Source organism: Erigeron canadensis, chromosome 8 (genome assembly GCF_010389155.1).
Source record: "Erigeron canadensis isolate Cc75 chromosome 8, C_canadensis_v1, whole genome shotgun sequence".
Taxonomy (NCBI): domain Eukaryota; kingdom Viridiplantae; phylum Streptophyta; class Magnoliopsida; order Asterales; family Asteraceae; genus Erigeron; species Erigeron canadensis.
In genome coordinates, this window is record NC_057768.1 from 30,996,106 (window position 1) to 31,065,904 (window position 69,799).

Below are 69,799 nucleotides of genomic sequence, written 5' to 3' on the forward strand. Positions count from 1 at the left end.
TATATAATAATAGTCATCAATGAATCTTTGTACATCAGTTTATCATGATCGAATGGTGAATATCCTATACAAAGTATTATCTAATTTGTTTTACTTTAATACTTTTTTATAATCGTACTCTATTATTCATTCTGGCCAGTGCGTTAAAAAGGAAAATAGAAGGCAAGTATAACAGACGTACCAAAGATGGTGTTTGTGGCATTCATACCGATCTGGTTCATGGAAGCTTCACCAATTAGACGTCTGACATCGGTAAAAGCAACAGAAGATGGAGTAATCCTGTTACCTTGATCATTAGGTACGATCTCTACTTGACCATGTCGCCATACACCCACACAAGAATATGTTGTTCCTAGATCAATACCGACAGCAGGAAGAACGTTACTTCCATCCATTATGCTCAACTTATTTCTGCATTTTCAGAAACAAACGAATGGTTTATAGTTTGTTCTACTACAATGACTTTGAATATATAATATTTAACAACTAGAATATAATTTTGTGAACGGACTATCTTGTATATTTGTACACAATAATGACTTTACGAATCAATGCCTTAACGAATCAGTGCCTTAATTGATTAAGTGACTAAATGGATAAAAAAAATGTAGGTAATGTTTGTTTAGGACTTAAGGGACGTAATAGAAAACACTAAATTCATTAAGTCAATAAAAAGTGTTTGTTTCGTAACTTAATAAATAAAAAACAAAATCTATACATACATTTTTTTTATCAATTCAGTTATAATTTTCCACTCTTAACCGTCTAGTTAATATTACCTACTATTCCAAAAATACACAAATGGAAAAAATGACTACAGATTTTGCCAATCATATGACAAATTTAGCTCAAATGTGACCTAATGTTATTTTTGAATTATAGCAAATTTATTTCAACTACATAAACAAGAGTTTAATGACCACCCTACTTGGCCACGCTATCTCACCGTCGACCAAAACAACGCCGGGAAGTCCATACCGCAACAACTCCAACTTCCAACCATCCACACCATCACCCCGGAATCGTTGGCCTTCCATGCGTCGACTCCGGTTTACAGACACTCTTAATAGTATAAATCAATTGTTTGTGATGTTAAATTCAGATGTTATAATAAACAAAAATGATAACTAAATTTTCAAAAAAATATATAAATTTTACAGTATTTTTTTAAAAAAAAAAAACAATATTTATATTTATTAAAAGTCCATGCCACATCATGAAAAATGTCAAGTAACGGTGAAGTGTCAAGTCAACTATCATATAGACGATGAATAAAAAATAAATTGCTACAAGAGATCCATTAAAATAACTTGTGGCTTTATATACCTATCAAAGAAAAACACTTGCACGTTAATTCACAGTTGCTTTAAAACAAGTCAAAGTAGCTAGTAATAAATTGGGTTTGGAACAACCGAATGATTACCGAGTAAATATAATGAAATCTATATATTTACTTTTACGATAAAGTTTCTGCTTGCCATAAAAAGTATATACGAATAAAAAGTTATTATAACATGATTAACATCTCTTGGTCAAATTTAACCACTGTCAACATCTTCTTAGTGGTTACGTGTGACTCAATGGTACTATGGTATTAGACGATCGCTTTAGACCTTTAAAATTATAAGGTCTCAATATTTTATATATTATACTTGATGTTTGTATTTTAAACTAAGTATCATTGTATAATTTGCATTGTAGTAACACCCTTATTGATTTTTGCACTGCATTTTTTTTTATTACTAATAGTTTAATAATAAAAGTTGAGCTACTTTTTTTTTGCTTTTTATTTACTCTAATTTATATAGTAATGAAGTAGGCCCTAAAATTGCTATCATTTGAAGTCTCCAAAAACCTTGAGCCGGGTCTTTATTATCTCATAAAATAGTTTAGATTCTAACTTACTGGATCAAATTAAGGTAAAATAGAATTCTTTTTACACTAAATTTGATATTATTTTTCTTAACGGTAAATTAAATTTGATATTATTTTTTCTTAGCGGTAAATTTGGATTCAATGACATATCAATTTTAATGAAAAGTAATTTTGAGAAAAATACATATCTTCACTTTTAAGAGCATCACACATTTAACTCGATTTGATTTTACTCTCTAGTATTTTGCTTTTAAGTATACTTTATTTTTTGTTTAATTTTAGAAATTATATGAATTACTCAATAGTAGTTAGCATATAAGATAAAAATCCAAAATATTGTATTAGTTAAATGAAATGGAAATTAAGCATGTAATTTGGTGTAATGTTTGTTGTTGCATCAAATTTGATGTAGAGTGTTCAAAAATTGAGTGTTTTACTAAACAAAACATCAAAATTAGAGACTTGGTTGAAGATTATTGATTTGTTATACCAGAATACCAAATTTGATGTTTTAATGTATGTATTGAAGTCTTGAAGATGGTCTTATAAAAAGTAGATGAAAGTAATTAAACAAGTAATTCTAATATATCAACAGGTTCTAGCGAAATTTGAGATGATTTTTTAAAAATAAAAAATGCAGTAAAAATTAGGAGACTTACTAATACTGGTTTAACAAACCACTTAGTGTTGTATATTCTCCCTAGATGTACGCTAAATCAAAACATGCACATAGTTAGAACACCGCACCGCGTATATAGAAATATATAGCAAGAAAAGTATGATATTATTTAAATTATCATAATCATCATAAGAATATGATATAGCAATAAATAAATATTACCCGTAAGACTGTATTGTAAATATAGAGTTTATGGATCGATGAATACATCCTTCTCAAGTGGCCCTATTTATATACGAAGGAATTTGTCATAAATTAATCTTTCTGTCAAGGGATTTGGACGCTTTTGCATTGTTGAAATAGTCATATACAATACACATAAGCTAATTAATTTTTATCTTAATGGTTTTACACGCTGTTTTTTTGTGTTTTTCTTTTTCTTTTTAAAGATAAATTTCGTTAGAAACTTCAAGTCGCGATTGGACAGCGGGAGGTCTAGTATACGTTGTCTTAACCAGGTTCGCGTTAGAGAGCTTCCTCGAAGTAGAAATGCCTATTTCAAATACCCAATGGAGGAAAACCTCCTACTAATCCGTCCGAAAGCACGACGATTAATAGGGGTAAACCCTGTCTCCTCAGACTTGAACCTGAGAATACCCAAGCCAAGTCCCCATAGAAGGTCTACCTATATCTCAAAGTTGATGGAATGGAGATTCGAACCTGAGACCTATAAGTCACCAAGAGAACTCCAAAGCACGCTGTTTCATTATTGAAGGTGATTTTTAGTTTTTATTTTTATTTTTTTTTTTTTTTGTATTCCAAAAAGTATATGCATTAATTATATGTTTTTTATAAAATATATTCATCCCACAGTTATACGAAATAACTATGTACTACATATATTTTTTGTGACAAAAATTATTTATGTAGAGATAATTACGGGTTATACTCGATGAAATTACATGTATGTTTTCATCAAATATCAAAGATGATTCATGGAAATTTCTTGAAGCACTATCAACCGTGAGTTTCAATTACCTTTTTTAACAACTATGGTGACTTTTTGATTATTTAAAGACTCGGAAATTTTATGGAAAGTACAAAATTTTGCACTTAAAAAAACATTACTTGCCTTGGTTTGCTTCGTCCTTCAACGACGACCTTTGTCAGAGTTCTTTGACAAGCAAAAATGGGTCCCAAAACTGAAAAAATAATATGTTATTGAGTAATGATATATTTGACAAAAGTGGATAAAGCGAGAGGTTGAGACTTAAATTAAAGGTTGGAGATGAAGCTGGAAGCTGAGGCTGTAAATTTAAAACTTTTATTTGTAGAATTCTATTTGTTAAACAAGCTATAAGATGTGTGGAAAAAAAAGTTGTTAGTTACCTGAGTAATTTTAATCATCTAGAGATAGGGATAGAATTTAAAGCTCCTAGCATAGTGTTTTTATTTTGAAGCTCCTTAGGGTTTTTTTTTTTCAAAACAAATAGCCCAAACATTATTATCCAAACAAGGTTGTGTTTTATTATAAGGGTTTCTTTTTTTTTTTAAGCTTAATCTCATAACCCTCAAAAAAACCCTAAAATCCCCTTGCCAAAAGAACCCCAAGTAGGGATGAGCATGGGACTGGTACCGTCCCGTACCGGTCCCGGTACCGATGGTACCAATCCTGAAAATGGCCAAATCATAGTACCGATCCCGGTCCCATATGAATTAGTACCGATACCGTACCGAGACGGGACCGGGATATCGGTACCAAATCCCGACTGGTCCCAATTAAAACTATTGTTTATTTTTTTTATAAATATTAACTGTTGATAATATAGAGCAACTTTCATAAATTCTTCTAAAAGATTGATAACTTTAAAAATGAAGTACTGAAGTGCAGATACCATATGACTCACATTGCAACAAATTGATATGTATCTGTACTCATATATGTATCCGTACTCATATGAATCAAGTACTCATACATACAAATCCATGTATTAATATATTTCACACAAATGCATCATATAACGCGTTTCCTGTTCTAACTTATATACATGTATCAATTGATATATGTATCTGCATCTATACTCATATTAATGTACTTCTATTGTGTCTCTGTATTCTATATCTATATTGAAACATCCTGTGCAAATCGTAGACAACATATATAAAACATCATGTGCAAACTGTATATACATGTAGGTAATGATATACATATAGGTACTAATATACATATATACAACATCATGTTCAAATCGTATACATATGTAGGTACTGATATACATATAGATATGCATATAACATAAATATAGAATACATATAGATTTAGATATAGAGATAAACGTACATAGTATTCCTTGAAAACATATATAAAATATACTTTTCTTGCATGTCGGGACTAAATGGGACCATCGGGATTTCCCGGTCCCGGTACCGATTGGTACCGGTCCCGCTAACTATCAAAACTTGGTACTGGTACCGGTCCCACTCGGGATTCGGTACCACGTTTTGGTACCGGGATCGGGACGGGATAGGTACGGGATCAGGATTTGGGACTTTTTGCTCATCCTTAACCCCAAGTGTCTTGACCTCGCACAACCTAAAAACTTCACAACAAAATTCGCCCCGTGGTTCGAAACTTCGAATATGTCACAAGCAAAAATAATCCTTTTTAGCGTATGTGATGCGTTTTTGGTCCTTGTTGTCACGTGCGAATCACATGAGTACATTTTCTTCATTTCATTCGTCTTCTTCTCCGAACAAGATAGGGAAAGTTTGATACATCCAGTCCTTCATACTCTACGGAGTCGTTTGGTTCATGGAATGCAATAAAATTAGAGTTTATAATATTTACTCTTAACATTCTTTTATAAATCATTCTAAGTTTGGGTAATTAAGTAATCAAAATGTAATGTAATGAATTACTTTAATCAATGAAATTCGAGACTATCGAACTTTCTTTCATTAAAATGATCGAAGGAATTCTAAGAAATTTTAAATTGGTTACAAATTCTATTGATTAGCTTAATGGTTGTAAAATCATCCCCTTTACATGAGATTTTAACCTTGGGGGATATAGGAATTAAGTCTCTTTCTAAGTCTTGATTTTGGTATACCCAGATTCAAGTTTAAAAAGGTAGGGTTTACCCCTATTAATCGTCGTGTATTTGGGGGGATTAGTAGGGGGTTTTCTCCCCATCGGGTATTTTAAATAGACATTTCCACTTTGAGGGAGCTCTCTAAAGCAGTTCCGGATAAGACAATGTATACTAGACCTCTCGCTGTCGAATCGCGACACGGAGTTTCTAGCGAAATTCACCTTTAAAAAAAAAAAAATTCGTCCCATTTCAAATTCATTCATTACCCGACTTGTAACAACTTTGAAGGTAAAAATTCACGAACCAAATGTCTTGACTCTTTTAACAAATTTCATTTATTATAAAAACGTTTTATGAATCAAACACGGCTTAAAGTGGTCATCAATTGTCACGGGTATCATGGACCATATACTGCCATACTCGTAATCACAAACAAACGTGGCTTAAAACGTTTGTGACTCTCGTTGCATAAATATTAATTTTAACAAGTAGTAGCATTAGGCCGGTCGTTTACATAAGAAAGACCCTTGTATTGCGAAGATATGTGTAAAACTTTGATATAAGATTATTTTACATTGTCACGCGCCTAACTTCATTTTGACATCAAACTGCATATTTAAACTAGAAGGTATCTACATAATGCGACATTATTTATGAAAAAAAAATTAAATAGTTTATTTTATAAAGGAGTAAGATAGGTAATGTTTTGGCCTTCAACAACTAAGGAGTATAAAACTATTAGTTAAATTGTTAGAGAAAGTATATAAACGTAAGTAAAATGGTTGAATGAAATTCAGAAATTTTTATTATCGTTTTGTGTATTGGGCCAGGCCCATCGCCCATGTGGTCATTTAGACACTAGAGTTTTCTTTATTATTATTTCGGTACGAAGTTGATATGATTATTGTTATGCCAGATTTTTTTTTATTTATATAAAACAAAACTTCATTTAACTTTATATAGATAAATATATATTCAATAAATACATATTTATTCGACAATGCCGAATGCCAATTTATTTTAAACGACACTATAGGAAAATTTAGGATTAAGTCACTGGATGAACAATGTACTTTCTCTCATTTGCATGGTTGCCCATTGAACTGGATTACTGATGTGTATCACCCATATACTTTTCAATTTTTTACATGGTTGACCAACTCCTGACTTGATGACCTGCTATAACGGGTTAATCTCTATTTACATGGGCTCATTGAATAGGATGACTAATTTACTTTCCCTTATTTACATGGTTGTCCATTGAACTGGATAATTAGTATATATCACCAACATACTTTTCTATTTTTACTTGGTTGACTAAATGTTGACCTGATGACCTACAATAACATGTTAAACTCTATATTTACTTTTTGTTTTTTCAGTGGGCAACCATGTAAATAAGAGAAAGTACATTAGTCATCCAGTTCAATTGGCAATCATGTAAATAGAGATTGACGTGTTATAGCATATCATCAGGTCAGCAGTTGGTCAACCATGTAAAAAATTGAAAAGTATATGGTGATGCATTTTAGTCCCAACTACGAATAGATGAGTGCTGAAGACACCTCTATGTCAATGGTGAGAGTACTTTGCAACACTTTCACTTAATCTGGACTTGACCAGTTTAGAGTGAACAATGTACCAGGTTAACTGGAGTTATACTTATTAAGGTGACAAGTCGAATAAGTAAATACAATGCAAAAATGTAAAGTATAAGTAAAGTTAATTGGTGAGACAATATGTAATTTTTTCAAGTGTATTTTATTTATTGATTGTTAAATAAAATACAAGGTTGTTGCGGAACCAAGATAATACAAAGATGTAAATATCCTAACAACCTATGAAATACAATTGACCTATACTTGGAAATTCTCTTAACAATCGAAACACTTAGAGTTGTGAAATGTTCCTTTTTGCGATTGAGATAATATTGCACAAGTTCACCAACAATATTGCAGAATGTATGTGTTTGCAAAGTTGTTGAAATGCTTGGGCAAGGACCTTTATTTATAGTCGAAGGTTGAGCATTGGGATCTCAACTTCGACGTACAAATATGTTTGACAGGACACAAAAGTATTAGTAATTAATTCTTTGTGTGTGTGCTAAATAAAGTAAGACAAAAGGTTACTTTATTCAACCACTCAACATCTTTGCACTTTTATCCACAGACAAGATTATTATCCGGGTAAAAGGATGTAGTGTAAAAGGTCCTCCTCGTAATCAGTGTAAAGCTTTGTAAAGACATTTACACTGGAGGATCTCTAGTTGATTAATCTGGTAGAAAGTCAACTGGGCTTCGCTGCCATTGCCTTTCTCTTTCTTCCACTTGTTGTCTTTGACTTCAAATGGAATGTCTTCAGATTGTTGTTCTTCATATCTCAACTGGAGGAAGTCGTCAGTTGCATAAACTGTACATTGCAACTGGACTTCAAATATTTCGGACAATTCTTCATGCTCTCCAGATGCAACTGGAGAGATCCAGTTTTCAGCAAAACTGGACCTAACAATGCACATCAATAATCCAGTTCAATGGGCAACCATGTAAATAAGAAAAAGTACATTGTTCATCCAGTGACTTAACCCAAAAATTTAAAATTTCGGCATGACCTCATCGTAATATCAACAATCAATACCTGCTTGTTTTCAAAACAACCTACTTTAAGTAGCCAAAATACTTGACACGACTCAGTTTAAAGACTACATTGCTAACTTAATATTACATATTTAGTTCCAAATATGGGCTATTAATGTAACGAGCATAATATAATCGGTTGTAATTTAAAGATACCACTTGCATAAACATTCGGCAAGTGATCATCCACGGCTATGACTTTCCTCGTGCTCGTCCTATCCAGTTGCTCATTATTAAATGTTAAATCCATAAGCATTATAATTAAAGGAATAAGCACATCGCTTAGTGAATATATAGAAAGTAAACATGTTAACCTTCTGCATTATATAAACTGTATTTATTATATATATTAACCTTCTGCATTAATTAAACTGCATGTATATCGTACTGCGTGAGATAAACTACATGATAGTCTGCAAATATAATCTGTCAGCTATTCAGTTATATGGACCAGACTACACGTACATAGCCAACCTCCATACAATCAACTCTAACTCAGCTTGCTAAATTAGATTCATTGTAACAAACTATAAGAAAGTAAATAATACAGCTCTTTGCATCAAGGATTAACTATTTCTACATCGTCAAAATGGCATATATCCACAAAATCTTCACATTAGCATGACGTATCCAAATTAACAATAGACATAATCACATAACACTTAAAGCATGTGTGATTACACAACATACACTTACACAACAAAACATCTACATACACATAACAACATGACTAACACAACTTTACGATCACATAACAATTAAAGCAAGTGTGGTTGAATAACATACACACTTACACAGCAAAACATCTAGGTAACACATTGTTAATCCAACAAACAACATGGCTATCACCAATCTAGCCTCCTTAGCGTTCTAGCTCACAAATAAGTCGATTTAGCGCTATAATCATACCTCAACATAAAACATCAACGACCTAGATTATGCCTTTGGCATGATCATTATCTAAGGCCAATAACAATGTTTAATTGCAGATACTAGCTATTAATCTTCAGACTACTTAATTAGTGCCTAAAACTTACAACTACAATAGGGCTTCTGCTCATTTCATTATAAGCTTAATATAATCGATAATGACCAATTTTACCACTAACTTCTCTATTACCCTGCTAATTACATAATCTTATCAGATAAGAAATCTCATTGCTATGACTTATTTATCTTCATAATTTTAACAAAAACCATATCACATAACTAAACAAGACTGCACAACTACTACTATATTTGTGTCAACTGCATTATTACATGAAATCCATCACACATATATAACCGAGTTCCATATAATTCAATGTTACGGCTCAATCTACATAATTTAATTAATAACAACAATTTCAACATTTCCAACAATTAGAACAACTAAACAATTACGACGATATATAACTATATGATCATATGAGATCTCTTACGCACAAGTAATCTGCCATAATATAATCAACCTACCAGTTTAAATCCTATATACTTACATGTGGTTCTGCTACAGTATACACTTGTGTTCCTCAAAATGCTTGATATACCTATTGAATCTGCTACTTAAGGATGCTTTCTGCAAGAATTACAGAGCTCACCTCCGTCAGAACGGAGCTCACCTCCGTCAAGATTACAGAGCTCACCTCCATCAAAACAGAGCTCACCTCCATCAAAACAGAGCTCACCTCCATCAAGATTACGGAGCTCACCTCCGTCAGAATGGACCACCTCAGTCAGAATTACAGTAGCTCATCCGTCAGAACGGAGCTACTGTAATTTGAAGGCCAGTAATATCCAAGCCTCATTATCTTTGTGGCCACCGATCTTGGTCCAGCATGAATTCCGCATGTGCCCCCATGAACCTCTTGAATGAGCGTTTGAGCTTGGGAGGGACCTACACATCGGAGATGCAGACCTAGAAAAGACTTTCTGAATAGTTTATCCTCAATGAGGAGGTACATTGGTGCCTTCATTCTCACCTTCTGAGCTTCATGGTTGTCCTCTGGAAGTGTTTCATTCTTGATGAAGTTGTAAATTGGGGTCATCCAACAGTCTTCTTCTTCTTCAACTTGAGATACTTCATTACCTTTTGTTATAGACTTTTCTTGTAGGACTTCAACCAAGACTTCTTTGGTGAGGTGAGCAAAGGTTAGTGAAGCTAGTTTGCTTAAAGCGTCCGCCTTCTTATTCTGATTCCTTCTAACTTGCTCTATGTGAAAAGACTCGAACTCTCCAATAAGCTTCTTTGTTTCTTCTAAGTAAAGTTGTATGGATGCTTGGTTAGCTTCAAATGTGCCATTGATATGGTTTGCCACTAGTTGAGAGTCTACAAACACTTGTATTTTCTTTACGCCTATTTGTTTTGCCATTCTGAGGGCAGCAAGGAGTGCTTCATACTCTGCCTCATTGTTGGATGTTGGGAAGTTGAATCTCAATGCATAAGTATATTCTCTTTCTTCGGGATCAATTAAGATGAGTCCTGCTCCTGATCCTTCCTGATTCGATGCTCCATCTGTGAAGAGGGTCCATTTTGGGCTTCCCCCTTTGATAGGTTCCTCAACTTCTTAGACTTTTTTTCCTGCAACGTTGAAAGAGTCAGTTTCTGCCAAGAAGTCAGCCAAGATTTGGCCTTTTATGGACGTTCTTGGGTGGAAGCTAATTTCATGTTGACCCAGTTTGATAGCCCACTTAGCTATTCGTCCAGATACTTCAGGTTTGGCTAGCACTTGCCTTATTGGCTTGTCAGTCAGAACCCGAATCGGGTGACCTTAAAAGTATCGCCTTAGGCGTCTGGCCGCGTGGACCAAGGCAAGAGCTAATTTTTCCAAACATGGATAGTTTATTTCTGGGCCTTTTAAGGCTCTGCTTACGAAATATATTGGCATCTGGCCATTGTTTCTTTCTGCAAGTAATACTGCACTAACACATTCTTTAGAAGCAGCAAGATATAAAGTAAGCGTTTCACCTGCAATCAGAGCCGTGAGAGTTGGGAGGTCAGCAAGGAACTTCTTCATATCCTTGAATGCTCCATCTGCTTCGGCCGACCAAGAGAAGTCTTGCTTCCTTAAGCATCCCTTTAGCGTTTTAAAGAAAGGTAAAGATCTTTCAGCGGACCTTGACGAAAATCTTGCTAAGGCAGCCAACTTCTCATTAAGACTTTGAACTTGCTTCTTGGTTCGAGGGGATGCCATGTCTATCACTGCTTGAATTTTCTTTGGGTTTCCCTTGATTCCTTTAGGAGTCACAATGTGTCCAAGAAACTTTTCTTATTCCATTCCAAAGCTACACTTCGATGGGTTTAACTTCATATTGATGCTTCTTAAGGTGTCAAAGGTTTTTGCACATCCGCCAACATTATTTCCTCAGCTTGACTCTTTATCACAATGTCATCCACATAGGCTTCCACATTCCTTCCAATTTGATCTTTGAATGCCTTGTCTATCAAACGCTGATAAGTAGCCCCAACATTCTTTAGGCCAAAAGACATTTTCTCAAAATAATAAATTCCTTGGTCTGTATGGAAGGCTGTCTTGTCTTCGTCCATCTTCTTCATGGAAATTTGATGGTATCCCTTATAAGCATCTAAAAAGCATTTTAATCTAAACCCATCAAGGGACTCCACCTTCCAGTCAATTTCTGGGAGAGGGTAGTTATCTTTTGGACAAGCTTTGTTGATGTCTTTAAAATCTACACAAAGTCTCCAGGAACCATCCGGCTTTTTCACCATGACTGGGTTGGCCACCCAGGTTTGATACTTAACTTCTCTAAGAATTCCAGCTTCCACCATTTCATTGACTTGCTCACATGCAGCTTTGCTTCTATCTTGAGACATTCCCCTCTTCTTTTGTCTTATTGGTGATATGTTGGGGTTGACATTTAATGCGTGCTCAACTAACTCTCTTGGGACTTCTGTCATATCAGATGTCTGCCATGCAAAGACGTCCAAATTATTTTTCAACAAGTGAACCAACTCCTCCCTCACTCTTTTTGGAAGTTGTGACCCGATGATTACAGGTTGTTCTGGAAATTTCTTGTTGATTATAACTTTTTCCTCGGGACCATCTTGCATTTGGATTTCTTGTAATTTTTCAACTTGCCTACACTCTTCTGGCCAAGTCAATCGTCCTCGAATTGTAGCTACTCCAGCTGGAGTTGGGAACTTCAGCATTCCATGAACTGTTGATGGAATGGCTCCGAATTTTTGCATGGAAGGTCTTCCTAGTATGACCTTATAATCGGAGGGGGCCCTTATTATCATAAATTTAATGAGCTCAATTCTGTGAAACGGGTATTCTCCCATCATAACCTCCATTGAAACTTCTCCCACTGGCCTATTAAACTCCCCCATGAAACTGACAAGCTGAGTCCTTGATGGACGCTTAAGATCTCTGACTCTCCGAGGCAACTTTTGAAAACAATGGTCATATATTATGTCAGATGAACTTCCATTATCTAAGTATACCTTTCCGACCTCGAAGTTTGCAACCCTGGCTTGTATTACTACCGAGTCAGAAGAGACTGCCCTTATAGGAGGGAATGAGATTGAGACCATCCTCCATGGTTCAAGGACCCCGACCTTTCTTTTTTCATTCTTGGTTTTTCCTCTTATCATGTATACATGGCCATCAGGGGGTGGAGGTTCATCATTCCTCCCATCTTGCTTTTGCCAAGTATAAGTCTTCTTAGCCTGCGTAGCTCTTTTTCCTTGCTTTGCACCAGGGATTAAGTGTTCCAACTTTCCCTCATCCAAGGCTCTCTTTATCTCGATCTTAAGCTCTCTGTAGGCATTTGTTTCATGATCATGGTCTTCATGGAATTCACAGTACTTGGACATATCTTTCTTTCCGGACCTATGCATCATTGGTCGAGGAGGTTTGAAGTTTTCACCCACTCTTTCAGTCTTAAGGATCTCCCTTGGAGATTTTATCAAGTTGACTATTCTGTCATAAGGGCCACCTCTCTTCTCCCTTCTGTCATCCCTCCTATCAACTCTCCTTTCATCTCTACTTTTGGTGTCTCTATGATCAAACATTCTATCATTTCTTCTAATATCATATCTTCCACCTCCCGAGCCTCCAGCCCCAAGACTTCCCCCAGGCCTATCCTTTCCAACTGCCCATTTCACAAGAAGGGCCGTTTCCCTATAGCGAATGAAATCGAAAGCTCTATCTGTAGCTTCTCCAAATGTCAATGGGATTCTCTTACTTAGATCATCCTGAAGATCGCCAGGGAGTAATGCCAAGGTAAAGCCTGAGACCTGTTGGATTTCGGGGAGACTCGGTATTTTCTGACATTCCTTAGTGTATCTTGCAATGAAGTCTTTCAAAGATTCATTACCTCTTTGCCTAATCAAGTGAGCTTCCAAGTGGCTTCTCTAACGCTTCTTCTGCTGAGCAAACTGAGCTATAAATTTATTTTTCAAGTCTGCATAGTCTTGAATGCTTTTCTCCGAAAGCTTAGTGAACCACTCCAGGGCATAACCTTGTAAGGTGCCTGGGAACAAGTGACATGCCACGGGGTCCACCCATTTTTCAGTTAACACGACTTGATCATAGATTGCCAGGTGATCCTCCGGGTCCCTGGTACCATCATAAGTACCAACGATAGTGGGAACCTTTTGACCGTCCGGGAAGGCATAGTTTGCCACCCAGTCACAAAACCTTGACTTAGTTGCGGACTTAGGTACTGTGGCCACCCTTGCCTGCTCATCCGCCTCTTCCTCGCAGCAATCTTTAGCATTTTTAACAACTCCTTTGCTGGTTAACTGGTTCAGGAGGAGGTTCCACTGGCTTTTGCTTTTTCATATCGTCCACCAACAGATTCATATGGACTCCATACCTGTAGGCAATGGAGGGGGAGGTGTTGGCTGAGGTGGAGTTAGCCTTAAGGTGGCAGAGAGCTGAGAAAACCAATCGGTTGGAGGAGGTGGTGGAGTCTGTGCCTGTTGAGTGCCCTTGGCAGCTAGCCTTAACAATTCCAACAAATGACTCTCCTGGATAGTTACAGATTGAGAAGAGCTTGTCTGCATGGATGTCTGACCCCCAACCATGGTTGAACTAGCCAAGCTAGCCATGTGAGAACTTAGTTGGTTAGGGCCAGAAGAGAGCATAGTGATAGGAGATGTACTAGTTGGGGGTGTTGAAAAGAAAGATACCAAAGGAGATATAGAAGATGAAGGTGTGGAAAAAAGTGATCCCACGCTAGCACTACCACGCCCAAGGCTAGATCCAATGCTCACCCTGGGTGGTAGCCTAGACTCATTACCAAAAACAACATTAGTTGCATTTGTTACCACTTCACCGGATCTAGAAGCATAATCTGAAACTTTTTCACCAAAAATGTTTTGAACATTAGAAATATCAGAGGTTTCCACATTTAGTGGAGAACCATCTTCATCAACATCAACACCTTTTCCCAACCCAGAAGGTATAACTTGAGAGGCGAGAGTAAATTCGTCAGCCATTTAAGCAAAGAACAAACAAATAAACAAGAACAGAGATGATTTGTGGTTTGAAACAACAAAAAACTGTCAGTAATCAGTACAATTACGGATGGCGCCAATGTTTGAGCATGAGATATCAAACTCAATCACAAGTGAGATTTAACCAATGAAAACCATTATAATCTCCTACTGCGTAGTGCAAACCTATTAAATTCTTCGCAAATCTAAGGTGAATAATGGTTTTCCCAAATAGATGTTTCGATCTTTGGAGGATATTAAATATTGATGATACTGATGATTATTTGATGATTGATAGATTTTGAGAGAGAACGTATGTGTGTGTGATTTATGATGAATGATGAATGTAATATTGAATGAATTTTGACATCCAATCATGGGGTATTTATAGACTGACAATTAGGACATCTCGTATTTTGGGCCCTGTCAGATATGGGCCTGGCCTTCGAATCCAAAGTGTCAGTACCAGGAATAGAACCTTCGAGAGTCTTATTGTATTTTATATATCTAAATGTAAGATAGATGTCTTTCAATCTTTATTCCCTTCTTTGAGATTTGCTAAGGGGAAGATGTATCATGACATTATCTTTTATTACCTTTCCTAGCCTTCAGTGTGAGCACCAAGGATAAAAACCTCATGACCAAGTCCTTTCCTCTCCTTAAGTAAGGAGACTTGTACATTATTAATAAATAAACAATAATATGTAAATATAAATATATAAATATATAAATATATATATTTATATTTATATGTGTGCTCTTGAAGCTTTAGGAAAAAGGAGGAAAGTGACAAGGAAGTGGCTAGGATCGGCTAGAAATGTGGCTGGGGAGCAGCCTTTGATTCGGCTAGGAATTGGCTGGCAAACGGCTCCATTTCGGCTGGGATGTAGCTGAGTACTTAGGTTGAGAGCAGCCCCATGTTCGGCTCGGGATTAGCTTGCAATCGACTAGAATATGGCTGGGTCGTCTAAAGAAACCATTTGTTATATGTTTCCTTATATCCAACCGTGCCCTCACTCCAACATTTTATGTATATTTATTGCTTAATATCCCCGTTAATTACTATCTGATTGGCTTGGTAGTGTTAATATTGTCAGGATCTTTATACCGTTATAATATTGTCGTTTTTGTTCCATTTAAAGCAATAGTGGCCGGAAAACTAATAGATTGATGGTAATGATACCGTTAAACAAGGTAGGTTGCCAATTTTACATTGAATGGCCGACAAAGGTGGAACTTAAGAGGGGCATGGGTGGGTCCTGGCCCCTTCAAAAGTTCAAGGTATAACTAGCATATACATCTGTATTATGAGGACTGAAATGAAATACGTATTAGTAACTTATATTTTGAGTTTTTGACCCCTCCAAAAATAACAAACAATCATTCCGTGCCATGATTTTAACACATTTCTTCTTTAATTGTAAGCATGTAATTCCATTAACTATCTTTTTGAAAATAAAATTTGTCTTTCCAAAAAAAAACAAAAAAAAAAAAAACTATCTTACTGAAACGACAAAGGAATTTATGTAAAACTTATATTTAGAATTTTAATGTACTCATTTATCATTTCATAATATTTAATTTATATATAAAATTCTTCATATAATAATCTAGTTTATTTTTTAAAAAAAATAAACTTTAAATAGTTATTTGACTTATAATTATACAATGTTTGTATTTTTTAGTGTAGGCCAGTCTTATAGTTCATATTAATTAAATTATAGTTTATATTAATTAAGCTCAGAGTTATATATTTTTCTAACATGTATATAGTAGTAATTAATTTTCTTTTGTATATAACTACATGATCATGAATGTTTTAAAACATGAGTTAATTACATAAGTCGTCCATGTTATGGACCTCCACTTGCAGCTTTCGTTCTTAAGTTTAATAAAATACAGTTTTAGTCCAAAAAACTTTGTTCCATCAACACTTTTGGTCCTGACCATAAATGTAACACCCGTCGTTTAAAAATATGGATTTCCAAAAACTTTTGCCTAACGGCGTCAAAGAAAGCGGAATTAAACTTTAAAAGTCCAAACCAACAAAATCTGTTTGGTTTATTCATTAAATGGTGTTACTAGCCATATGATCAAAATAAGTCTAAATGGAAATCTATCGGTTGCCCAACATTAAACAACCGAGCACATCATCAATACAAGTCATTATTATCTAAACAATAAGCAAATGTCTAAAGCGAGCGGCCACTATGGGTAAACTATAGCCAGCTTCAAGATCATCTACCCATGCCTCACATCTTCTCACATCTACCTGCTCACTATTGTTGGACCTGAGGGCACAACACATTTTAAAGAGCAAGTGTTAGCTAACGAATTAGCTAAGTAAGATAACACATAATTTATAAAACGTTTGTCCATTTAAAACATTATATAAAAGTCATATTAAGTCATTAAGGCACATATCATCTCATATACATAACAGAGCATCAACATCATTCATATTAGGATGGGTCATCCTAATGTGCCTAGTCATCTTTTGCATCATCACATCTGAACATCTTTATAATTGTGACATAAGTCACGCATCTCGTATAACATATACATCATTATAAGTGAGAGATAAGTCACACCCAACTAGATGAACAACCTTACGGCTCTACATCAATGTCGTTAAGGAATGGCAAGCCAATTCCAGGAGTAATCCGTATGTTCATGGACAATGGGGCTGGTAAGACCTCCCGTATTACTCTTCACGTTATACCTTGTTGCAAGGAGCCACCCAAGCAACCACATCAACGCACTTAACCGGGCTAGGGCAAGTACGGGTTAAGCTTAACACTTTCACGTTAAATTTACGAGCTCGATTTCACATCACATATAGTTTAGGTGTTTACACAACCTAAACAATCATCACATTTATACATCTTTACGTTTGGGCCCTTAAACGTGCACGTGTCATGGCAACTTAATAAGTCTAGTGAACTAGATGAACAAGCCATGTAATCATGCACATTTCACATATCATCATCATACATCACATTTCATAGCATTTCATTTCATATCATCACATCTCATATCATTGCATAACATTTCATAGCATATCATTACATATCGTATCATTGCATAACATTTCATAGCATATCATTACATATCATATCATTGCATAACATATCGTTACATTTCATATCATAGGGACTGCATTTCAGGCCTCAATAGTCATGTACATAGCCCATATCACCTCCCGTATAACCCCGAATACTCATAAGCAAACAAGTTATTATTAGGGAAGTTATTATATGAAAACCATGTTTATGTTGAACCCTCAGCGTGTCAAAGTAGTGTATCTTACCTCGTAGAAGCGTACAACAAATGATAACGTAAGTTACCGAGCTTTGCAAGTATTCTCGACTACCTATAATCAACATAGGACCGATTTATGAGTATAACGAAACTAAACTGACCTACAGTCTAAATACGTGTCACATACTCTATAATTACCATCACTTCAGATAATAGTTCCTTTTTGACTATTACCCCTGGTAAGTTATCTCTCTTTGTCTACTTCAAGACTATTATCCTAGGTAGTTAGTCTCTTTTTGTCTATTCTCAACTTTTGTCTATTTCTAGACTATTACCCCAGGTAGTTAGTCTCTTTTTGTCTATTCTCAACTTTTGTCTATTTCTAGACTATTACCCCAGATAGTTAGTCTCTTTCTGTCATTTTTCCCAAAAACAGGTTTTACACCAAAAAGAAGACTCTTTTAAGGCCTAATGATGCAATGAAATCATTGATTAACTCCTACTTGATTTACATCACAATAACAAACGTTTTAGGTTACCGAATCGACAAAACGGACGATTTTTAATAGATTAACACACCCTATGGTCCAGATCTGATATGACACCCATAATGACTCCATTATATCATAAAAATTTCAGTAACAACAAGATTATACCTTCCGGAATCTCCAACACACCAATAGATTGCAATAACGGTTACCGGGTAACCCGAAATCAACGATTCTAGCAACGAAAAGCATATAATCGATCAAGACCAGGTATGAACAAATTGAATAGATGGAAATGATCAAAAATCAGTAATGATTCCAATCTATACCTTGAAGATGATTAGAAGATCGAAATATAAGCCCTAGATCTCTTCGAATCGACCCGAAATCGATGGAATTGAACAAGGAATTTATTGTGGCACAAGAGGGCGGTTAGGGTTCAAAGAGAAGATGATAATATCAGTTGTTAGAGACTAATGACCATCTCCTACACCCTAATCCCGTTTTTTAGTTTAACCCTATGTCAAAACTAGTCCCTAAGCTTCCAAACGACTCATATTTAGCTCAAAACACCTATAGGGAATAGTTACAACTCGTTAAACACTTCAAGCACCTCTAAAGGAACATAAATACACCTTAAACACATTAGTACATCAATCACTAAGGCATTAAAGCCTTAGAAATATAGCACATTAAACACTTCTAAGCATTAAATCTCCCAAAGACTTAACGGACACACAGTGTTTACTTAACGACTCAAGTTAACCGTTAATTAAAAAGTTTGGGATGTTACAATAAACCTCCATTAAAAAGGTCACGTGCCAGGCACATGATGGGTATCTCGTAATTTGGCTTAGAGTTAGTTACAGAAATCGTCCCTATCGTGAATCATCACTTTCCGCTTTGGTCCCTAGCTTTTAATAATTAATTTTAAGCCAAATGAGTTAAACCAAATTTAAAAACCCAAAATCTTATCAACATATATTAAACTAAGTCTTATATACTAACAAGTTGAAGCCTGTGAGCCACGACAAATGAAAAGAAAATGAGATGTGACTATGTGAATGCTACTATAAATGCATATGTGCGTGAAAAACTAGGAAAGCATGAAACAGATTGAAGCCCACATCTCCTAATAACTTCAAAATCGGATCCAATAACCTTAGAAATAGGCATTGTAGACAGCAACAACTCTTCACAATTTTTTATTGCAATATAAAAAAACAATGTCGCAACTCTTGAGTATAATGAGAAGATTTAAAGACAAACTCAATATAGAATTGAATTTCAACACACAAAAAAACAAGTGTTTTTTTGACTACGCAATCTTAAAACTTGGAAGCTCCTATAGTTTCGTTGGGACCAATATAAATACACCGAGCTTTCGAAAAATTTATTATCTTATTATTTTATCGATTGGGTTTAATTTTGTACTGATCCCAAGTTGGGACCGGACAAATTATCAGTTTTATCGAGATTATTAATTTATCAAGTATGAATTTATAGAGGCTCATGAGTAGTTTGTGTGACTCATTAAAAGTTAGTATATATTATTTCTAGAAGTTTGTATATAAGATTAGTTTAATATACGTTGATAAGATTTTGGGTTTTAGATTTAGTTTAACTAATTTGACTTAAACTTAATTATTAAAAGCCAGGGATCAAAGCTGAAAGTGGTGGTTCACGATAGGAACGAAATCTGTAATTAACTATAAGCCAAATTACGAAACTACCCATCACGTGACCTCCTTTTTAACGGATGTTTATGGTCAGTACCAAAAGTGCTGATGGAGCAATATTTTTTGGACTAAAATTGTAATTTATTAAACTTAGGGACGAAAGCTGCAACTAGAGGTCCACGATAGGGACGATTTCTGTAATTAACTCTTAAAACATAATAAAATGTACACCGCTGAGCAGGGATAGATCCGCACTATGTTGAGGGTATCCAAGCGAAACAACTAGAAAAAAAAACGTTTAAATATAATGTAGTTTTATATTTATTATAATTCTAGTAATGAATCCATTAACTTTATTAATAACGATTAATAGTTTTAATTTTGAACTCGTTTGAAAAAATTACTAGCATCGTCTTGCCATTAATACAGTTTTGCCCCTCCCAATTAAAAAGTTCACGTTCCGCCACTGGGCGATGATGATAACAATGGTCATAAAAATGACCCGGGTTATCCGGGACATATCTTGACGAGGAATTGAAACTTTCGGGTTGATAGTCATGACTTTTAGACGTTTGAATTCCTGACGACCCCCAATTTCCAAGCCTAAATTTTTTTTACTAAACTATGGTTTTCTGGCCAATTTTATTGTTTTCGGTATTGTTTTATTTTTCCGGCCACGACAAGTTTTGGTATACTTTTTGGCAAATTTTGACACTTTAGCTAAGTCTATGCGTGTAAACATGTCGCGTTCTCATTTCTGTGGATTGCTTGGGTTTATCAGAACTCGTAGAACATGTCATTTTGTCATTTAACAATTTTCAATAACTAGGTTAATATACAAGTATCAGCACTAGCATCATACTGCACTAAAGTTCACATTAACACTATTCTTCCCTCGAATATTTTCATCAAAACTGAATTCCCCTCTAACTCTTTTCGTAGGCTATATCAAGAAAAAGAAAGCTATGTGTTAGAAGGTAATTTACCAAAACACGGTCACTTGGCGGTTCTTGCTCAAAGATATAATAGATGACTTGTGTTAATAAATTGCCTTGCCTGAAATTTCAAAGTGGGTCGAATATATAACAGGTCAAAATTGCCTACCTTGAATTCAACCACTAAAACTTGTATGCTTCCCACATAAAGCTTTGATACATACATTTACACTTTGTGCTTGAGAAGAGTTGCATATAATTCACCTTGAATCCAAACATTCAATATTAGTCACTTTTTAAATGAATATCGAATGTCTAATTAATCTTGCTGGAGTATTCAATGTGTCACTAATTAACATAAGTCTCCTTGGCTCCTTGCTATGCTATATATATTTTACTAACCATTAGTAATATCTTTTAGTCATTGTGCACGTTGTCATTAATTGCCAATTGTGATAATTGTTATGGAGCTTAAATAATTAACTAGTTCTGTCATGTTGTTTGATAAATTCTTCATTATGGCATCTTTGTAGGCATAGTAATCACTATGTAAATAAAAGCAATCAAGCATAGAAAGTCAATTATGTTTTATGTTTAAAAGAAGTTTTATACATATTCTAATAATGCTTGTCTAGCTAGTTGAATACCCTTATCACTTTACCAAATGTAGTTTTATCATTCAAAATCAGAATTGGGAACTAATTTACAATACTAGCTCTACAAACTGCCAATTTTGCCATGAACTGAAGACGATTGATTATTGTCTGCAGGTAACTTGTAGACGGGCCCGGAAGATATGGCTAAAAGTTTGGGCTTGGTGGCATATTTAGGTACTACAAATATCTTTGACTAATAGCCTAATTAAGGATACAACACCAGGACTCCAAAGTAAATGGAAAGGACATGTTGTGAATGTTGTCGTCGTTGTAACATTGTGGATGGCATGGAACTGGGGGAAATAGGTACCAAATGGTGATGATCATGATCACGATAAGATTCATCAGGAAGACATATTCTCGAGAATCCAACGTACTTCAATTATTCCTTTCTATTGGTCGGAGAATAGATGTAAACGCCGGAACAGGGATAAGAAAAAAACTGGAGTGCTATCCCACAAGTATTATTGAAACCAGACTATACATGATCATCATCTACATATTTTCATAAATTTTGGCTATACTCATTGTAATATTGTATAAATTGGGCTTCACCTTGGGGCCACTTTGTATCATATCATCTTTATGTTGGGTATCAATAAAGTTTTGCTGTTAAAAAAAAGACAGAATCATGAAAAAATTTATATTTTCTTAGAAGATAGTGATGTTGACAAAAAGAAATAAAATGTAAGAGTGCCTAGAAAACGTGATAAGGTTGAACTTGAGTTGCATTAAAACAAATCTATATACTTGTTGAGATGGTGATATTCACTTGACTTTTTGTTGAGATCAAAATAATTACTAGTAATTCAAACTTGCTCGCTTTTACAATATTAGTTTGCAATAATGAAGCTATAAGTAAGAGTTATAAATATTTACCATGTCCTTTATGAAACCAGAGAGACCAATCCACATCTCTTTTGTACAGATTTGACTATTTCATTGAGTGTAACTTTTACATTTGATTTAATTTAAGTATAGAAAACTGTTTATGAGAATAACGAACGAAATATTAACATAGCACGATGAAAGAAAAAAAGTTTAACAAAAAGAATATTGTTTGAGGTCATATATGTGGTATCTATATTCAATTCAATACTAGACTCAAATGCATACACATGTAACTATGTAAGTTCACATATTGATCATTAGATTTTTCTCATAAGCTTCAAAAGTTTTTGGTCAAATTTTACTTAACTTACCTCAAAGTCCAAGTTTTAATACGATCTCTCAATTATTTGGCTTAATTGTATCTCATTTGAGCAGAAAAAGAAAGAATATATATGATATCACTTTCTTTCCTTATAAAAGGTAGATACTATTGATATACAAGTTGTTCATTGTGGAAATTGTAGCAAGTCAACTTACATCACTATGAAATATATTAAAGTCACTCGAGAAACGCTAATACAACGAGACTATTTAGGTTTCGAGATAAATAGAATAGTACATATAGTGATTGCAAAGACGAAATGATGAAATTAGATTCATATTAGTTTATCGCTTTTATGTATATGTCATATATGTTCCACTTTTGTATGTTATTGGGGTTTTGAGGTTTACATGCTTGAACTATAGATATCAACTCTTTTTTAACATTTACAAACATAAAAATATCGTTAATTGTGTTCGTACTCAAGGCTCTTGATATTGATAGACTCATAAGCAACATATATAGGATGCAAGGTGATGATTTTGTACATATGTCTTTCCTACTTATTTAAAAGTTATACACATAATACTTTATGTAAAATCATGAGCTACAAGCATGATTTTTTTGTGCTGTTATGATGTTGAATACAAATCTATGTACTAAACAATATATGGAATACATAAACATGACAAGTTTTAACACAAAAGTACATTACATTAACACTATACAAAAACTTGTTCATCTTGAGTGACGTTCAATTGAATATTTCTATACCCAAACGTTATCCGTTTTTGACGGTTCTTGATTCTACATACTCCTATGTTAAGCTACCATCCATGTTGATATCAAAATCGAGCATCGGATCAAAGCATTGGCTTAAAAACACTCGAAACCATCAATAACTCCAAAAACATCACCTTTTCGACCATTGTACATTCCGAACATAATATCTCTCGACTCGCTTAACGTCACGGTCTGCAAAAACCATCAACGGAAAGCTAACTTAATTCTCTACAAATCTAAGAAAGTTTCATTGACTTTTATTGATCAGAAAAAAAAGTTATTAACAAATCAAATGACCATAGAAACACACCAAAATGAATAAATCTCATCCAAACTTCATTACTACATCCACCACCAGTCCTTGTCAACCGTTGATGAAAAACAATCTAACCGCTCACATTTAAAATATAGTTAGGTGTTCAATCCGTGTGACATATGAATTAGCCAATCACAACACACCTTTCAGATATATCCTCTCATTCTCTCCTATTATTTAAATCCCCACACAATTTCATATTTTTCATCACACACAAAAACACAGAATCACAATCACAGATTTCACAGCAAATCAATCAATCAATTTCTCACTTTTTTTTTTCTCTATTAATCACATATAATAATATTGATGGCGACGGAAGAACCGATTGTGGCGACGGAGCCTGTTGCGCCGGCGATCGTTGAACCGACGGCGGATGTTTCAGCACCGGAGGAAAAAGCTGAGGTTCCGGCAGCTGATAAGCCGAAGAAAGTTAAGAAAACAACTGCGAAAGCTAAACCTAGAAGCCCTGCTTTGCATCCGCCTTACTTTGAGGTATCATTTCGTTACTTTTAGTAGTTTTTGTTAGATATAGTTTCTGTATCTATAGGTTTCATATTAAGCTGATCTGTTTATTTGATTAGTTAATTAATTTCAGTTTTGAGGTATATATATTTTATGCATATGTCTGTGTATGTATATATATAGATATAGATATAGATGTATATGATTCATGTTTATATCCTTTAATTACCTATTCATCACATAGATCAGCTCACATATAATATTATATATGTATGTATATGTACAGATATATCCATAGTTTTGATGCCAGATGTGGTTGATGTCTAGATATAAGTTGTTTTGTGATGTTAGAGATGATTTTGTGTATCTATAGGTTTGATTAAATGATTTGTAAGTATTTATATTGAATTGAGTTTAAAAAGTAATTAATGAATTGTGTTAATTATGTAGATGATTAAGGAGGCAATTGTGACATTGAAGGAGAAGAATGGATCTAGTCAGTATGCAATCACTAAGTTTATTGAAGAGAAGCAGAAGAATTTGCCAGTTAATTTTAAGAAGCTTTTGTTGACTCAGTTGAAGAAATTTGTGGCTGCTGGTAAGCTAGTTAAGGTCAAGGCTTCATACAAGCTACCTGCTGCAAAAGCTCCAGCACCAGCCAAGAAGAAGCCGGCTGCGAAGCCAAAGGCGAAGGCTGCACCCAAGCCTAAGACGGTTGTGAAAAAAGCGCCTGCAAAGAAGGTGGTTGCCAAGCCTAAGCCGGTTCCTAAGGCGAAAACTGTAGCCAAGCCAAAGCCAGCTGCCAAGGCTAAGTCTGCTAAGCCTGCTGCAAAAGCTAAACCTGCTGCCAAGCCAAAAGCTGTAGCGAAACCTGCTGCAAAGGTGAAAACTGCTGCTGCTACTAAGGCGAAGCCGAAGCCCAAGACACCAACAAAGACCGCGAAAGTAGCTAGAACGTCAACGAGATCTTCTCCAGGGAAGAAGGCTCCTGCAGCTCCTAAGGCTGTGGCAAAGAAAGCACCTGTGAAGAAGGCAGCTGCAAAGAGTTTGAAACCTAAACCGGCTATTGCAAAGAAGGCTACCACTGCTAGGAAGGCGAGGAAGTGAAGAATCAGAGAATAGTACATTATTATGTATTTCTTTTTCTAGGGTAATCCTGTGTGTAAAATGTTGTTTATCCTTGGATGTATGGTAGATTTCTTCATCCACTAAATAGTAGTTTATAGAGTTGTTTAGTTTTATCAATCAATCAATCCATCTTACTTTTTAGTTTTCATACAACCATGTTTATGTTACAAATATAGCCATTTCTTGATCTTGTGCTATTCAAATTTCATCTGTGATTCCATTGTTTTAAAGTATTGGTAGTGCCTAATTGCAAGTGATTTGAAGAATGGATTAGTGGGCGATTTGTATTCATTTTTGAAGCTAGTCTGTCCTGTCTGGACAACTAGAGCAAAAGTCTATACACAATGTAGATTATAACTGGTATGTACTATACACATTGTGAAAACCATTTGCTATTTGTACATCTTTGATTCTTAGTTCTTTGTTTTTCCTGTTTTCACAGGTAAGAGCGAACCATATAGAGAGAATTTGCAGAATAGCAGGTATGCTTATGCTGCCATATCTTTTTACTTTGACAGACTTATTTTCAATTACAACTTGAAGTTAGAAACTATAATGACAACAAAGATTTAGCTATGCTTTCATGTGTTAGAAATTGAGTTCCCTAACATTGACGACATTAGAGTTGCACATAAGGGCTTATTGTCTGGCTGTTTTGATTGTCTTCCCTTCTTTAAGCTTATAAATAATGATCCTGCACATGCAAAATTGCAAATCTTGCCTGCCTAGCTTTTTTGGACACTCTGTATATCATACTAATGTTAAAGTTCTTAATTTATAGTCAATAAATATTTGTCAGATTGATAGATGGTAGCAACTTAATTATGGTAGTTAGTGTGGGCTTCCAATGTGGTTGGATTTAGGAGTATTATTTAAAGTTCAGTTTGACCTGGAAGCATTTAAGTACTTATTGCTTGGAGTATTAAGTGGATTTCGATTTAAATGACCCATTTGAGAAGAATTTTGTTATGTTTAGGCTTAAATGAAAGTTGAATATGAGAAAGCTGACGTTGCATGCCTGATAAACTATGAGATCCAAGGATTTAACTCAGACTTTTTATATTGGGTTATCAAGTTTTATGTTTGGAGTGATTGGGTCCTCTGAACTCAATAATTATATTGACCCTGAAAGGAAGATGTTATAAGGTAATTAGTATATAATAGTTGAGCTATTAGATGTTAAAAGTTATAACTGATAGTTTAAGACAAAGATTAAGAGTTTATTTAGTAACTTGAGAGAATACTAATATGAATCTGCTAAAATTGAAGAAAATACGACTTTTCAATCAAACACGGTAATGTTCTGAATTTAATAGTGTATCATTTTATACTACTAATGATAACCATATGATGAAGGGTAGAATGTATCTTATGTTGGTTGTAGCAGACTGTGTGGACGTGCACTCGTGCAGTAATTATGTCTATCTTTGAATGATTCTAGGTGTTTCAACTTTTTGATAAGCTTTTAATTAGAGATTTCAATGGAAATACAAGCAGATCTGTGATCTGTCATATTAAGCCTTGGAGAGTTATTTATAGTATAAGTAGGATAAGTATATCTAACGGAAACCAACTCAAGTCTCAAAGCGGACTGGACCAGACCTGCTAGTTACGAGTATTAGTGAAGAGGCATTAGGCAAAGGGACCTAAGTGTTTAAACTTAATTATATGGCAAGGAACTTTTTCTGTAAGAGTTCAAGAGATGTATAGGTGAGTTCATTTTATTACTCTATATTATGCATGCATTGAATTTCATGACCTATAAAAGGAAGATAATATGATCTCTCTGGAGACAGTATTTTGTTAACCATGATGAAGTCATTGGACAAATGATATTTATGAATATATCTCATGGACAACTTAGTAGTTGATCACAAGAGATTTTACGTCATTGCGTAGACTTTTGCAAGAGAAATTCACTTGGGGAATGCTGTTCAAGAGTATGATAAGCCAATTGTGCCACTTGAGTATGCAATGGCAGATGTCATATGTAACATGTGATTTCAAGTCGTAGGATTTAATTTACAGCTAACAGTTCAAAACAATGTTTAAGATTATAAAGGTCACATTGATTGTATCGAACAAATATTAGCGTAGTTAATATGAGAGAGAAGTGGTAGATAAAACTTACAGAAGAAACAATACTTATGGCCTAAATCTTTTTATTCTCTCAGCAAATATGGTGACCTATCTAAAGCTTTAACTATGTTTTCATAAAAACATGTCCCGGCATGTACTAGCAAACATTATTGGTTCTTGACAAAGGGGGTCCCTGTATGTGTAGCTAGGCACTTATGAAGTAGAAGATTTCTTCTTTCTTTAGTTAGAAGAGGCAAAAGAACCATTCTTTTGGACCAGCTGTGGTACTACGTTATATTCACACTTTTTGCATATCTGTACATTTTGCGATGATTCGAGTTTTAGTGAATTTACACATTAATGTGCTATGTCTGGGACAGAGTTTCTGCTTTTATCCTCATACTACTCGTGGGCAGCTGAATATGTGGCTAATAACTGCACTTAGTAAACCCAAATACTAGGACGCAATGAATGAAAATGTAATGAACTTACAACACTTTCAATAATTTCAAACTAATTAAGATGCAACTGGTTTGTGGGTTTTTTTTATTTTATTTTATTATTATTATAGTAGCTCCTCCATATGTTTTTCATATCACCTGCAACTGGATTTAAACAAAACATATATAAAGGATTCGTTTTAGCAATTAGCACTAATAGCATTGATATCCTACTAATCCACCTGGCAGATGATATCGAAAACATATGCGACAGCTAATCATGACAAAATCCTCATACCGGTAAGTTTACTTTTGAAGGCAATTGCATACCGTGACAAATTTAACGTTCATTACAATGTTATGCAAAAAACCCCAAAATCTATGCCAATTTTTTTTCACTATGCAAAGCTGGAATTCTGTTCCAAGGAGTCTCTTTTCTAAGATGAAATAACAATCAACATTCAAATCAATCCCAATCATAATAACAAATGATTGACAACACTAGTTGTCTGATCAAAGATCTCATACCTTATTGGCATAAATGTATCAGTTAGCTTCTATAGAACTGTTCTACTTCTAACAAGCTATAATAATTTATTTGAATATGATCAGAAACTAGTAATTGTAACCACCATTATGATCTTGTATGAGGATTTGGTTATAAATTGTTAATTAGCAGTGATATGCTCTGCATCTGCTTCCTTCTTTTGGAGCCAGAGAATGAGGTTTGAAAGCACAATATCCACTTTCACACCCTTCATCAACTCTCCTGCAATTTCGGCAGGTGTAACTTTAACCTTCTCCAACATTTCTTTAATTGTGCAAAATACTTCCAACTTTTCCTCTTCCTCAACCTGTAGGTAAGTAGATGCAAGTGTTTTGAATCCACCATATGTACAGTAAGACATCTCTAGGTGCACATCCATTCGACCTGGCCTCAGCAATGCCGCATCCAAGCGCTCCTTGTGATTTGTCGTGAACACTACTATCCGCTCGTCTCCACAACTTGACCACAACCCATCAATGAAGTTGAGCAGCCCTGATAAAGTTATCTAACCCAAATGCAGATTAAACATCATCAATTGAGATTCACTTGTATGTGCAAAATCAAGTTTAGAGGAGTCAAAATGGATGGGTCAGACAGGTTGGGTAATAGATCAATACAGTTCAATTCAAACCAAACAACCATTTGTTAGGGGTTGAAACGGAATGGGTTAATGAAACATGTTTTTTCCAAACCTTTTTCAACTCTTTATACATTAAAAGCACATTTTGGCAACTACCAGTTTCATTTTTAGCTAAATTTAGTTGTTTTTGTAACTGACCCATTTAACATGTGTAAGTCGAAAATCAATCATCTGTCACATCTAACAGCAAATAATTCCGAATTAGAGATCAAATGAGCGAATATGCAAAAGTAATGTACCTTATCCTCATCCCCATTTGGGTCTGCACTCTCACGACTCTGCAAGCCAACATTGCAATCAATATCCTCGATTACAATTATAGATCGGTTCTTAGTACCAATCAACAACCTCCTCAGATCAGAATTGCACTGCACCTCTCTCAAGTCCAAATCATAGACATCAAACTTAAGATAGTTAGCCATGGCTGCAACCAAACTCGACTTCCCCGTACCAGGTGGCCCATAAAACAAATACCCTCGTTTCCAAGCCTTCCCAACCCTCCTATAATAATCTTTCCTAGTTACAAACAAATCAAGATCCTCCATAAGCTCAACCTTCTTGTCTTGCTCCATGGCCATAGTTTCAAATGTTGCAGGATGGTTTAAAACCACTGAGCCCCAGTAATCCGGTCCATTGTAATCAACCGTATGCAGTTTGACCGTCTTAATCTCGTCCTTAATCTCTTTCGCCCTCTTAATCACATACCTTAAGTACTTCTTCAAAACTAGATCTTTATACTTCTTATGAAAACTCAATTCAAAGAACCTAATTTCAAAAGGCACATTACCATTCTTATCACCTCTAATACCAACCTTTTCACTCTTTAATACCCATTTACACTGAAAATTCTGAAAGACGTCGAATATGGGCTGGTTTCGGTCCACAGTGACGGTAAACTCATCGTCTTTTTCGGGCTTACTGACTTTGATTCTAGTCGTCGAAGGCGATAACTTGGAACCCAAGTAAATATTCGAGGCCTCGAAAAGATGGTTTGGAGTTAGGCCATCAGACTCTTGGACAATGATGGTGAATTGGGAAGATAGACGTTTGAAAGATGATGAAAAGTATTCATGGATGCCAGACGGAACGAGATCGGCGGTGATGGATTTGAAGAGAAGGGCGGAGGCGGTGAGTGATGCGGCGGCGGATAAGATGGTTTTCGGTGGCGGCAAAGATTCGTATGAAAACATGATGTGAGATTTAAAAGGGGTTTTGGAGGATGATGATCGAAGAAGGTGGTGGAAGGGTTTTAGTGTTTTATAGGTCAACAGAATATATGGCCTATAAAAGGTCAAAAGATAGAGTATTCTCCAAGTCTTTTTTATCGCAAACCAATATTGTTGTTTTTCGGGTATACATATAGAAAAATATTATTATGATATAACAATCCATCAATGTCGGTCTTTGAGAAGGATTAAGCTGACAAAGCATAACATATGCAACATGAGGTACAAGCATTGATGCACGGTTTCTGGAGTAGCTAATATTGTTTTGTAATATCCATTATCATCAAACTTTTGGCCCAATTACATATCAATAAAATTAATATTGTTTTGTAATTATCACCATTATCATCACAAGTCTATTTGTTATTATATACTACTACAAATTTTTTTTTCTTTTAACAAGAAGTTAATAATGAGCATTCAAGACATCATAATAACATCTAAATGGATAATATTTAAAGCTCAAAGCATGCATATCTAAAATAAGAATTATAACTCTCGAATCCCCCTCCCTAATAATCCACCTTAACTAATGAAGGTGAGATTTGAACCATATTGGATGTCCTCAAGATGTAAGATCTTACATTCTTACTAATGGATCATCAACCCAATTGACTGTTACGAGTATTATATAATCTACATACGTTAGTTTGTAAGACAATTTTCCTTTTGTTAATATATCGTATTTTTTTGTTTACAAACAATAATTAATCATATCTTGAAAATGATGTATAGTATCGTATTTACTCTATCATTTTACGATATTAAGAATATATGCATATAATGAAATAAATAAACTTTCTATAAGTCACGGCGAAACGCGGAATAATTTTCCAGTTATAATTTATAAATCAAATTAGATCATATGAGTTTATTGTATTAATATCTAAGTTGAGTATAATATAATTACACATATGCTCGTATAATGTGGCGATAATGGTGGTAGTGACGATGGGTGGCAGTGGCAGCTGGCAGTGATGGCAGTGTGGTGTTAAATGTAAAATTAATTGTTCTAAAAAGGATTGGGTCATGTTTGTTTAAGACTTAATGGACTTATTCAAAAAATACTTAATCCATTAAAAATGTTTGTTTGTTTGTTTTTTTTTTATTTAATAAATAAAAAATAACTGTATGGACTTAATTTACACATACATTATTTATTTCAGTTACTTTATCAATTCAGACACTTAACGGTTAAAAAACACTATTATTTTAGGGTTGAAAGGTATATGTTACACTTAATGGTTAAAAAACACTATTATTTTAGGGTTGAAAGGTATATGTTATAAATTTTATATGTAGTAATATAGTATATGTACGTGTAATTGAGACATGGTTTAATGTATTTTCCTATCTGTATGTTCTTAACAATAAGGCTTAATTAATAATTAAAACGGCTATTTTATGTTTAAAAATAATATAGGCTGAGGTAATCAAAAACGTAAAAAAATCACACATTGTTTTAGTTTTCAAATATGTCAAATTAGTAATCTTGAATTTATAACATTTTAGTGTATGTAGAAAAACCAATGATAAACTAAAGGGTTAAGTCACTGGATGACCATCGTATTTTCTTTTTTGTACATGGTTGCCCATCAAACTAGAAAACTAAGTTGTATGACCAACATTCTTTTCAAATTTGTACACAGTTGACCAAAAGTTGACCGGTTAACCGGTGATAACCGGTTAAACGTATTTTCTTTTAGGGTTAAGTCACTCGATGACCATCGTACTTTCCTTCTTGTACATGGTTGCCCATCAAACCAGAAAACTAAGCTGTATGACCAACATACTTTTCAAATTTGTACACGGTTGACCAAAAGTTTACTTCTTTAATTACCGGTTACATTATTTTTTGATGACGTGGCAATGAAGTGGATTATTTTTAACGATGACTTGGATACCCAGCCAGCAATTATGTGTATAAAAACGTATTCCTAATTTGTATAATAATAATAATAATAATAATAATAATAATATATTGAATTAACACCAGCAGATTCCGTCCAGAAGCAGCAGACTCTAAAAAAGTTAACCAAACATAAATTCTCATATATTGAAAACGAATTCATACATGCTCATATATGGAAAATGAATTCATTTCACTAATTGTCAAATAAATCTAGGGTTTTCAAAACCCTCAATTCCAAACTAAATTCAATACAAATAAATCTGTTATACATGCAACAGATCTGGAAATTTATTTCCTAATTCCAAAATAGGTTTTTCAAAGCCCCCAAATTCAAACTAAATTCAAATACATGTACAAATTTTGGTCAACCGGTCAACTTTTGGTCAACCATGTACAAATTTGAAAAGTATGTTGGTCATACAACATAGTTTTCTGGTTTGATGGGCAACCATGTATAAGAAGGAAAGTACGATGGTCATCCAGTGACTTTTCAAATTGCGACGTCATTGCCACGTCATCAAAAAATAATGTAACCGGTAAAAAGGTAAACTTTTGGTCAACCGTGTACAAATTTGAAAAGTATGTTGGTCATACAGCTTAGTTTTCTGGTTTGATGGACAACCATGTACAAGAAGAAAAGTACGATGGTCATCTAGTGACTTAACCCTAAACTAAAATAAAAAACGATAGGTTGATAGTAACCGTTTGATCCCATGTACCGAATTGGTACCCACATAACCCAACAGGGATAGTGTTAAGGTAATTCAACCATTTAAAATCATCTTTACCTCTGGCAAGATTCGAACCCAGGTTACTCCTAGAAAATGGCAGTTGGTGGTCAACTCTTCTACGAAGAGTTGGTTACCAATGATAAACTATAGGTTTTAATATACTATAAATTCTGATTTGTGATAATGATTTATATGTTATTTATGAAAAATGTAGATTTTTTTAATTATTATTACAGTATTTGATCAAATTGGACGAAAAACATAACATGCCAAGTCTTAGAAACATAACATACCAAGTCTTAAAAATATTATTAAATTTAAAGTATATGATCGAAAATTCAATGTTAGAATCTTATATTAGTTATCTCCTAATAGGATGATCAAAAATAAATATAACTGAAGTAGTAAAAATAAAAATAAAATGCATATATTTACCACTATTTTATTTATTTTTGAATAAATATTTATGAAGAGACTAATAATATATAACACATACTACGTCAGGGAAATTATATATCATAACATACTAAAAACCAACTTCATATTTACAAGTTGGTTGCATAGAGTACAATACTTTTTGCTTTTTATAATATTCACTTTACCCTTTAATTTTGTTCTTTTTTCATTACAATACCTTTTTACTTTCCTTTTATTCAATTTTACACCTTAAAGTTCTTATTTCTATCTTTTGCAAACATCAAAGTTTTTGTTTTTAGTTTTTTACACTAAACTTTTGGTTTTTCATATTTTTATCAAACCACTTTTACACATTTGATGATTTTACCTTTAAACTTTTGTTTTTTATAATTTTGTTACAATTCAGTAAATATATAACGTTCTTTAATATATAATAATTTTCATCATCGTTACGTCTTATGTTTATATAACATTTAAAGTAAGACTATGTGTCGTTATTATTTGCATTGATATAGTTATTTTTCTGTTATATGTTTTTATACATTTTATTATTCTTATTGTAGGATACTGTAGCTAATAATACCCCCTTAATGCATAAGGTACAATTAGCTATTGCACACCCAAATTAATTAACGGTCTTAACAGCTGTTAATAACTAACGATAGTTATAAAAGGGTATTTAACGGAGTTTGTTTTCAGGTTTGAGTTTTTTAACTTTTGTCATTAAAGTTTTGCTTTATTTATTTTTGGGCCAAATAACTTTTGCTTTTTAAGTTTTTTCCATCAAAAGTTTATTTCTTTTTATTTTCACCATATAACATTTACTTATTCAACCTTTACTATAGAAACTTTCTTAACTTTTATAAATTTTTCCACTTAACTTTTTTTTTTTTAAGTCTTGCTCTGAAAATTTCCTTTTATTTGCTTTTATCACATAAGTTTTGGTTTTCAAATTTTGTCACTAAAGTTTCATTTTATTTACTTTTGACTACAACTTTTGTTTTCTTAACTTTTGTCACACAAATTTAGTTTTTCGACTTAACGTTTTCTAAATTTTGTCACGAGAGTTTTGTTTTTCTCCCCGGGCAACGCCCGGGTAAAAATACTAGTATATACTAAAAAGTAACTTCTTGCTGTGAGAGCTTTTTACTGTAGCTAAAAGTACAAAAACTCATACATGAGGTACAACTGTTTTATGCATCAAATGATTATGAGAGTATTTCTTTATTACAACTGTTATATGCATCAAAGGTTGGAGGGCATTTTCTACCATTTAAGTAGAAACTGGAAGCAACCCCTCTCTACTTAGGTAGAGGTAAGGTCTGCCTACATCTTAACCTCCCCATACACCGTCGAGGTATTGGGGCTCAAAACCCGCGGATGGCGGCACTGAGCAGTTACTTACTTAACTGTTATATGCATCAAAACATATACTGTACAACATACATACATATGCATACATATTCTATTCATCAACCACCGCCGGCAAAAACCACGGGAACAACTACGCCGTCGATGCGGTGCGTCAGCGTTGAAAATAATGACCCATTTCCTCCGCTGCTTCCGTCATCAACACTCAAACTCCCCACATTAACTTCAAAGCTATTTCATATATATCAGAATTCAGACAAAGAAAAGTATACGTGTCTGATTACCGATAATAAAAAGGTACAATAAAAGATAAAATTACTTACAATGCCAGACGGTTCTATCGGCGGATCGATCTCTCACATTCAACAATAGAAAATCATCTTGGGGATTTTGATAACTTTGATCTACAACTACAAGCACGATACAGTCAATAACATAGCATATGTAGAGATCGAGCTCTGACATCATCGATGTTGACTGTACACCGCCGTTGTGCTGCTCACAACATTCGTGATTTCATTCTTTATTGCCATTGTAACATTCAATCAGAAACCACTTATCAGGCAAAACTTTCATTCTCGCCAAAGTTGTATTACGAAGCCTTAACTCAAAGTAATTTGGTGAGGTTTAAAATTGTGACTGTATGTGGACGGAGAGAAAGAACAAATCTATGTTTAACAAACAATAAATTTTTTGATAACATCGTCGATTTCCATCTAGCACAAACTTTTAGTAAATTGATTGATATGGTTCTTTTCTTTTCAAACAAACAATAAAAGCAACTGATTGATTTTTGTAGAGAGAAAGAACAAAAGATGGGTAAAGAAGAAAATTAGGAGGTGGTGGAAAGTTGTTAGATGGAGAGAAAAGAAAATGTGTTGTTTACTAATGTAGTCATGTGTAGTAGTGTATGTGGCTGTATAAAGGAAATGATAGTGGCGGAGAAAACTAGATGACACATATTGAAAGGTCACCACATGCCATTTCCATTATCTTTTTAATAACTTTTACCTTTTATTTTAAAAGTATTGTAACTTATAACTTTATTAAATAGTTTTATGCTTTCAAATTATTAGCTTTGAATTTTTATTTTCTATTTTGAGAGCTTTAGAATTAGCTTCAAGAATTTTTTTATTTTTTCTAAAAAATTTATGCTAATTTCTTTAATCATTTGTTTAATACCTAACAATATTTATGGCCAAAACCCTTAATTGGCTTTCATGTACAGCACACTCTTATGTTTCCGCGGCAACGCGCGTAGTAAAATTCTAGTTTGTATCAATTAGAATTGCAGAATCATGTGTCTCCAGACACATTGTCGGACGCAACTTGGGATTCAAGTAGTTATTGTGTGCCATTGTTATTATTATGGTTAGACCATTCGTAACCGTTCACCCTTTTCACCCACACTTTTTTCTGTCATATCAGAATTACCTTCTCACCTATTTCACCTTCTATATTTCTCCTTAACCATTCAACTATTATTTGGTCTCCACTTTTTTTAAAATAAAAATACAATACATTCACACAATATAAAAATACAATATATTTCTTTTTCTTTAATGGCTTAAAAGAGTATACATATATGAGACAAAAGAGAGCTTACCTGATTACCTCTTTTTAATATAGAAAGAAAGCAAAAGACCAAACAAAACAAAAAGAAAATGAAAAAGGAGCTCGGTGATTGAGTTCGCCTACCACTTTTCACCTAGGTGTTTCACCTAAAGCAATTAACAATTCACTTGCTTGCTCATTCATTTCACCTACATGTTTCACCGACCTTTGTGAATGGTCTTATCATTTGCCAGCCAGATGGTAATTAGAATAATGTCGTATAATGTTCTAAGTGAGATTTAGATGAATAGTGTATGATATGTTTCAAAGATTGTACCATTTGAAGGTTGTTTTTTATGCGAGAAAACGATCTGTGATGTTAAAAGCACACGCCTACGCTATTTAGATTGGTTTAACAGATACTTTAACAGTGTACACAATATATTGTAATCTGCAAAATATGTGTATATATATATATATATTGGTTACAATTACATTCTTAAACCTGGTCATAAAAAACAAGAAAGGTTCTTCAAATGGCAAAATAGACACCGTTACTATCATTCTAATTAATGAAGATGCATCAGGCTGAACTCACTGATGATCACAATGTGCAGTATGGACAAAATGGTCAAATGCCATACTATCATTCTATTGTCATTTAGTCTGAACTTCCTACCTCGATTCCAACAATGGCGCCTCACCAACTGTCGTTCCCTGCGTTTTCTGAACATTGAAGCTTATATCCATGTACTTGACTTCATTTCTTGTTCTGACCGGCACTAGCACTAAAGCATGTAGTGTTTTCTGCAATAAAGGTTTCATGGAATCATGTTCCTGTATCTTTCACATTATTTGTATCGCATAATAACTACAGCGACGCTATATGTCATGCATAAAATGAGTTTGACCATTCCTCAAATTTCAATTGAACTGTATCATCTCACTGAAGTCTAAGAAAAAGCTCTCCATTATTTTTAAAAATTCATACGCCAGTCATGCTAAAGGTTTATATCTCTACATGTGATAGAATCAATAGTGAAGATAAAGTCCAGAACTAATCTTGATAACTAGTGGATAATAGCAAGGAGACGTTTTAAAATGCACATATGTTACATAAGACGCAACCCGTTTGCTGTAAAAATAAGAAATAAGTAGATAAGCAATCCCAACAACGTGGTAGCAATCATTCAAATATTAAGCTTGAACTGTCTTCTGCTCTAAATCAAACAAAATCATAGCCATGCCAAATTGACGACTTACGGTACATGTCACTGTGGAGGAGTACGTTTTAACTTTATGGAAACATAAAAGAGATGAAAACATCTTCGGTCAATGCTAATAGAACCTTTGGAAATAGATAAAACACATCAAAAAAGTAGATCATTTGCAGAAATTGAGATCAGGCCATTAGAGGCTAGTAAGAGTATGTGCTCAAGGGAAAGTCCTATCGAGTCCTACATCCAAGTTTAGCACACATACTACGTAGATGGTGTACTTGACTCAATAAAGAATTCCTAATCATCTCAGAAAAGTAAGTTGAATGAGATATTCTAACTGGAAGACGAGAATGATTATAGGTAGAGAAATACCTTCATAAGTCCTGCTGTAGCATGTTGACCGCTGATGCAATATTTCCTCCATCACATCAGCTATAAAGTTATGAAAACGATCTATGTGATGCAGCAATTCCCAACCTTGACACAACAGGCGTCAATGTCCGGGCCTCCCTTCCTAATTGAGAAACATTTTAAAGCATTAACCACACAACTTACATGGTTGCTTGAAGTTACTGACTATAAAAAATGGCATTAAACTGAGTCACAACAGAATTTTGTAAACCAACCCTATAGTTACATATATATACAACATTATAATAAGATGGCTTCATTGACTATGAAAGTCAACATCACATGTGACAAGAGGGATAAGGTCAACAAATTTAGAAAAATAACAATTACATTACAACGGTTGTGAAGAATTGAAATCTATACTACATGCAAGTAAAAACGGAACATAAAAAGCACAAATACTGTATTATCATCTTTTTAACTTATAGAAGTTGACACCAATAATACACTACAGTGATCTTACTGCTATAAACATACATTAGAAACTACTGTATCTTTAAAAGCTCACATTGGATTACCACAAATATAGGGGCTGGAACATATAATCGTTGACAATGCATCCACTTCATTGTTATTCCATGGCAATCACCGCTCTTCATCAGATGCAGATTTTTCAGGTGGCTTTGGGGGTTTCATCGTCTTTGTGTGGCAACGAACAATTTTTTGGTCTACCTCATGATAATATATCATCTTTTCCAAAGGTTTCATATCCAGATCAATAAAAGACACCTGCCGACATGTGAACATTTTGTTCAACAATCCATACAAAATCATGAAATATTAACTCATCTTGCATTCATTCCAAACTATCATTACGTAATCTCGTTGAAGAATTATTATGTAAGTTACCTTATAATCAAAACTTTGGCCAGTTGATTCATGAAAAATAACATTATATGGAGATTTTGGATCCAAATTTTCTCTCGTTCGAAAACTAATCATGAGACTCAAGTCTTTTGCAGTTGCAGCAATCAAATACTCCCTCACAATCTTCAAACTTTCATCCAATGGGAGTGAATGCAAAGAGCTGTATCTTCCTGATAAGTGATCTTCACCCAGCTCTCTGCATATCACACAGGGTTGAGAAACAACATCATAATATGCATGAATTGCCCCTTCTATGTCATAAACATCAAGTTTTTGAACTTCAAGAAGGCGATCCAATAATTTTGATCTAAAAACAGCCTCAGAAACAAGTTGCAGAAAGCAAGTTGTGCGCATGCCATCATGGGCATTAATAACAGATTTTAGTTCATCCTCAAACGCTTTATCATGATGAACGTTAGTTATGTATTTCCCACCACCTAAGCTACCAAACTCAAGAGAACCATTCAAGAACACCCGAAAATTGTTCTGAGGAGTAGAGAAGAGGTCTTCAATTGATTTCAGTATTCTTTCCTTGGATCCAGAAAACATATCTAACGGATCATACTGGCTTAACTGTGATATCTGAAGTAAAAGCTCAAATTAGAGTCACTTTCATCATGCAGATTATTACAACTTGGACACAAAGAAAATTGTTATCAAGGATAAAATAAAATAAAAACCTTCTTTTGTTGTAATTTTAGGCCCTGGTGAAGCTTGAAACGAGTCATGCTCCTTTTGATTGCATGTTCTTCTAAGATATATCTTGAACATGGAAGAAATCCACACTTAGGCTGCTTTGGAGTGGAAAAAAAAAAGACAATTGTCACAACATACTAGAAGAAACATAGAACCGTAGAGCTATGCAAGAATATTGTTTGCAGAAGCCCAAACCCAAAGGCAAGTCCCTAGTATGTCAACATAATATGCTGTATGATATATACAGCAAGGGTTATACCATATACCAATATTTCATCACGTCAAAAGCCTAAAAGTACCATTTAGTTATATATATATATAGGGGACCCTTATTTTGAGAACCAATTTTTTTGTAAGAACCTTGAGAACTCTTAAATTATGTATTGGAGCACATGTTTTTTTTTGTTCATTCACAAGTTCACAATAGGCTATTTTGAATGCTTTTTAAAAAAGTTTTTTCTACGACATACTTTTTTATATCATTTCACATGTGAATGAACAAAAAAAAATGATCCAATAGATAATATGAAAGTTCTCATGGTTCTTGCAAAAAAATTGGTTCTCAAAATAAGGAAAGTCTATATATATATAGTATAGGCCGATCATCATTTTTCATCATGCAATCCATATATGACATGTTACAAATGATATTTCCTGGTAATGTGTTATGTGGAGCATAGAAGTTAAAAGCTCAAAATTGCTCTATATACCCTCAACATATACTTTTTAGAGCATAATATCATTTACATCAAAAAAGAAAATGGATGATTGAGGACTTGAAGAACTCCTGTGTATACAAAAGTACTATAATAAATCACACATTTGTCTGGAGCTTTATTTCAGATGAAAAAGATTACTAGAAAAGAATAAAGCATGTACCTTTATCTCTACAGATATCGAAAGCTCCCTATCATGAAGAGCTGTCATACAAAAAAGAGTAAGTAGTTATTAACTTATTATATCAACCTTCAAAAGTTTCCAAACAGCATATTAGCAAACGATAGAATATTATTCAATTCATCATGTTCTTATGCTCTCTATATGGGCATATGTTCTCTGGCCTCTACATCCACCCCAAATATTGCAGCAATCAAATTATTAAAACAGATGCTCAAGATTTATTTACAGTGTGGTTGCAAAGACAGGGCACTATATAAGCGTAGCTCAGCTATTTTAGATGCACATATCCCTCTGGGATACCGATTGGGGCATGGGCACAACGACCTTTATGACACAATTAATTATTCAATTATTTTCAATTAGACCTACTCTACCTAAAGTAGCATAACATTACATGAGTTAAATCCGTCCACAATACAGAACCTGTGGAAAATATTCAACTTTTTTGATCGATCAGCCTTGTAGCAATAAGGCAATAAATGTGTTGTGTGTCTGTCAAACTATGTACTTATACTGTATATGGCTTTAGATTTTTCATGCTAACAAAAGGATCAAAAGAACACCAAACACCAAATACTAAGTAAGGTTTCACTTTTGCCTTCCTTTAACCATTCTCCTAATAAAAGGTGATTTCAACTACCTGTTCATCAGCTTTTAGGTATTTTGGGCACTATAACTACATGCCAATGGCCAATGCCGGGTCATACAGTCAGGATGTTCATTTAACTAATCTCTGTCCACGCCAATTATCTCATGAGCTAAAAAAATATAAGAAAAATTCTAGTAACACATACCAAATACCAATATTCATTGTCAGTGCATGATGGAAATTGAATAAGTTTGCCAATTGCAGCACATTGTGTGCGTACTTTTTTTTTCCAAGCATTAGCTCATAACCATGAAGAATGCTGCTCAATTTTGTTTGTTATCCCTCCGTTGATTACTTTATTTGTGTAATTAAGTGAGCATACACATTATGTTGAATCTGACAACGCTCATTTGACTGAACACCCATCATGCATTATGATGTACTAACTGACATATATTCAAGTTTTGATTATAAAAAGGGGATGACACCCTCATGCTGCAACTTCGAAGAAATAAAATGTGTTCTAAACAAAGTAATTACCTTGGGGAAAAACTGAATGATCGGATATAACTAGTGCATAATCACACTGAGTATTGACGTCTGCATCATTAACTCTCCAGGAAGGACGCTGAGAAAGAATACTTTTCCCCAATGACTCAAGGAAATCCCTGGATACTAGAACACGAATCTGCCAGATTTGAAAAGGTCAACGTCAAGAATATTGAACCCAAATGCAACATAAATGATCAAAACATTTGTGAAAAATCATACAAACACTTGACGATTAAGATCCTGCATTATTATAATTAATAAAAACATACCCCGGCATCAACATGATCAGAACCTAATAATGGGCTCATTATATCCTGGACATATAGATGTTCTGCAATTTCCCTTGTTGGGGCAGCTAAAAGGTCGCAATCTTCTTTCCACAAAAGGCATTCATGTTCGGATAAAACTGAAGAAAGTTCCTCACAATTGGTCCCATTTCTCTTGACTTTTTGTACCCTCAACACTTTCCCAACCTGCACAGTGTGTAAAGAATCATCTCTATTGCCAACACACAACTAGTCAACAATTATCATGCAAAGGTATTGTACAAGAACAACCATACAAAGTTGTATATTATAAAAGTATCTCAATAGTCACATAAAACAGATAGTATAAAAAACCACACAACTTTAAAAAGCATCGAACAGTGCTTAACTTCTTCAGTTTCACATGCTTTATGTTGTCACATATGTGCAGAATCGATTTAAAGAATAACTTATTCCTGTTGACATAGAATACTATTGCACCTTCTATATGTCTCCCATTCTCCGAAACATTCAACATTGAAGTTCTTAATCACGCATACACATTACGATTCACCGAAATTCTACAACCGACACTTACACAAGCAAAATGCTTCTACACATTGATTTCTAGTACTAATTCCATCCACGAATTCTATGACAAACACTCAATATAACTGTCAACGTTCATCCACAATTAGACATGAGAGTAATCAGGTATATATATATATATAGTAATTGTACATAATTTGGAACTCTTACATAAGAAAATGCATTATTGATTGCTATGGAAACATTCAATCTTATAATATCTATATTACTATATTATAAAGCAGATCTTCCCTGTTTACATTTTAAGTTTCAACATTTACTTTCCCAAAATGCCCATATTTCAATTCTATATTTACCTAACACCCTTTCTCTATCCTCAAATCTCAACCAATAATTTGTTTTCTCTCTCCTCCATAAATCATTTATTCCTCCAATTCATTCAAAATCTTTTATCTCAAAAACCGTACATCGATAAATTATAAAAATTATATGGGTGTTCTTAAAAGTTCATGATCTTCCATTAGAGATGTCATTCGATGTACTTTCGACGAATTTTTAAATCCGAGGGCGGAGCCCATACGGCTAAGGCATTTGGCTATCACACTCTATGACCTATCACCCCGTCATCTCACCGCCGCAACACGCGGGTACTTGCTCTCGTACAATATGAACTTAAAGAATAATACAAAAGAAAAACTTAATATTGAAAACATATACATACATATATATATATGTATATGTATATATATATACACACATAAACGAGGGACTTACAAAAGGAGGAGATGAACCAGTATAAGAAAGAATGAGATTAGCAGCTCCTTCTCCTCTATATATCCATTCTCCTGCATCCTTTCTCTCCAATTTCAACTCCTCCTCCTCCATTATTTATTTTTCACTACGTCCTACTGCACACATATATATAATATAATATATCACGTGATATTAGTGATCAGTATTTGGATTAAAAATATTAAATCAGTACATATTATAATTACACGTACAATAAGTGGTTTCTTCGTTTGATATGGAAATGATGAAAGTTTAAATATCGCAATCTAATTAAAAACCTTGAATATATATGAAGCTCAAAAGTCAAAACCCTAGCTAGCGAAGAGAGATAGCTACAGACACTGATCGATGGTTTTAAGCAGCTGGCATTAGCAACCTGCTGGGCACGTGCGATATTTTTAACTCTGTATATGTATCTTGATATCACGTGCTATAAGTACGGGTGTGATTTTGTAAGTTTATGTTTGTTTGCAATTGTGAATTTTTTTTAAAAGATTGATGAGTCGAGCTAAAAAAAAATTGAGTCATGTGAGTCTAATCAAGTTCTAAAGCAAGAGAACTTGACTATTACTCAGTTTGTTGATGTCATGTTAGCCTGTTAGGAATACACACTTTTATTTATAACACGTTACATTGAAACTTTTGACGTAATATCATTATATTAATATTAGATTTAAAAATATATTATATTAAATAGAAAACACACATTAATCTCTCAATAATTATAAAACAACCTCCTAAAATCATTTTTAAAAAAACCATAACCTTTGGATGAAAAACAAGATTAAATTTAACCTTTGAATTACTTTACTTACATCATTTACCTTTTTTAAATTAATTTACTAAATTATTAAATTAAATACTAAATTACATTCTATATTTACATATAATAATATTTATTGAATATACGTTGATGACTAACTCAGGTAACATGCACTATTGGTTGAATTTTTAATTAATGGTTATTTTAAGTTCTTTATAATTTTCTTTGGTTGGCTCTTCTTCAATATCGTACTTTAAACACAAATTTTGTATATCGTATACATTAGCTTTGAGCCAATATGGGAGTCCCTACTTGATAGAGGTTTATTCTTTCTAAGAAAAAAACCAACATTCAAACTTCAACATAAAAAAAAGGTTTTGCTAAATAAAGTCCTAAAGACTTTTGTTAAGGTGCATTAAATAACTGTACGCTTACCATAAAAATCAGGGGTGACCTTTAGATATGGAAAGGTACAATCTTTTTATGCACGTTAAGCGAAACCTTAAAGGCTTTGTTTAGCATTTTCTTAAAAAAAATTGTGATGATATAGAAATGAAATAGATTGGTGTAAATGTAAAATACTAAGCTATTAAAAAATATACATTAGTTTGAATCGATTTATCGAAGTTTTTGATAGAGACATTTATAATCAGTAAAATTTATAATAGGTAACGTTTAAATACCAAAAATGAATGTATAAACTTAATCGTATTTAAAAATCTAATAATCAATATGCCAAAAAAAATATACTTCTAATTTCAATAAACAAAACTCTAAGTTTTCGAAATTTTCATGCATAATTATTACTGTTATATTAGTAAATAAGTTAAATTCATCAAAATGTAACATACATAGCTTTTTTAAATAGCAAATACAAATGTATGATGTACCCTTTTTTATATAGTTTATTACTAGCATATCACCCCGTAATACGGCAGTGGTCGTGGCGGTGACAATGTGGTGGTGAAAGCGATTGTTGGTGGTAGATGAGGTGTCGAATGGTGTAAATAGTTGATGAAAAAGTAATTGATATCAAAAGTTAATGGAAATATTTTAAAAGATATAAGATTGATATCGTAATTTAATTTATGTTAAGGGGTAGTGTAGGTGAAAATATTTTAAAGAGTGATAAGTGAAAATTATTTTAAAAGGTGTTAAGTGAAAATATTATATATTTTTCAACACTTCCAAAAGTAAAGTGTTACTTCTTTTATGATATAGTATAGAAGTATAGGTGTAGATATATACTTTTTATTATCTTTAGAATAGTATCTGAACCATTTAAATTATCTTTTGGATCATTATATTACTTTACAAGTTCTCTTTATGAATTTTAATAAGTAAAATGAATCGTGTTAGAATTCACATAAGGTCTTTGGACAAATATAACGAGTCTTTAAAAATCGAAAGTATAATAATATTTGAATCGAATAATTTACAAGTACATGATATAAAAAAAGCTGGAAAAAATTCAATACATTCTTTGATTTTAAGTCTTTTTATTTTATTTGAGTAAATATTAAATTTTGCTAATTATAGTATTTTTATTTCGCGTATTACGCGGGAAAATAATCTAGTTAATAATAATCCAGATACAAATATACTAGCTAAAAGGATATTAAAAATGGTTTTAGTATTATAAACGAGTCAAAATCTTTCGATTCATAAACACTTCGTTTGACACGATCTCCAAAGTAAGACTTACATGAATGTGATTAAGGGTCCATCTTTGATGATGAACATCATTTATATGCTACTTTTCGTCTCACCACTAAATAGAACGCGCATTTGATAGATTGTTAAAAACAATCATAAGGTAACTAACTAACGCGCAAAGACGATTCTTTTTGGATGAGGGTTAGGCTTGTAACTCGGTAAGTTTTGATGGCAGAGACATGTTGATTTGACAACGTGCTATTGGTGCATTTGTTTTATCCCAGAAAAACATTCATTTATCGAAATGAAGCCAACCTATTGAAAAATCCTTGATGATGGTATATTTAGTTCGGGTGTAGGTGAAGCCAAACTAGAGCTCTGTAAGCTTACCCAGGGTAACAAGAATTCAACATATCGAAAAGCTATTGTTAACATAGAGCATTCAGCTAGCAATTTCCTCCTAATCAAGAAACCCCCGAACAAACCAATTTTCAGTTTCAGACCAAATTTCAGTTGTCCAAGTATCATCTGTGATACGCCATCGAATCCTTAGATGCACTTACAAGGTTTGTCTTAAATTCAAACACCTATAAGCAGAATATCTACACAACAGTATGGTACAAATATTATGGATTCATTTAAGAAAAACTCAAACCGTAAATCAGCTCTGCTTTCCTCAAGATGCAAATATTCACATATTTATCACAAACCTTAACCCAAAGACCCATTGGCTTAGGCTTGAACCTACAGTTTATTGGTTATCACCACTAAAGCAAAGATTTGTCTCGATTGCCTCTTTTAATTCGGGAAAGAATTATGGTAAACATGTAGTCTAAAGAAATACGATAGCACATCCTACGATGTTGCCAACTTCTTGTCTTAATTACACTGACATGCTGCACGATAAGCTAGTCCTACGATAGAATGATTACTCCAAGATTTTGGAGGATGAGCTATGGACAAAGCAGATTATGAGCTAAAACATACAACTTATGCACTGTTGACAAGGTCACCATTTTCTGGACCCATGACACTTTGTATCCAACTAATTCGAAGAATAATTAGAGTTTTAAAGTCATGAAGATGACTTCAGAAACTAGGGGTCCAATTTTTCCGACCAATAAGTCTCCTTTTGAGCCACACCTTTATGCCTTTCTGATCGGTTGAAACTACAATGACAACCCAATGCACTAAACCATAGAGCAAACACACTAGGACCATTCAACTATAAGATAAAGAGATCACAAACTTGAATCACACAGTCAAGAAATGCCAAAAGATATGTAGAAATCTTTAGGAAAATTGCAATATCGTGCACCATAAACATACACATAAGAAAATGTTACAACAGTAAACAACCATCATCCTTTTTAGCTATTCACATATTTACAAGACCTTCAGACACAATATATAGTTACTTAGTCCCCCTTATTTACTTAAGACTAAAGTTTGTAGAACAATTATTTACAGACCGCATCCTACAATTTCGTACATAACCGAACAACATTGTTACTGAAAACAGTGGGCTCCGGATATGGATGCGGAGAATTTGGTACCTGTCATGCCCAGTTTTTTTTTGATCGCAATTGAGTTAGCTTGTCCCTCCATTGAGCTGAAAATGAATCAGCCAGAACAGAATCAAAATTTGAATATACTTGGTCTCATATACATGTAACTGGACGGATATGAAATACAGATCATTTAACTGTATTTTTTTAGAGCATAAAATCCCATGAAGTCATGAACCAATCCTTGGGATAAAAAACTTATTGTATGGATGTTTGACCGAAGATGATTTAAATGAACACAGGCTTACAGAAAGTGCCTATCTTCAATCAAACCAGACCCAACCCATTATGACATGCTACCCCCAAGGCCAACATGCTAATTTGCCACTCAGGGGAGATGATATGACTAGCATTTGAAACATTGATGATTTAAATGAACATTTTAGACTTTCAGACAAGAAGGGTCAAATGTTCAACCCACAGCAGCCCGTTTCCACAAGCTACCCAGCCTGCTCAATTTGCCACCCAAGAAGATAGCATAAATAGTAACAGACCTGCATCTCTATAGCGTTCCTCAACAGCAGCAATAAGCATGTTTCGGACAAGATTAAACTCCTTGGTTTCGACACAAGGCTGGCCGCTTGGTCTGAAACAGTTACAATCTTCGTTAATATTTATGCTTCTAGAATGCACCTACATAAGAAATTACTATATATTTCAAGGCAAAAAGAAAAAAAGAGTAAGATTAATTTGTTACTTACCGATCAAGTTCTTTAAATATCAAACCATCTGAAGAACCCTGGAAGGAAAGCTTTGCAGGTTCAACAATCTTCATCCCATCACTTTGTGCCAAGAACTTGTTCACTTGTATCGGTACCTAAAAGGATATATAGATAACAAATTTCTGTAAGAATAGGAAAAAATAATAGAATCAATAAAATACCAATTCTGTATAAAATCATTTGCCATTTTTGTAAACATATACTTCGTAACTGATATCAAACCGATCAATTATCATACAAGCATACCTTGCATCTCACAGCAATATTTATGGCATCAGATGGACGAAGGTCAAAGCTAACGCAGTCATTTTCATCATCCGCCTGAGAATAGAATAGGCATAAATTCCATTAATACACAATCACTGGCGCTTTGAACATGTTATTAGTCAAGTTGCTAATGCAATATAAGTTTATACCTTTGTTAAATACAGTCGAGCAAAATATGCCTCGTGTATTCTCTTGGTCACTCGAACAATTTTGACCTAGGAAATAGACAACGCGCCATTAACATCGATGAAAAATCAAACATAATTTTAAATTCAAATCAACTAATCATTTTTAGGTCAATCTGTTCATACTATCCATAGATCTGCATCAAAACTGATTTCGCAAGGGTATATGATAGCACCTATTAACTTACTGAGACTTTGGGAGATTATGAAACATCATGAGATGTTAAATGTATTAATCAGAACAATGTCCTTAAAACAACGTCCAACTTGGACATTCAATGTAATAATCACTAACAAACAGCATCTACCAAAGACTCAAGTAGCTGGCTACCTAGTGATCACAGCTTTTATCAGAAACCATCCAAAAACTATCTCCTAAACCCAATGTATTTATAAATAATTCCACCTACTTATCTGATAACAATGATTTCATTTGAAAATGACATCCAAAACACATCATGAAACAATCCCAAATGTATGTTCAAATGAGTAAAATACGAAACAATTTTACTTACTTTATAGCCCATCTTATCAATCATCTCCTTCACCACGTTGTACATAGTTGGCCGTGCCTGTAACACATAAGTATCTCTATTAGTCAATGACAAATGCATAAAAACAAAACAAGCCCATAAACATTAATTGTTCAACATACAATTTGGACATTACGCATGGCCGCCATAAGCAATACACTAGGCATCTCCACTACAAAGAACAAAAAGTGAATTTAGAACAACCTATGAAGTACTGGATAACTCGAGACATCTCTTACGAACTTTTTGGGTAATTAAAATAATCTAAAGCACATACAAACGATTATAGGAAGTAGAAGGCCTGTCCCGTCTTCCATTTTTAGTACTATTGCAGGATGTGGAGCATAATCTGGCAGATGCCCGCCTTGGGGGTTGTTATGTGCACATCTTAAATGCTTCCCATCCCTCATTTTAATTATAAACCCGTCAGGTCCACTCTTAACCTCAACTAAGATAGAATTAAAAAAAACAAATATTAGCAATATAACAAGATATTATGACTATAGATGTTTGTAAATTTAAATTATCTCAGATCAAATCTTTTACCAGCTTCCATAACGCTAGAGTTGACATAATCAGAATCATTCTCATTAAAACTCTCCGCCATGCTGCCATTGCCATTTGAAGAAGAGCTGAAACTACACGTCACGGTTTTTGATCCTGGCTGGTTACGCACTTGAAACCTTTGGCTGTTAATGCCTTTAAATTCCCATATCCCACTTCTTTGAATTTTCGTTTTCATTAATGGTGTGTCGACTGCATGAACCCTACCTTGCTTCGCACGGACAGCAGGGCAAACAACTGGTCCTTGCAAAGTACTCATTCTCCTATTATAGTAAGCAACAAAAACCCCTAATCATGCATTAAATCCAAGAACATCATTAACTCGAGGCTAAATTCCCTAAATCTAAACTTCAAAATGCTTAAATCAGTTGCCATTAAATTACATAACTATGATAGCTTTATACGGCATTACGACCATCAAACATAATCCAAGAATCTAACGCATTGTAACATTTAACATGTGATCTAGTCGACCTGCATAACGGAAATATGGTTCCAATCCGAGTTTTTTAGCTTACGTCTGTAGACACTAAAATGATGTTTTTTTTCCTTAAACAAAGCAAGTATCTTGTATACAGATTTGTCCACGTGGAATTAAAACCCGCAACATGTTGATTAACGGGTCAACTCAAATACCGTCAAACCAAATACCCTCTGCGGTTCATGAAACCCGTGCTTGGGATTCATAATCTAAACTACGTTAATATCTGCTCTAAAAGTAAGCGAGAATTACAAGTCATATTACCTAAACACTCCAACCTACTATTATCCGCAGAACGACTTCTATCTATCGAATAGGCCGAATAACCCAAAAACCGAACCGATGAACACCCCTAAATTCCATTCTATACTATTCAAGGAATAAATATGGATTTCCTACAGTAAATTAATTTTATTACCTACAACAACTTTTCCTTTTTACCTACTACTCAAAATCATCATACTTTTACATCAAAATATAAATCAGGATTATAAATAAATAGCTCAAAAAACTAATTCACATATCAACAATCAGATTAAGTTTTTACATCTTATATTTAATTAAATTTTCCAAAAAGTAATCAAATGATCATCAAAATGATAGATACACACAATACAAATAAACATATGTATATATATAATTAAATAACTTACCAGTAATAAAATTTGGATAAAAATCCAGATAGTTAATCTCAGGTCAGAAATATTAAGATATATAATCAAACAAATGGATCCTGGATTTTTTTTTTAACGTCAATAGGTTAAACAAAAATATAATATAAATGATAAATTATACTGAATAAATATGAATATATAATAATGAAAATGAAAAGAAATGATTTTTGTTTGGATAAAATAAAAGGGAAAGAGATAAGAGATTCTGAAGACAGAGAAAGTGATATATACAAACGAATTTTAAGGAGATTCTCTTCTGTGTTCAGATAATCAATAAATAATTGCCCTCCTTTTTTATTATTGTGGATGAAATTACTAAATTGCCACCATCAAAGGATATCCAATTATGAATTATCCATGGATTTGTAAATTTTTTAGAGTTGTTAAACTTAAACATACTACTACGACTGTATATATCCATCCAATTATTTAATACATACACATTATCAATATATTCAGCTATTTAATTTTTTCAATACTTAATGACTAAAAAAAACTGACCCAAAGTTTCTTTCAAATAATACTAAATATTTCTTAATCAAATAATTTATTTTGTCTATTGAAAAATAACAAAATATTTTGAACGTTGAGTATGTTTTTTTAAACAATGTTACAGTATAGATGATCATTCATACACTTTCATTTATTATTCGTATGTAATCAAACAAGTTTTATAACATTGTATTGTATATTAATATGAAATATGTTTGATGGTATAAAATTAAAAGAAAATAGTATATGAATTGGTACTCTTATAACATGTAGTTCTTTAATTTATGAATTATGATTATATGATAAAATTAATGTTATATGTAGATTCAAATATGAGTCACTAAAGTTTCAAAAATGAAAATATAACTGGTTTTTAATATGTTTGCACGGTTAAGAAAACCGACGAGCTAGACTACATATAAGTGAGTTAAATTTTTTAGATAAACTTAATTAAAAATCTTTATCCTCTAATCAATTTACCCGACAATTAAACACGCTATATATCTTAATCATGGGCGTAGCTTTTAAGGGGCGGGGAGGGGCGTCCGACCTCCCGAAATGTTTTTTGCGATGTAAGGATATATTGTTTTCGTGTAGAAAATTTTTGATATACTCGATTTCGACTCCCCATTTTAAAAAAAAAATAGTGTTAGAGAAAAGAAAATTTAGATCCCGACCCCCACTGAAAATTTTCAAGCTGGGTGGTTAAGTTATGAATTACTTGCACAAAGAATCAAAGTATATTGCGTGGATGTTACACAAATAAGGGGTTTAGAAGATGCAATACAAAACATCAGGGTGGTAGTATTGAACTGTTTCATATTTGGGGGGCCTAAAATAGTGTGACTTTCACTTTTATTTTTTGTTTAAATAAAGGTGGTAGTTCGGAGGGTATTTTCGACCAGCTAAAATGATAGGTGACGTCTCAACGAAGTTACCTGATCAAAACCAGCTTTTGTTTCCATGGGCGGTTGGTTCAGGGCAAGATAAATTTTTTTTAGATGTTTCCTAAATACAGCCTTTAGAGTTATGTTTAAGGTGCATAAATTGTTTGTATATTTATCATGAAAATCAGGGGACGAACTTTTAATATGAAAGGTACAAGTTTTTTTATACACGTTAAATACAGCTACAGCCCTAAGGGCTGTATTTAGCATTTCCCATTTTTTAATTATATTTTGTACAAAATTTCTTGTACTAATTTATACAGTATTTAGAAGCTAGCTTTAAACTGTATGTCTTACAAATTAAAATTAAATCAATAAAGGATATCAGATATCTAACCAAGTTACATTAAAGTATGTGGGATTCAAGTATTGAAAAATGACAGTAACAGGCCAAAACCGAAGCTTTCATTTATTTTAAAAAAAGTTGCAAGAAGAGTCTGAGAAAGAAAATTACTAGTCGTATTATTTTTTAATCCATTATTGTTTATTATGTGTTTTTTTTTAAACCATAACCAATTATATATGTTACCGAAGGAAACTACTATATGTCCCATTTTTATCAACGAAACCACCCTGATATACATATCATTTAATACTATGTATATATATATTTTACAACTGTAGCAATGAATAATTATGATAATTTGATAGACATGAAGTGTTTATAATTTCACTAGTCATTATATTTTTATGATAATTATGTGAATTTCCTAAAACAAGTCTTGAGTGCTATCTGTTGGGCTCAAGCCCAAATTCTGCACGCATGTAATTAACCAAATCTTTTTGGTTTTGGATTAGTACCATAACCGAACTAAATGGGCCAATATTTTACACTTACTTTGTCAAAACTACACTTGGGCCTCAAAACAAAGTCTACTTTCACAGTTTCATACCAAAGTTTCCATATTCGTATCATAGGGTATCATTGTATCAAGGTACTCCGTGAGTCCATGGTACTCTTCCTCGGAGATTTTAATATTTTCCTCGGATATTATGGTTCTTCAATGTACCCGGAGGTCACGACCCGGCCCATTGGGCCGCAGATTGTAATGACTTGTATTTGTATTGTGGGAATTTTATTACTTGTATCTAAACATGATTTTCTGAGGTTTTTTATCATGCATGTTAGTTATTTGATGATGCCCTAATCATATAAAAATGAGTTAATTACAAAACTCAATAGGATGCATCTAATTCAACCTCAACTCTCACAACAACAAATAACACATTCAATTATTAATAAATGGATCAAATGTGGTCCATCCTTGATAACATTTTTCATAAGATGACCAAATTTGCTCCATTCATACATTAAAACATACAAGATCGAAACTCTCTCTAGGCTTAATTTATCCACTTAACTATGATGACTTACGATATTGAGCCATAGCTATGCTTCATTGTGCCCTAGCTAGGTACAACTCGTTACAATATATATCAAATCAGTTGCGAATTAAGTGATGTGAGTGATCATCCATACTTGAACTCGATTAGGGGGCAGACCAAACACCTCCACCTCCGTCAGTAACGTATGACAAGCATGACAACGGTACCAGGCATAACCCTCGGCTTCTAAGATCTCTTCTCGCCTCTTCATTGCCATCCTCTGTTGGAACCTGCGTGTACTTTTATTAGAAATGGGTATAAAATACATATTCAAGATTCAAATCCCACCTCATGGTCCTTTTAACCATACTATTACGTGATACGAGTAAATCATATGATATAAATCATATGTATACACAATTTTCTCAAAACAAAACCATATATAATATATAATAAGTAATTAATGACAATTCTTAAGGCTGTAATTATCATTTCCCTAATATAATTCTTACCCCTCGGGTCGGTAGTCTGTTGTTCTTGTGTGCTGACTTCATGTATGGCACGCTTAATGTCTGAAAATGATCAATGATACTTTAGTAAAATGTTATGAAATTTATGCTATTATAAGAATAACTAAAACACAATGGTCCAAAAAACCTGGAGGTTAAAATAGAACCACTATAGGAACCACACATATAAAAGTTGATATATATTCCATTCAAATCAGAGAATCATCGTACGTACGTACGTGTTTCACTAAATGTGGAACTACATCATCCTTACTAGCCCTTATTTGGTTACACTTTTAACTTTCTTTACCGTTTACTTCCGTAGAAATTAAATGTCATGATAAAAATGAAACACATCAATCGTATAAAAATCAGATTACTACGAGTAGTTGATAGTGCCATGGCATGTTAGATACACGTACTAGAAGAACTTAATTTAATGACAAGTTAACATTAATAATATAGAATGATATGTGATATACAAAAACATAACATCTTTTAATATCGATATATTATACCTATATCATATATAGGGTGACAATCAAATGAGAACCAACTTAAAATGAGAACAAATGAGAACACTTAAAAACTATATTTTGATGTATTAAAAGTCCATAAAACTGACATAGTGCATAACTAATTATCATTATTTAAGTGTTTAACAACACATGTATCCATCAAAATCGAAAAAAATCACGTTTTTTGTTGGATGCAACATTTTGATAATATGCATCCAAGATGGATGCACAAAATAAAAAACGTGATTTTTTCGATTTTAAAGGATCAATGTGTTGTTAAACACTTAAATAATGATAATTAGTTATGCACTATGTTAGTTTTATGGATTTTTAATGCATCAAAATGATGTTTTTAAGTGTTCTCACCGTTCTTATTTTAAAAGTGTTCTCACCGAAGTGTTATTTAAAATAAGAACGGTGAGAACACTTAAAAACATCATTTTGATACATTAAAAATCCATAAAACTAACATAGTGCATAACTAATTATCATTATTTAAGTGTTTAACAACACATTGATCTGTCAAAATCGAGAAAATCACGTTTTTTGTTTTGTGCATCCAAGGATGCATATTCATCAAAATGATGCATCCAACAAAAAACGTGATTTTTTCATTTTTGACGGATCAATGTGTTGTTAAACACTTAAATAATGATAATTAGTTAAGCATTATGTTAGTTTTATGGACTTTTAATGCATCAAAATGATGTTTTTTAAGTGTTCTCACCGTTCTTATTTTAAAACTGTTCTTATTTGATTACTCCCCTGTATATATATATATATATATATATATACACGTCAATTATCATTTTACTAATTAACCGAACGCTATGACTATTTTAAACTCCCAACCTTATTGTTATAAAGTACAAAACTACAAATCTCCAATTGATATTGATACCGTTGGTTAGAAACTCTTTCATATAAATATATATATAACAAATTGATGGTCTCTTCTTTTTATAAAGTTTATGTTTTATCAATAAACAATTAATCATCGTTTACTATAGGGTCTGTTTGTTTTTTTAACCATTAAGTGACTGAATTGATTAAGTGACTGAATAGATAAATAATGTCTGTATGGATTAAGTCAATACAGTTGTTTTTTGTTTATTAAGTCAACAAAACAAATTAACACTTTTGATGACTTAATGAATTAAGTATTTTTGATTAAGTCATGACTTAATTTATTAAGTCTTAAACAAACACCACCTAAAAGTAAAATAAATTATAAACAGATAGCTAATTGATAAAAAAAAAATTACCTAGTACTTTTTTGGGAATCAAGAAGAATGTTTTGAAGAAATGGTCTTACAAAAATTTATTTTTTTTACCAATAATTAATTATTTTTTATTAAGTGTAAAATAAATAAACATGCAACCAATTAATATTAAAAAAAAATAGTGTGGGAATCAAGAAGAATGTTTTGAAGAAATGGTCTCACAAAAATTTATTTATTTTTACCAATAACTAATTACTCGTATTTTTTACTAAGTGTAAAATAAATAAAGGGAAAGGTTAAATAAAACATGCAGTATCTATCTTAGATAAAACAGAGGGAAATTATATAAAATTTAGGGGGGGGGGGAGATTATGTAAAATTCAGTGGGGGTTTGTATATTTATCAAATTCAAAAGTTTGATTTATAAATTTTTTTATCGTACTTAAAATAGATAAAACGATGCAATACGAATTATTTTTCCAATAAATAAATATGCAGCTAATTAATAAAAAAACATAGTGTGGGAATCAAGAAGAATGTTTTGAAGAAATAGTCTCACAAAAAAAATATTATTTTTATCATCAATGAATAATCATCTTTTACTAAGTTTAAAATAAAAAGTTAAACATATAGCAAATTAATAAAATAAAATAAGTGTGGGAATCAAGAAGAATGTTTTGAAGAAATAATTTTGAAAGAATCGTACCTCAACTTGGTTTTGTAAGAATTTGATATATCCAATAGCCTCCATTAGGACCGACGCTGTATCCGTCTGCAAATATTCTCCATTTAAAATTGATTAATTAGTTAATTAGTATGGGTAAAAGCACTTCTGATCATTCTAGCTATATTTTATAAACAACAATACGACACAACGGAGGATTAAATAATTAAGCACGTACATTTAAAAACTAAAGTATGTAGTGCACTCAGATCTATAGCTAGCAGCTAGGCTGCTAAACATGTTTCGATGATATATACTTCAATTCTTCATTAACTTTTATATATGTTCTAAGGCATTATTCGTGTGCATTCATTTATACACAATTACACATCATATATATAATATTGTTTTGTATAAATTTTGTAGATGTACAAAAATATATATATACATGAGAAATATATCATTCAAGTATGAAGAAATTGAATTGTTTATCTTTGCAATTGCTTTATAATATATATGTCAAAAATAAACTACGTACTCCAATGAGAATGTAGAGCAAAACAACATTCACTTCTTCGATACGAGTTTGGTAAACGAGAAGCATGTGACAATTAATTTGGTTTAAAAACTTACAATTTGGCCCTAATTAAGTTTTGTAAGTTTTACTTGCTTAGTATTTTAATGCACTTAGTTTTATCCCTAAGGCCTAAACATAGATAAATTTGTTTACCAAAAGAGTGATACTATTGTAACAAACACAATCAAATATCATTGGTCCAATTTATATGTCATGTCAGTTTCTAACCTTATGCATGTTTGTAAATAGTTTGTAAACCTAGCTAGCATAAGCTTCGAAAACTAATTCATTAATTAGTACTCGTAATATATTTAAAACTTTTTATCTGGTCATTCGGTTATTATTTGAAAGTTACTTGTAAAAGCAAGAAGAAAAAAATTATCTTAATTTTATATTATGAGAGTATGTATACAAGATAACTTAGTCTAGCTTGAAGTTTATAATAATAAATTTCAAAAGAAAGGATAATTAAATAATTTGCCCACAGAAGCAACTAAGCAAGCCTCCAACTTTTAAGTGATGGGGAGAAGACAGAAAACATTACCTTTCCAAAAGGTGCCACCATCTGCTGAAGGGCTGCAATTCTATCTCCTAATTTCTCTTTTCTAACCTGCAAGTTTAATTAAATCAAGGTTCATATATAGTTACACTCAATTCATAATCATGAATTTTTTGGGCATAATATTAATTTAATTATTAAGCGTACGTTTGACACAATGCGAGCTTTGGAATACAAAATTTATGTGGTTAAGTGTTTGGAAATATATTCCGCTTTAATCCAGATTCGCTATATGTATCCCATTCCGAACGATTTTATATGTTATGTGTATCCAAAAATAACATATATCTTTTGGATACATATGAGGTATGTATTCGACTGTATTTTTGCTAGCAAGTTATATGTAACATGTGTCATCTTTATAAGTTGTCACATTTGACAACATATATGGATGACATGTCAGCAAACATACAACTGAATACATACAATAGCACTTGTCCCAAGTTTATATGAAACTAGTGATCAATTCTAAAATCTTATTGGATGAAATGGATAGTATATATACTAAAAGATTAAGCTGAATTCCAAATTTTGGATATTTTAATTAAGTGTAGAAATAACCTTAAACGGTGAGCAAGAAACTCGAGGCTCCAACTTTGATTTTTTGGGTAGTGTAGGTTGAGGAGCCTTGGTGTCCATGAAATTGGTGGCTGGTCTCTTTGGTTCTTTACAGCTTGGTCTAGTAGTGTTGTAGGCTGATGGTATCTGCAGAAATAAGTTAAACAGTCAAAAAGTTTAGTTTGAGCTGGCTAATTAAGATAGACCATCATAAATCTTGTCAAAAAGAGTCTGTACGTATATGTTTTGTATGATGGCCTGAATCAAAGTAAAGAGATCAATGTCATACATAAAGCTAAAGGTATCATTTGAGCATGAAAGAAAGAAAAGGAAAAAAAAGGCACCTTTTACTTGTTTAGGTGAAACTTATTTGCAAAAAAGTGGAAAATGTTACTGTACAAAAGGAGATGAAATTATAAAGTCTTGGATGTCTCCCAAACAAGACTCGGATATATTATTAATTATATATACTCTTGAACAAATCATGAGTATCTAATTATTAAAATTTCATTAAAACGTGTATCTAGCTAGAGTCAAATAACTAATTACACTATTACGGAGTACGTATTATGGTTAATTTTGCAAGTATATATAGGATTTGAGCATAACAATTTACATTCATATATACAAACATGTACTGATGTACATGCATCAATTGTTGTAATTTGGATAGGGATAATTGCATAAGATAGCAAATAGCTTTTGTTCAATTATTGGTTAATTAATGCTATGCAATTTACCTTTTCATCATCAAATTAACAACTAGCTTCACATTTTTCCCATTTTGGTCAATAAACCCACTATACATGTTTGTATTAATAATATTTTAAATGTTGCTATTCTAAGCTAAAACCGAGCTAGAACATTGCTTGGAGTAGAAGTAAATATTACTAGTATTTTCGTTTCAAAAAAGGTGAAATTGCCAAAAATGATAATTTGTCATTTTATGTAATTTGCACACTAGCTAGTGGAAACTAGTATAATTTGTGTTTAATTACAAAGTAAAGATATGATAGGAAAATCATGAATCTACAGGGAGGAATAAAAAAAAAATGTATAAATGTTTAACCTAAAGAAGAAAACTTTATAGAAAGTCTTTTGGAAAACCACGTTAAGAAAGATACAACTTTTGTCGTTTGTCTACTAATTACACGTATCCCTCATTACTTGCTAATTAAACATTAAACATTGAGTAACCTACATATAATACTAATTAATTATTATTACTATAACCAAAAGGAATAAAGCAATTCTCAAGCATATAGCTAGAATAATTAGTGTTTTTTAGGTTATTAACTTATTAAAGCCTTGGATCCCTCTCTTTTGTTTTCTTAATTTTTCTATAAAAATATATATATATATATAGATCAAACGAATGAGACAAATAAAATAAAAAGAGAAAGCTAGAAAACTCACTTTACTATTGCAAATTACTTGTCTATGATTTGTTTGATGCATTTGATCAAGGCCATATGACAAACAAGTGTCTTTGAAAAAGCTCCCTACTTGATGAGGATTGTTGATCAATGAAGAAGGAAAGTTCCCGTTAAATCTTGGCGAACCAAACAAATCCAAAGCTGGCAAGTTGATATCAAATGCATTTGGAGATTGGTTCAAATTTGAAATGTTTATCGTCGGAAAAATCTGGCTAAAACTTCGGCTAGAGCAACTTTGGTAAAGATTATTATTAGGAGCGTCATCTGGTGGGAATTGATCTATCAGCTGCTGACCGCCTTTTATTTGACACCCATTGGAGAATGTACTAAGCAACAAATCTTGATTATTGTTATTGAATCCTTGATTATTGTTATTTAAGTGCAAATCTTCAATACTTGAAGTTGGACTACTACTATTGATCATTTCTGAAAATTTTGGATATGATTCTACTGAGCTTGAGATAAATTCATCTTTGATTCTCGCGACACGTTGCAATTCTTGGGTCATGTATAAGTTTTCATCCATAGGATTACTAGTGCTTGTTACATTGTTGTTGATGGCATTAATCCAGGGTATTTCTAACATAGGAGCACTAGTAGTGTTGTGACAAGGCACATAATCAATATTCGTACCGTCTCTTGAACTCGTATCGTTGATCGTAGTGTTCCTGTCCAATTTATTTATTAACAATAAGAGAGACACAAAACAAGTACATATATATAATATATGCATTCGAAAAATGTTTTATTATGAAATTAGATCAAAACCCTAGCTGAAATTGCACAAGTTTATCAAAGAAGAAGCTAGATAACAACTTAATTAATTTGCCAATTTGTGATAAATAATTAAAGTTTCTAGTATATATATGTATATATATATTAGAAATTTTGGAGAGAATGAGCTTGAATGAAACTTACAAGATGGCATTTGAGGACCAAGAAAGTCCATAGCAAGAAGAATCGACTACATGATCTTCTTCAGGTTGTTGATGATGAAAATTTGCAGACTCCATATATAAATGAATGATAATTAAAATATATATTAATTCTAGCTGCTGGTGCTACACCACAAACATGTACCTTTAATTTCTTTATGATAAATTAACCTAAAAAATTTTTTTTGTAAAGAACAAGGGAAAAGGGAGGATGATGGGGATCTTGAAAATCCCAAGAAAAATAAATTAGCTTTGTGAGATGATCATATAGTAGTGGAGAGGTAATTATAGTATAAAGCAAGTTAATTTATAACCAAGAATCTTTATATATGACTGCTTCAGTCAGTAGTTCAAATTCAAAGAAATGACACATAATAAAATACTATACAACACATACCTCTATGTTTTGTGTGTGTGTGTGAAAATTTAGTTATGCTTTTTGATGGTAGTATCTGCTGCACTCTTCATCACTCTTTTAAAGTCTCATCTTAAAGCAACCCTTGAAAAAAGGAAAGCAAGAAAAAAAGAAATATACTATACCCTTCAAGCTTCAGAGACACCTCTCTTTTTACTTATAACTTTTTTGCACCATCACCAACACATATTATTATAAACGAATTTATGAGTAATACTGAATAAACATATTTTTTTTTTTATATATAAATAATATCTTTTTCTCTAATGCCATGGTGGGTAGGGTAGGGTGAGAAGAGGCCGGTTGGCCTTGGCTATATATATATATGCTGCAATTACAGGGAGATGATTATTATGATTTTCTCTTACAACATATATAATTATTATATATATATAAATGTATTGTTTTGTGCCTTTGATCCCAAGGCTTTCAAGAAAAGTCAGAACCTCTCAGCCAAATCATGATGAATTAACCCCATGCTCTATCAACATACCCACATGTGTCTAGGCCTTTATATATATATGTTGTGTATATATGGATAGTGATATGATCAATCTATCTAGCTAGCTAGCTAGACCCATAATCCAAATGGCACTTAATTTAAGATCATCAACTTTCTAGCTTTGCAATAAGGCCATATTAAATAGTTATCGAATGGTTAAAATTGAATCGATCTATATATGTTAACTTCTTTTGGGACGTACGATAGAATGGACCATTAGAATTGGATCGATCAATATATATAAGCCATAGATTATTATATAATACAATTTAAGGGTTAAAATTGAGTTGATTGAAACATACTCTTGGTCAATGGGTATATCATTTGTAGGGTATCGATTTCAAATATGGGCATTCATTCACTGCCAAGCTTCGATATCATGACTATTCTCTTTTGCATGTGGTCCTTTCTTTCATTTGACATTCAAGTCATTTTCAATGTTTTTACACTTTAAGAGTGATAAAAAAAAATACAGTTCCTTTACTTTTATCAAATTAAAAGAAGATATGGTGCAAGCATGACATCAACTATATATATACTCGTATATATATATATAGTTAGCACAAACATTATTCTCAACTCAAAATCATTTGAAAACACTCAAAGGTTGTAGCTAGCATGTCCTACCACTACTATTGAGGATGTAGAGCGTGTAAATGTGAACAAATAAATAACCAATTAAGTAAAAGGTATAGAAAAATCAAGGAATTAGTAACTATGACAAATAAATGAATTGGGAGCAAATAACGATGGTTGGCAATTACAAACAAATCCAATATACAAGAGTTGATACAATCCAATTGGTGTACTATATACATGAAACTCTCAAGAACCACTACCCTCGAGAAAGCTATAAATTCGAGCGAGGAGAATTGATGTAAAATGAATTAATGTACTTCTACATTTGAATATATATATGTATAGTATCGCTATCATCAACATGTGTAAACGCCTACTTAGGACAGCCTAATTAAGCTCAGGCATCACATTAGCGACTCATTACTTCTCCTCCTACACTAATGACACCAGGATTACCCATGTAGTTGTTCATCCCCGACCCTAGACGGCCTTGATCTTAATATCTTGAAGTTCAATACACATTATTAGCTAAAAGCATCTATCAAGGTTATTATTCAACTCTAATAAAATTGATCAAGAAGGGTGAGCTATGATAGACCCACAATTTTATTTTCTTTTTATTATTATTATTTTTTTTTATCATATACAACAATCAGTGCTTTAAATAGTTATACATTAAACAGTAACAAACTTTTACTTGTTTGTAAATAACAAAAATTATTGTATATTTGTCATCATTCAATATTAATCGGAGAAATACTCAATGATGATGAAGCCATTTAAAAAAAAAAAAATTCTAATAAGGGGTTGTGGTTCTTGAAAAGTTGTCAAATCCACGGTTGAAGTCAATAGCTAGCTAGCTAGGTTGGCGTGTGTCCAACGAAGTCGATAGTCTCCAATGTTCTTGACCTTTTGGTAAATAATGTGTCGGCGGATCCATGTCAGATTTAATTTCTTTCCACAAATGTGATATATCTAAATTCTTTCCAATCAACGTTTTACATCAATTTTAAGTGTCGGTGAGTACGTGTTGGTTCGACGACCTTAACCACTTAATTAGTGCATACTCAATTTTTTGGTAAATCCAAATTGGAAGTAATTAACTTTTCATTCATCGGAACCCATTTGGAGTACATAGAATCGGAAGTTCAATATATGTTTATTGAATGATGGAAATCCATTATACTTTGGTACGTATTTTATTTTTTTCAAACCGGCCACCTTTGGATTATTGGAAAGTTTTTCTTTTCCTTTCTTGGTTAGTTGCATTATTCGTGAAACCCATATTCCGTGCTATTACGTACGGAACTAGTTGTAGCCAGCTTGTGTGGTAACGACTCAAAACTTTGAAATGGTTGTATACCGGAAAGTTGTGTGAAGGGTTTTTACCCACAAACCGGGGTTCAAGACCTGGCGGAGTCTTAATTATGGAGTTTTTTCCTGAAGATTAATGGTGTATAAGTTTACTGCGTTATTGAAGAAACTCGAAACTTTGAAATGTGGATAATGTTGATCTTGGTAATTTTCTTAAAGATGTTAAATATGAAGAGATGAAGAATGGATACTTGTTGGTTGAAAACGGTTTAAGGCTATGGAAATTAAGTCAATATATATTAAACGAGATGCGAAGTTTGGTTAAAATTAAAGTATGGTAAAAATGTATGAGGTAAACATATAAAGTGAATAAGTGTCTAGAACAATGCTTTAAAACCAGTATTTTAATCATACCGGTATGGAAAAGGTTTCTGGTATTATCGGTATTTTTGGAATTACCAGAAATACCGGTCGGTACGACTATTTTAGTTTATTTAAGTATTATTCTACAAAATTTGTTATAATTTAACGAAAATAATTAAAAAATGAAAGGACTAGACTCGATAAACTAAAAACGCAAGATTTTTTTTTTATGGGTCGAGCACTCCCCACTGCGCCGCAGTGGAAAGTCTCGGCAAATAAAGGGACGAAGCCCCACTGCGCAGCAGTGGGAGGAAACCAAATATTTTCCGAGGATTCCCACTGCGCCGCAGTGGGCAAAACCACCCCACTGCGCCGCAGTGGGATACCTGACCTGCAACCCTAATATCATTTTAACACTTGATCCAACTTGCAACCTTCAAATTTCAAAAATGAACTTCTCAAAACACATTTCAAAGGTTTCCAACAACAAAGTAGACACATTTCAAACACAATTCCAACATAACTTGTTTCACAAATCCAAGAACAACCCTAACGGGTCATTTACCCGTTTTGGCAACAATTTCGCCCAAATGCGACAATACCACTTTCCAAAGGCTTTACAACTTGGACATTTACAGAAATATTACCGAAACATGACCTCAAACCAAAATGTACCATGAGCCAAGAGGTGTGGGACATCTAAGCTTCTATACCAAAAGATCGCCATTCGTCCGAGAATGACCTAATTACCTTCAAGTTCTTCAAAAGATATCTACAACTTCAAGCTTATCAACACACTTAGTTCCTTCTTCCGGAACTACCTATAAAAGTGTAAACAACTAAAATATAAGCAGATGCTTAATGAATATACTTGCATACATTTATGGTTACGAAGGAAGGCACGTGCAAAGACTTTCATATGTAACCTATGACATCGTCGTGTCACATTTACATGCTCACTTTCCACACTAACAATTACATATATGGATCCATATAAGCTAAGCAATCATAACAATCATATCTATCGGGATTCTTAGGCCTCATATCACATCAACTATCGGGATTCTTAGGCCCCGGAGGTTCTTAGGCCTCATATCACATCAACTATCGGGATTCTTAGGCCCCGGAGGTTCTTAGGCCTCATAAACAATGCCCCACATGGGCTTGACGCCAAATCAATTACCATGCTTGGAACATTCACATCTCATGGTAATTGACCCAACATATACATAAGGATATGCAAATATACTCACCTCCTCCGCAACAAAGAGAATAACGCTAAACAACAAGCACAAGCAAGCTTCAACCTATAATCATATCATAAAAATGCATAAGCTTACATTCACCACTATGACTAGTTCAGCCTAGTCATACTCAATCACTAGCCTTTCTAGACCCAAAACCCAACCCATCATTGAGTTTCATTTTCTTTAACAAACACACTAGGTAGTTCAACCTATCATTTTCATCAACAATTTCATAACTAGTAAAAGCTCATCTTTTCTCAAGAACTAAAATTATCACATGAACTTATCATTTTCATAGTCAAACTTAACACATAACTCAATGACAATTAGGTTATCTAAGGAATTGGGAAAAACCACCATAATATAATTTCTATCTAAAATCCCCAAATTGGTTCACTCTATGAACCCTAATTCCAAAAAGAAAAATGAAAGCTAGGTTAGGGGAAATCAATACCTCACAACAAAAGCAAATTCAAGACTTAATTGGAAAATTCTTCCTCTTCCCCTTTTCCTCTTGAAATTCGGCCACCACCACCAAAACCCATAAACCCTAACTTTTGATTCTTGAATGGCGATTAAAGATGGTGATGGTTATTATTTTGTTCTATCCTTGAATTTTGGAAGAAATAAACTTTGATTTTGAAAAAAAGGAGAAGAAAATGCATGTAGAAGTGAAGAAGGAAGAGTAGTGGAGTATTGACTCAAAGGAAAAGAAGTGTCTGGCACTCCTTGGAGATGCCACGACTCACACTCAATTTTGAGGGTATTTACCCGCTATCCGCCAAAGTTCCAACTAAATTAACCCTATATTCGAAAATAAAATACTAGGAATTTAATTTAATGTCAAAACTATAGAAAGGGGTTAATTTCTTTTACCTTAAAATCTTTGGGGTGTTACAAAAAACAATTATAATTTACTCAAAAATAATACCAAATAGATATTTCATAACAAAATATAAGGTTTAAAGTTCACAAATAACAAAAACTAACATTAAAGTAGCATAAAAAAAATTTAATTTCAAAAAAAAAAATGAAAACACCAGAAATACCAGAATGGTAATACTGGAAAATACCGGGAATACCGGAAATACCGGCCGGTATGCAATAGTTAAAATACTGGAAAAATACCGGGATTAAAATACCGGAGTACCCTCGTATACCGGTAATACCGGCCGGTATATACCAACATTGGTCTAGAATACGTGTAACACTTCATTATTATACTGTAAGGTTCTCTGATGTCGTGTTCCGACTGAATGTTCGAAAAAAGTATGGTAAAAATGTATGAGGTAACATATAAAGCGAATAAGTGATAAATGATAAAATTAAATTAATAATATTGTTTAAATTTTGTGCATGTAGAATTTAAAAATTAAACAACATCTAACTAGTCCAAGGACGTGTGCCAAGTCACCTCGAGATCATATCCCTAGCTACGCTTTTGGTCACGTTTTCATAATTTTGCAACTTGATTCCCATTGTCCTCGTGCATTAATTAGTCGTTATATTGTCGTAAAATGTGACCTTTAGTAAGCAACTCCCGTTAGGTTTCACAATCAGGCCCGGTGATGGACTTGTGTAAGCAGCCCAACTCATGGTCCACGTACACCATAGATGGTCTGATGGTCATATTGACATCAGAATTTTTTTCATGTGTCGCGCGAGTAAGTAATTAAATAGCTTCAGAGACGTATAGTGTTAATAAATTGTAGTGTTATTAACAAATTTAATTAAAGTGATTAATTGTACAAAAATAATTTTATATTAAATTTATTGTACTTTTATAAAAAGTTTAAACCATGTGTGTGATTATATATAATTAACGTTTGTTTGTTTTTTAAACATTAAGTAGCAAAATTCATAAAATGACAGAATATATAAATAATAAATAATGTCTATATGAATAATATAGTTGTTTTTAGTTTCCTAAGTAAAAAGGATAAACATTTTTATTGACCAAATGGATTAAGTATTTTTGAAACTTAAATCCTTAAAAAACAGCACCTTACCTTTTATGATATAAAAAGATAATTAGAAGTGTAGTCTCGCAATGCTGTGGTCGTGGTTAGCGGTGGCGATGGCGACGACAAGTGCGGTGGTAGCGGTGGGGTAAAGATGTGTTATTTATGTAAAAATAATTTATTTAATGGGGTAGTGTAGTTATTTTAAGAGTTGAGTGATGTCTATTGCAAATAATTTCATCAAGAGTAATATATGTATATTAGAAGTATTTTAGTCTAATTAAATATGTGGTATATAAAAAAAATAAAAAGAGGAGTGATACTATAGTCTTTTTTTTAAGTTATTAATAATCGCTTAAAAATGGAACATGGGGGTCAGTTGCATTAGATTGTAGATAATTAAGAATACTAATGAATACATCGATGTTGAAATGCATTCAAATATTAATTTGGTGATTTAATAACTGTTTAAATATTTATAAATTATATATATATTGCCGGTAGAGCTGAGAGAAAAAAATATGTAATTCTCTCGCTTCTGATTGGCTGATAGTTTTATTTTCTTGTGTTTTGATTGGTTGAGATTATATTTGAAAATGATTTGACATTTATTTATAAAAAGATCTTTCATTAATGAAGTTAAATATTAAATAAATATATTGGTAATTATATTTGGCTATTAAAAGAATGCGCTCAATACCAATAACTTATTTAAAGAAATATTATAGTTGTTATATATTTTCAATTTAACTTGAACATAATAAAAACCAAATTAATATATGGGTTCTTAAATTGATTGTTGTCTATAAACCTAGAGCATAATTGTCAAATATAACGACAATGGTATCTTATCAACATTATTATATATTTTTAAGCATAGGGTTTTTTAAAGTTATGTTTTGAAAAAGTGAGATTATATGCTCCACCATTATTGTTAATACATAATCATGTATTTACAATATTTTACTATATCTTAAAAGAGGGTCTTTTACATATCCTTGTCATTTAAAAAAAAAAATTTTTTTAAATACAAGAGTTATAATTATTTACAATGTATATTTTTTCTCAAATTTATTATGTTTTTTTAATCAATGAAAGTTATTTTTTAGCCTACGATTCATAGAAAGCTTTATATATATGCATATATATATATATATATATATGAAACTTATTATGACCACCCCAATTGGGTGGTAGATTAAAAAAATTTAACCTTAGCTCGAGCCGCTAAAGTTTTATATCAAAAATTACAACCAAGACCTAACTCGGCTCAACTTGTAGGTTTGCAGGTTGTTAGGTTAAATGGGTTGGTATTAGATCAATTTAGTCAAATGACTTGTTTTCTAGACAAATTGGTTGATGGGTTGAATGTCTAATGTGTTGGTTTTGTGTCAAACGAATCAATATTAATTATAGATAAACTAATATAAAAAGATTTCAGGTTGGGAGGTGGACCTATAGGTGTACACAATACCGGGTAGAAACCCGAACCCGAAAAAGAACTTGAAACCAAAACTGGGCAACAACCGGGTTTGACCTAACCACATGGTTACTAACCAGTTTGGATTTTTGGTTTTTTTTTATTGGGTTGAAACCGAGTTGAGATCGGGTCAGACACTCGGTTTTTGGTCAAATAAAAAACTGGTCAAACCTGGTCAATACCCCAATCAAATTTGACAAAAACCCGGTTTCAAACCGGACCGAGTTAGGTCAAACCTGGTTTTGGTCACATTGATCAAAAAACCAGGTTGGGTTCCGGTTGAGTAAAAACTGGTTTTTGTACACCATTAGGTAGGCCTAACAACCCAATGACCCAACCCGAACTAACCTGAAAAAAATCAAGTTATTGGGTTGGCAGGTTTAAATACCTGACTTAAAACTGTTTTTCTTCAAATTGGGTATCTGATTAGATCGACTATTAACAACCATAACATGATATACCCAAAATCACACGTGTGTAAAATTTTATCTGAAATTTATATTCAATAACTTCATATCGGTAAACCTGCAAAAAAAAAAAACTAATAACATAAGATTCATAAAATTATCAATAAACAAAACTAAACATTCATTTTTACGTTTTAAATTATATGTTTTTTTTTCTCTCTCACGATAAACTTTTTAATATAATTGATGTATATATTTTGCAATGTATGATGCACATATAAATTTATCTTTTTACCCGGTCACCGACCGGGTATTAATCTAATTGTTATTTTGTATGTGTGTTTTTTAAAAGACAAAACGAATAAATGATAGATTCCGGTTATAATTGATATTGATATAGAGGAGTACGTATTAAATCGAACACCGCACTAGTTATGTCTTAAGTAGATATATATGTAATCAATGAATATATGTCCAAATGCTGTTTGTGTTTGACGATAATAATGACAAGAAGTGAAAAATTATAAGTTAGTCAAAAGTATAAGGTAAGGTGTCAGCACTAGAAAATATATTAAGGATTACTCTCAAAATGCATGATGAAGTTTTGCACGCAATCAAATGGCTCAAAAATACTCAATTAATCAAAGACCGAAAATTATTAACAAAACGTCAATATTCTTTTAAATTCAATAATAATTTAACTGACTTTACAATAACCAAATATCTGTATTTATATTAATCCTAACACTGTTAAACTAGAAATCAAATCAATCTATAATTATTTACTAAAATAAAAAATAACTTATAAAAATAAAAGATAACAACTAACTTACGAAAATAAATAACTTAAACTAAACCCATTAAGGTTGGGTTGAGTTGGGTCACGGGTCTCCTGCATCACTGCACGTCGATAAATAACATTAATTTGGTTGTCAACGTGAAATTTATGTTGGGTCTAATGATAAGTCACTCAAATTTCATTTCTTATGTTAGAGTACGTTGTTAAACTTTGTTATGTATAAGATTACTTTCAGTAAAATTCTTTGGTAGTAAGGATTTAGTGGAATTTTTCGATTGAGATGCATGTCCAGTGAAAATGTAATACGGGGGT

The 69,799-nt window shown here is 32.9% G+C and overlaps 6 protein-coding genes across 11 annotated transcripts in view; 1 reads left to right on the forward strand and 5 right to left on the reverse strand.

Annotated features, from left to right (window-relative positions):
- The window catches only part of LOC122579651 (heat shock cognate 70 kDa protein-like), a 4,732-nt gene extending 1,974 nt beyond the window's left edge, over window positions 1-2,758 (reverse strand). Inside the window, exons 1-3 of one of the 2 annotated variants that reach the window (XM_043751862.1) lie at window positions 2,717-2,758; window positions 2,535-2,586; window positions 182-411 (exon numbers count right to left, since the gene is read on the reverse strand). In XM_043751862.1, the coding sequence (XP_043607797.1) occupies window positions 182-395 (214 nt within the window). In that variant the 5' untranslated portion in view covers window positions 396-411; window positions 2,535-2,586; window positions 2,717-2,758. Of the gene's footprint in view, window positions 1-181; window positions 412-946; window positions 1,101-2,534; window positions 2,587-2,716 lie in introns of those variants that run through there. The other variant, XM_043751863.1, reaches the window with a different exon arrangement.
- A 21,370-nt stretch (window positions 2,759-24,128) lies between these two features.
- On the forward strand, window positions 24,129-25,673 carry LOC122579267 (histone H1-like). Its single transcript, XM_043751398.1, has 2 exons — window positions 24,129-24,427; window positions 24,848-25,673. Exons 1-2 carry the CDS (start codon window positions 24,242-24,244, stop codon window positions 25,502-25,504), a joined length of 843 nt encoding a protein of 280 aa, XP_043607333.1. The 5' UTR covers window positions 24,129-24,241; the 3' UTR covers window positions 25,505-25,673.
- A 2,732-nt stretch (window positions 25,674-28,405) lies between these two features.
- LOC122579363 (protein HYPER-SENSITIVITY-RELATED 4-like) lies at window positions 28,406-30,524 on the reverse strand. Its single transcript, XM_043751528.1, has 2 exons — window positions 29,471-30,524; window positions 28,406-29,096 (listed from the first exon to the last, which is right to left on the reverse strand). Exons 1-2 carry the CDS (start codon window positions 30,419-30,421, stop codon window positions 28,713-28,715), a joined length of 1,335 nt encoding a protein of 444 aa, XP_043607463.1. The 5' UTR covers window positions 30,422-30,524; the 3' UTR covers window positions 28,406-28,712.
- Window positions 30,525-38,034: 7,510 nt separating this feature from the next.
- On the reverse strand, window positions 38,035-43,633 carry LOC122579302 (inositol-pentakisphosphate 2-kinase-like). Of its 4 annotated transcripts, none has more exons than XM_043751450.1 (9): window positions 43,542-43,633; window positions 43,246-43,379; window positions 41,947-42,150; window positions 41,666-41,813; window positions 40,516-40,556; window positions 39,621-39,731; window positions 38,923-39,522; window positions 38,592-38,802; window positions 38,035-38,172 (listed from the first exon to the last, which is right to left on the reverse strand). In XM_043751450.1, exons 2-8 carry the CDS (start codon window positions 43,354-43,356, stop codon window positions 38,659-38,661), a joined length of 1,359 nt encoding a protein of 452 aa, XP_043607385.1. In that variant the 5' UTR covers window positions 43,357-43,379; window positions 43,542-43,633; the 3' UTR covers window positions 38,035-38,172; window positions 38,592-38,658. The 4 variants fall into 4 exon arrangements, with proteins under 4 accessions (XP_043607385.1, XP_043607382.1, XP_043607384.1 ...); XM_043751447.1 differs by having other exon boundaries at window positions 38,035-38,176; XM_043751449.1 differs by having other exon boundaries at window positions 38,035-38,176; window positions 38,582-38,802.
- A 3,319-nt stretch (window positions 43,634-46,952) lies between these two features.
- LOC122579350 (bifunctional nuclease 2-like) lies at window positions 46,953-50,777 on the reverse strand. 2 transcript variants are annotated; one of them, XM_043751512.1, is made up of 10 exons: window positions 50,656-50,777; window positions 49,504-49,784; window positions 49,235-49,405; window positions 49,080-49,129; window positions 48,940-48,996; window positions 48,389-48,454; window positions 48,219-48,293; window positions 47,952-48,067; window positions 47,745-47,836; window positions 46,953-47,294 (listed from the first exon to the last, which is right to left on the reverse strand). In XM_043751512.1, exons 2-10 carry the CDS (start codon window positions 49,778-49,780, stop codon window positions 47,242-47,244), a joined length of 957 nt encoding a protein of 318 aa, XP_043607447.1. In that variant the 5' UTR covers window positions 49,781-49,784; window positions 50,656-50,777; the 3' UTR covers window positions 46,953-47,241. The 2 variants fall into 2 exon arrangements, with proteins under 2 accessions (XP_043607447.1, XP_043607448.1); XM_043751513.1 differs by having other exon boundaries at window positions 49,504-49,809.
- A 2,501-nt stretch (window positions 50,778-53,278) lies between these two features.
- On the reverse strand, window positions 53,279-60,611 carry LOC122579301 (transcription factor bHLH110). Its single transcript, XM_043751446.1, has 7 exons — window positions 60,404-60,611; window positions 59,466-60,153; window positions 58,053-58,196; window positions 57,477-57,542; window positions 56,398-56,463; window positions 53,954-54,013; window positions 53,279-53,731 (listed from the first exon to the last, which is right to left on the reverse strand). The coding sequence occupies exons 1-7, from the start codon at window positions 60,496-60,498 to the stop codon at window positions 53,606-53,608; spliced, it is 1,245 nt and encodes a 414-aa protein (XP_043607381.1). The 5' UTR covers window positions 60,499-60,611; the 3' UTR covers window positions 53,279-53,605.
- Window positions 60,612-69,799: the final 9,188 nt, after the last annotated feature.

Bases quoted from the DNA above. Each gene is read 5' to 3' on its own strand.
- LOC122579267 (XM_043751398.1), top strand. From the start codon at position 24,242: ATGGCGACGGAAGAACCGATTGTGGCGACGGAGCCTGTTGCGCCGGCG. The intron at 24,428-24,847 runs GTATCATTTCGT...TTAATTATGTAG, and splicing joins TGCATCCGCCTTACTTTGAG to ATGATTAAGGAGGCAATTGT.
- LOC122579302 (XM_043751450.1), bottom strand. From the start codon at position 43,356: ATGGAGGAGGAGGAGTTGAAATTGGAGAGAAAGGATGCAGGAGAATGG. The intron at 41,814-41,946 runs GTATGTTTTTAT...CAAATCTGGCAG, and splicing joins CTGATCATGTTGATGCCGGG to ATTCGTGTTCTAGTATCCAG. The intron at 40,557-41,665 runs GTAATTACTTTG...TTTGTATGACAG, and splicing joins TCATTCAGTTTTTCCCCAAG to CTCTTCATGATAGGGAGCTT.
- LOC122579350 (XM_043751512.1), bottom strand. From the start codon at position 49,780: ATGAGTACTTTGCAAGGACCAGTTGTTTGCCCTGCTGTCCGTGCGAAG. The intron at 49,406-49,503 runs GTAAAAGATTTG...ATTCTATCTTAG, and splicing joins CTCTAGCGTTATGGAAGCTG to TTGAGGTTAAGAGTGGACCT. The intron at 48,068-48,218 runs GTATGCTTGTAT...ATATCCTTTTAG, and splicing joins ATATTGCTGTGAGATGCAAG to GTACCGATACAAGTGAACAA.
- LOC122579363 (XM_043751528.1), bottom strand. From the start codon at position 30,421: ATGTTTTCATACGAATCTTTGCCGCCACCGAAAACCATCTTATCCGCC. The intron at 29,097-29,470 runs GTACATTACTTT...CATTTGGGTTAG, and splicing joins CAAATGGGGATGAGGATAAG to ATAACTTTATCAGGGCTGCT.
- LOC122579301 (XM_043751446.1), bottom strand. From the start codon at position 60,498: ATGGAGTCTGCAAATTTTCATCATCAACAACCTGAAGAAGATCATGTA. The intron at 57,543-58,052 runs GTTATTTCTACA...TTAAACTTGCAG, and splicing joins TTTCTTGCTCACCGTTTAAG to GTTAGAAAAGAGAAATTAGG. The intron at 56,464-57,476 runs GTAATGTTTTCT...GAATATTTGCAG, and splicing joins TGGTGGCACCTTTTGGAAAG to ACGGATACAGCGTCGGTCCT.